The sequence below is a fragment of the Hordeum vulgare genome, chromosome 7H (genome assembly GCF_904849725.1).
Source record: "Hordeum vulgare subsp. vulgare chromosome 7H, MorexV3_pseudomolecules_assembly, whole genome shotgun sequence".
In the NCBI taxonomy this organism is placed as follows: domain Eukaryota; kingdom Viridiplantae; phylum Streptophyta; class Magnoliopsida; order Poales; family Poaceae; genus Hordeum; species Hordeum vulgare.
Window position 1 is genome coordinate 168,312,461 of NC_058524.1, and position 72,089 is coordinate 168,384,549.

The 72,089-nt window shown below is 44.3% G+C and overlaps 2 protein-coding genes across 3 annotated transcripts; one reads left to right on the forward strand and one right to left on the reverse strand.

The window, feature by feature from the left end:
• Positions 1-14,358: 14,358 nt before the first annotated feature.
• On the reverse strand, positions 14,359-17,510 carry LOC123410884 (serine--glyoxylate aminotransferase). Of its 2 annotated transcripts, none has more exons than XM_045103810.1 (5): positions 17,406-17,510; positions 15,588-16,081; positions 15,115-15,481; positions 14,808-15,018; positions 14,359-14,724 (listed from the first exon to the last, which is right to left on the reverse strand). In XM_045103810.1, the coding sequence occupies exons 1-5, from the start codon at positions 17,507-17,509 to the stop codon at positions 14,587-14,589; spliced, it is 1,314 nt and encodes a 437-aa protein (XP_044959745.1). In that variant the 5' UTR covers position 17,510; the 3' UTR covers positions 14,359-14,586. The 2 variants fall into 2 exon arrangements, with proteins under 2 accessions (XP_044959745.1, XP_044959746.1); XM_045103811.1 differs by having other exon boundaries at positions 15,588-16,077; positions 17,406-17,443.
• Positions 17,511-26,946: 9,436 nt separating this feature from the next.
• Positions 26,947-27,270, forward strand: LOC123413381 (the record flags this gene model as incomplete). Its single annotated transcript, XM_045106316.1, has 1 exon — positions 26,947-27,270. A coding segment is annotated over exon 1 (324 nt), but the record flags the coding sequence as incomplete, so codon positions are not given.
• Between the last annotated feature and the right edge of the window lie 44,819 nt (positions 27,271-72,089).

Genomic DNA, 72,089 nt, shown 5'->3' on the forward strand with positions numbered 1-72,089 from the left:
CTCCTCCTCCTTCTCCTTCTTCTCTTCTTCTTCTTCTTCTTCTTTATTTTCATTTTTCCTATTTCTTCTCCTCTTCTCCTCTTGTTGGAGCTAAATTACCTAATTATGTCTTTTTGGAGCTAAATGGGCTAATTATCCCATTTTAGAGGAAAACAAGCTAAGTATATAATATTCATGAGCTAACCAAGGTTCTTATGCCATTTTGAGGTTATTATAGCATTTTGGAGCTAATTGGGCTAATTATGTCATTGTTGGGTAAATTATAGCAAGGATAATATGAAAGAGGAGAACAAAGAGGGGGGAGGAGAAGAAGAAGAAATCAAGAAGGAGGAGAAGGAGGAGGAGGAGAAGGACTAGAAGGTCCTTGGCCTTCTCCTCATTCTCCTTCTTCTCTTCTTCTTCTTCTTCTTCTTCTTCTTCTTCTTCTTTCTTTTCATTTTTCCTATTTCTTCTCCTCTTCTCCTCTTGTTGGAGCTAAATTACCTAATTATGTCTTTTTGGAGCTAAATACGCTAATTATCCCATTTTAGAGGAAACCAAGCTAAGTATATAATATTCATGAGCTAACCAAGGTTATTATGCCATTTTGAGGTTATTATGGCATTTTGGAGCTAAATGGGCTAATTATGTCATTGTTGGGGAAATTAGAGCAAGGATAATATTAAATAGGAGAAGAAAGAGGAGGAGAAGGAGAAGAAGAAGAAATCAAGAACGAGCAGGAGAAGGAGGAGGAGGAGAAGGACTAGAAGGTCCTTGGCCTTCTCCTCCTCCTCCTTCTCCTTCTTCTCTTCTTCTTCTTCTTGTTCGTTCTTTTCATTTTTCATATTCCTTCTCCTCTTATCCTGTTGTTGGAGCTAAATTACCTAATTATGTCTTTTTGGATCTAAATGGGCTAATTATCCCATTTTAGAGGAAAACAAGCTAAGTATATAATATTCATGAGCTAACCAAGGTTCTTATGCCATTTTGAGGTTATTATGACATTTTGGAGCTAAATGGGCTAATTATGTCATTGTTGGGGAAATTAGAGCAAGGATAATAATAAAGAGGATAAGAAAGAGGAGGAGGAGGAGGAGAAGAAGAAGAAATCAAGAAGAAGGAGGAGAAGTACGAGAAGGAGGAGGAGGAGAAGGACTAGAAGGTCCTTGGCCTTCTGCTCCTCCTCCTCCTCCTTCTCCTTCTTCTCTTCTTCTTCTTCTTCATGTTCTTCTTTCTTTTCATTTTCCCTATTTATTATCCTCTTCTCCTCTTGTTGGAGCTAAATTACCTAATTTTGTCTTTTTGGAGCTAAATGGGCTAATTATCCCAGTTTAGAGGAAAACAAGCTAAGTATATAATATTCATGAGCTAACCAAGGTTCTTATGCCATTTTGAGGTTATTATGGCATTTTGGAGCTAAATGGGCTAATTATGTCATTGTTGGGGAAATTAGAGCAAGGATAATATGAAAGAGGAGAAGAAAGAGGAGGAGGAGGAGAAGAAGAAGAAATCAAGAAGAAGGAGGAGAAGGAGGAGGAGGAGAAGGACCAGAAGGTCCTTGGCCTTCTCCTCCTTCTCCTCCTCCTCCTCCTCCTCCTTCTCCTTCTTCTCTTCTTCTTCTTCTTCTTCTTTCTTTTCATTTTTCCTATTTCTTCTCCTCTTCTCCTCTTGTTGGAGCTAAATTACCTAATTATGTCTTTTTGGAGCTAAATGGGCTAATTATCCCATTTTAGAGGAAAACAAGCTAAGTATATAATATTCATGAGCTAACCAAGGTTCTTATGCCATTTTGAGGTTATTATGGCATTTTGGAGCTAAATGGGCTAATTATGTCATTGTTGGGTAAATTAGAGCAAGGATAATATGAAAGAGGATAAGAAAGAGGGGGGAGGAGAAGAAGAAGAAATCAAGAAGGAGGAGAAGGAGGAGGAGGAGAAGGACTAGAAGGTCCTTGGCCTTCTCCTCATTCTCCTTCTTCTCTTCTTCTTCTTCTTCTTCTTCTTCTTCTTTCTTTTCATTTTTCCTATTTCTTCTCCTCTTCTCCTCTTGTTGGAGCTAAATTACCTAATTATGTCTTTTCGGAGCTAAATAGGCTAATTATCCCATTTTAGAGGAAAACAAGCTATGTATATAATATTCATGAGCTAACCAAGGTTATTATGCCATTTTGAGGTTATTATGGCATTTTGGAGCTAAATGGGCTAATTATGTCATTGTTAGGGAAATTAGAGCAAGGATAATATTAAATAGGAGAAGAAAGAGGAGGAGGAGGAGGAGAAGAAGAAATCAAGAACGAGGAGGAGAAGGAGGAGGAGGAGAAGGACTAGAAGGTCCTTGGCCTTCTCCTCCTCCTCCTTCTTCTTCTTCTCTTCTTCTTCTTTCTTTTCATTTTTCCTATTTCTTCTCCTCGTATCCTCTTGTTGGAGCTAAATTACCTAATTATGTCTTTTTGGATCTAAATGGGCTAATTATCCCATTTTAGAGGAAAACAAGCTAAGTATATAATATTCATGAGCTAACCAAGGTTCTTATGCCATTTTGAGGTTATTATGGCATTTTGGAGCTAAATGGGCTAATTATGTCATTCTTGGGGAAATTAGATCAAGGATAATATTAAAGAGGATAAGAAAGAGGAGGAGGAGGAGAATAAGAAGAAATCAAGAAGAAGGAGGAGAAGTACGAGAAGGAGGAGGAGGAGAAGGACTAGAAGGTCCTTGGCCTTCTCCTCCTCCTCCTTCTCCTTCTCCTTCTTCTCTTCTTCTTCTTCTTCTTCTTTCTTTTCATTTTTCCTATTTCTTCTCCTATTCTCCTCTTGTTGGAGCTAAATTACCTAATTATGTCTTTTTGGAGCTAAATGGGCTAATTATCACATTTTAGAGGAAAACAAGCTAAGTATATAATATTCTTGAGCTAACCAAGGTTCTTATGCCATTTTGAGGTTATTATGGCATTTTGGAGCTAAATGGGCTAATTATGTCATTGTTGGGGAAATTAAAGCAAGGATAATATGAAAGAGTTGAAGAAAGAGGAGGAGGAGGAGAAGAAGAAGAAATCAAGAAGAAGGAGGAGAAGGAGGAGGAGGAGAAGGACTAGAAGGTCCCTGGCCTTCTCCTCCTTCTCCTCCTCCTCCTCCTCCTCCTCCTTCTCCTTCTTCTCTTCTTCTTCTTCTTCTTTATTTTCATTTTTCCTATTTCTTCTCCTCTTCTTGGAGATAAATTAGCTAACTATGTCTTTTTGGAGCTAAATGGGTTAATTATCTCATTTTACAGGAAAGCAAGCTAAGTATATAATATTAAGGAGCTAACCAAGGTTCTTATGCCATTTTGAGCTTATTATGGCATTTTGGAGCTAAATGGGCTAATTATGTCTTTTTGGAGCTAAATGGGCTAACTATGTCATTGTTGGGGAAATTAAGGCAAGGAGAATATGAAAGAGGAGAAGAGAAACTTACCGTAGTGGTCATCAAGGAGGAGAAACACCTGGAGAAGGGTCGTGCGATGCCGCTCGGGAGTTATTCTGCAGAATAGATATTTTGCAATGTCTTAGTTAGCATGATGACACTCAATTATTAATACTAGTTTATAATGAAACTCACCGTGCCAATCGAAGAGAAGACGGGCATCGGCGGAGGAACTTGACCGCTCTTCTCGCACAGACCCTGAAGAGTGGGTCATATTAGTTAGTAATGAAACAAACATTACACACATGATTTGGCTAATGGGAAAAAAACTTACCACAAAAAGCTCGTACAAGGCCCGTTGACCCGCCTCATTCCGGGACCTCTCCTCCTCAATCAATCGTGCCATGGTCTGGTCCCTCTCATCAAGAGCAGCCTGACTTGCCAATCTCTCTTTCTCAAGAGCAGCCTCAAGAGCAGCCTGGCTTGCCAATCTCTCTTTCTCAAGAGCAGCCTGGTTTGCCAATCTCTCTTTTATGAAGAGAAGCCTGAAACACCATTCCTCGTTACCACAGTAATGATCTATGGTGACACACATAATGAAATGGATGAAAGTGTTCTTAGTCCGTACAACTAACCTCGATGGCAAGTTCGACTGGCCGTGGACGACGCATTATCTCAGGACAGCTGCTCGACTGGCGCGCCTTGACCTCTGGGAGAGTGAGTGGACAACGTATCATCCCATCTCCAATGGCTATCGAGCCATGGGGCCTCCCGCCACCAGATATCATCACCAGCTGTGGATCCAAAGGTTCCTGGCTAGGGTTAAAGTCATCCCCTTTCGTAGCCTTCCCCGCGTCCCTGTATGCCACGAGCTTCTGGTGGGATGATATGTTGGTGAAGTTATTGGGATCATCCAGGTCAGACTCAGAGAATGCCTTTGCCTTCTTGTACGAGGTAGTATGGGCCATGCCATAAAGGTCATACAAGTGTGGCATCTCCGTCTTATTATGATGCGCCTAAAAGAGAGGAACAAAATATTAGCATCAAGAATGAATTGCATGAATCATGAAGCAAATCACATACCCAGTTTCATCCGAACTGAAGTAAGTTGGCGCTGCCTTGATGGTGTGTCACACCAACCATTTGGCTACGCCGATCCTTCACATTCTCGTGGACGGCTCGCCAGTTGCCTGTGCACCACTCATCAACCAACGCCTCCCAACAATCCATCTTATCCGCACACCATATCGGGGGCACCTATAAGTTATTACAAAGAATTTTCAGCGCTACGCCTGTGAATGAAATCAAGAACACTACGTAGAAGGACTTAAGAATAGGTATTACCTTCATGTATTGCTCCTTCTTCAGAAACTTTCCACGACAATCCTTCTTCTGCTTCTTAATACCACGCGTGGCGTAGTAATCTCGAATAGCCTGCGGCCGAGCCTCGTGGCGCAAGTTCTGTAGTAACCACCTACACTCGGCCTCGAGAACCCTGGCCGCCTCCTCCTCATATCCATCCTCACACCTATAGAAGGTCTGCAATCAAACGTGAAAACACCTATTAGTACAATAATTAGCTATATTTTTAATTTTAGATTCTGTAAAAGGATAATTTACCCAAAAGCTCTTGATCACCATCTCGGCCCTCGTGTGGCACAATACACCATCTATAATCTCCTCTGGCGGGGCCTGCGGAGCCTGGTAGTGCTCCCAGGAAAATCCTAGTGTAGGAACCTGACCCTCACCAGGCAACATGACAAACCCCGAGAAATTTGTCCGGCAAAGCACACCAAGGACGGAGTTTGGCTTGCGGACTCCAAGAGGGTGTACCCATCCCCTACAGTATGATAAGGTCAACACATTAGATATTTGAACAAACTTGAAGGCAAAAGCTAAAAAAAGAGTAAATGTACTTACCTATCTCCTTCAGGTTTAATCACCGGCCTCTGCTCGCGGGTAGCCGGCGCGACCGGGAGACGTGTACTACCACGCTCGTACACGGTGGCCCCGTCCACCTGCACATCGCCCTCACTATCCGTAAGCTCATCCCCGTCATCCCCGCCCCCTAAGCCACCCGGACCCTCGGTCCAATCCAACAACTCGGTATGATCCGGCCAGGTCTCCCATCCGGGCCTCTCCACGTCGGGTGAAGCCTCCGGAACCGTAGTCTCGTGGTCCGAATGCACCTCGACTCGAGGCTGCTCCTAGACCGGAGTCTCATGGGACGAATGCCCGTCAACAACAGGCTCCTGGAACGGAGTCCCCGTAGCCTCCTCCGCAAATGGGTCGACCATAGTAGTCCTATCCTTGGGTGAATGAGCTGGTGGTGGTGGCGAGGACGGCTCAACAGTCCTCCTGGATCTTCCGTGGCCACCACCTCTCCCTGTACCCTTCCCCTTCTTCCCTACCCGACCAGCACCTCTCCCAGTGGGCAATGCCGCCGATGAAGAAGAACCCACGGGTGGTGTCGACAGACTGTCTGCCAAGGCTCTACGGAGAGATAGGGGTGGGAGGGAAATACCACCCCTCATGCGGGGCACCTAGGAAGAACCCGTCGAGCGATCTGGACCAGCGCCCACCATCTTTCCACATCTGGTGACCTGCCATGACAAAGATTAAAAGAAATTAGTACAACATAAAAAAAATTGAATAACTGACATGAATAATAATATGTACATGAATAATAAAGATTAAAATATATATAATTTAAGTTGTGAATCTTACAAACTAATAATCATCATCAATAAATGCATCATCATCTTCACTATCACGCATGTCTTCATGAATGACGTGCTCGTCGGGTTCAACGGCGTGAAGTTGTGAAAGGCATTCCTTTAATCGTTGAAGCATTGACAGGTCATCCGCATCAGTAACCTCTACGAGTTCCAGGTCTTCTGGTTCGGGCTCAGGGCTGGAGTCGGATTCATTGTCGCTGTCTACTTCCATGTTCTTGGGTGAAGCACGGCGGTTCTTGAAACGTTTCTTGGAAAGACGTGTTTCTTGGAAGAATTCTCCATCATATGTGTCTGGGTTAATGTGAGGTTCATAATCCTGTTCATTTGGGAGAGGTGGTCTGACATGTGGCGGCACTTCATAAACAACATACCAACCTTCCAGATTCTTATCCGTTTGGCATGCCCACGGTAGATAGAAAACTTGGGTCGCCTGTTGAGCCGTAATATAGACATTAGGAACATCTAAATGGGTGTTTGGATTGATTTCGACTAGTCCTATATGTTCATGAGTCCTTCGAGTCTTCTTCGGCTGGAACCAATAACATTTGAAGACTACGACGTTCGGTGGGTTTTCACCATAGAATTGAAGTTCATAAATTGCTTCAACTCTTCCATAATACTCGATAACACCTTCGCCGATAGCAGAGACACCACAATTTGTAGATTTTTGGTCGGGCATAGATAGCTCTTTTCCAAAGGTACGAAAGAGATACCCGTTGATGTTGTATTTCTCAAATGTACGGACCTTATAGTCAAAACCATTAGCAACTTGTCTCAATTCGGCGTCCATAGACTCTGAATTAGCCTACAAGTTTAATACGAAACGATTGTTGCATTAGCCGCAATTTAGATCAAGAAATGAAATGGTCCATTATTGATAATTACCGTTTGTTTGAACCAAGAGATGAAACCGGGATAGCCGCCTCCTGTCTTTGATAGAAGCTCATACACTTCGACGGAATCATTTTCGATCACCGCTCCATCCGAGAATTTGGCGACGTAACGGCTGTTTGAAATATCCGGGAATAAGAGCAGTTCAAATGAATTAGAAGTTACGGGAAAATGTGCCAAGAACTCACTCGATGTACGGCCGCACTTCTGTTAGGTTGTTGAAGATATACAACGAAATGTTCCGCGATTCTTTGACATCCAACGTTATTGGTTTCGAAGCACCGGCTGGTGCGAGCTTCCCTTTGAATAGGCTGAGGTTGGACCTACCTTTTTTAGGGTCTGCATCATTGTGTCGAGGCTTCATATTATGCAAATGATGATTTTTGGCTTCGTAGTGTGCTGTCACAAAGTTTGCCACCTCCTCAGTAATGATTGCCTCAGCCATCGATGCTTAAATTCTACGCTTATTTTTACATTTAGCTCGAAGGGTCTTCTGCATCCTCTCAGTTGCATAGCACCAACGATCTTGCACGGGCCCACCCAATCTTGCCTCGGTTGATAGATGTAAAATCAAATGCTGCATTGGATTAAAGAAGCCCAGTGGAAAGATCTTCTCTAACTTGCACAACAACTCCGGTGCAAACTCCTCCATGTCTTCTACCACGCCAGGCGACAATTCTTTCGCACAAAGAACACGGAAGAAATAGCTCAGCTCCGCCAGTACTAGCCATTCATCCTCAGGAATAAAGCTACGTAACATCACCGGCATTACCCGCTCTAGCCATATGTGCCAATCATGACTCTTGAGACCAAAGATTCTTAATTTTTCAAGACTCGCTCCCCTCTTTAGATTCGCTGCATACCCATCGGGGAACATCAAGTGCATTTTGACCCACAAGATAATTTCCCTCATAGCTGGCCTTCCAAGATTGAACCAGGCCTTTGGTTTCGACCACTTCTGCTTTCCTTTGCCTTCTCGCATGTTTTGTAACGGTCTATGACATAGTGTCTCTTGATCGACTCTAGCCTTAATATTATCCTTTGTCTTCCCATCTATGTCGAACAATGTACCAAAAATAGCATCTCCGATATTCTTTTCAGTGTGCATCATGTCGATATTGTGTGGAAGAAGGAGGTCTTTGAAGTAAGGCAGATCCCAGAAGCATGGCTTGTGAGTCCAGGCGTGTTTTGAATTATACCCCTTGAAATACCCTGGTCGCTCTCGATCAGGCTCGAGGGCGTTTAACTGATCCAGGATCTATTGGCCTATGAACGCAGGTGGTGCCAAGTTTTTGACAACTTTACCTTTGGTAAAGTTCTTCTTGTCTTTTCTGAACTGATGGTCACGATCCAGGAACTGTCTATGCAAGTCAAAGCAAGAATACTTCCGACCCTCCTGCAACCAATGAAACTGAAGAGCTGCCTTGCATTGGGGGCACGGGAACCTTCCATGCACACACCATCCAGAAAATAGCGCATATGCTGGCAAGTCATGCATAGAGTACATGTACCACACATGCATTTTGAAGTTATATTTTCTAGCGGCATCGTATGTCTTGACCCCATTATCCCAAGCTTCTTCCAATTCATCCTTAAGCGGTTGTAGGTACACATTCATATTCTTCCCCGGATAATTGGGCCCTGGAATTATCAACGTCAGAAATATGTTCTTTCTTTGCATAATCTGCCCGAGGGGGAGATTGAGTGGAATGACAAATACAAGCCAACAACTCTATTGGGTTTTCTTCATGCCGAAGGGATTAAAACCATCCGTGGCGGCGCAGACTCGAGGATTCCTTGGATCTGCCGCTTTATCCTGATGCAATCCATCGAAATGTTTCCACGCTTCCCCATCCGATGTGTGTACCATCATCTTATTCCCATCCGCATCTAGTTCGGTTCTTTTGCCCAATTTGTGCCATGTTATCTGGCTGGCTGTCTCTTCGACCATGAAAAGACGTTGAAGTCTTGGTACGATTGGCATATACCGAAGAACACTAACTGTGATTTTGGTCTGCCTCTTCTCACCCATACCGTTGTCTACCACAAGATACCTGCAAGACTCGCAATTGGGACAATAGTCCAAGTGTGCATACTCCTTCCTAAATAAGACACATCCTTTCTCACATGCATCTATCTTCTCATTGGGCATCTTAAGTACACGAAGTATTTTGTCCGACTGGTACAGGTTTGCAGGCATGACATGGCCTTTGGGTAGGAAGCGTCCAAATAGTGTCATCATCGCGTCGTAGCATTCTCTTCCCAAGTTGAACTGAGCCTTCAGAGCCATTACTTGTGCAATTGCATCTAGCTGACAGAGCTTAGTGTGCTCATGGAGAGGACGTTTTGAAGACTCCAACATTTCATAAAAGGCCTTTGTTGATTCCTCCATCTCATCTTCCGAATCCTGAGCATCATCAAAGTCTTGCACCATGTCTTCGATCCCGGTACCATGCTCATCCGTGCGACGACGGACCACCTCAGCTCTTGTAAGTTGTATAGACTCACCATGAAATGTCCACACCGTATAATTAGGCTTAAAACCCCTCCTCTGCAGGTGTTTAATCATTACATCCTCTTTCGTCTTTTTATAGTTGTCGCATCCAGGACATGGGCAATAGTTTCTTTCCTGGCCATTTGCGAATGCGGCTTTCACAAATTCCTTTGTTTTTACAAACCATTCTTTCATCATCTCTTTCTGACTAGGGTGACCGGTATACATCCACGCACGATCACTCATCTTGCATAGCTACTAAAGACAGAAGAAATATATTTATATATAATTTAGCATTTATATTCATCGGTTAATCAGGTTCCCATTTTTATTACGTCCAAGCAACCTACATGCTAATAGGTAAAGATAGGTCCTAATCCCACCCGAGTATGTGTAGATTGGGTTCGTTTTTCCATGCTCTACTCCGGATCCACCTCCCCGTTGTTCTCCTGATACACGTCTCCGCAATAAACAGAGAGGATGTGCATCCGGAGAACAACAGGGAGGCACTGACGAAATTCCGCATCGGATCCACAACACAGCATACGGGAAAACGAACCAAATCTACACATACTCGGGCTGTCCATGGATAATGTTGGACAATTCGAAAGGATGGCGGTTATAAATATGCAAAGACATGCATATTTATAGATGTCGCCCTTTCGAACGGGAGACACATACTGGTCACGCATACTGATAAATTAATTTAATTACCTAAATCTAGAAAGTTTCATCCGGACACCGAGCCACAGTAAATGAGGGGGCGGGGAGGAGATGAAATTTGTACTGACCCACGAATGCAGGGGCAGAGCTCGTACAACGCACGGGCAGGTCTTCGCACAGCAGACCTCACAGCGACGAGACAACTATCACATGTAAATCCACCCGATCAACACAAATATTCTAATTATGTCATTTTAGAGGAAAACAAGTTAAGAATATAATATTCATGAGCTAACCAAGGTTTTTATGCCATTTTGTAGCTAAATGGGCTAATTATCTCATTGTTGGGGAAAATAAGGTCAGGAGAATAAGATAGAGGAGAAGAAAGAGGAGGAGGAGGAGAAGAAGAAGAAATCAAGAAGGAGAAGGAGGAGGAGGAGAAGAAGGAGGAGAAGAAGGAGGAAGAGAAGGTATTCTTCTTCTCTTCTTCTTTTCTTCTTCTCCTTCTTATTTTTGTCTTATCCTCCTCCTCCTCCTCTTCTTCTTCTTCTTCTTCTTCTTCTCCTGCTCCTCTTCTCCTCTTCTCCTCCTCCTCCTCTTCTTCTTCTTCCTATTCTTTCTATTAAGCTAACTAAGTAACTAACCTAACTAACCAAGCTAACTAAACCTATCGCTAAACCTAGATAGCACTAAACAGCAAAAAACAAACAAAATCTACCACGAAGTAACAAAAAAGAATCTAGCTACCACTAAATACCAAACAATAAAAAATCAACTTCTTCTTCTTTTTTCTCTTCTTCTCCTTCTTTTTTTTCTTATTCTCTTATTCTCTTCTTCTCTTCTTCTTCTCTTCTTCTTTACTTCTTCTCCTTCTTATTTTTTCTTCTCTTCTTCTTCTTCTTCTTCTTCTTCTTCTTCTCTTCTTATTTTTTTCTTCTCTTCTTCTTCTTCCTCTTCTTCTTCTTTTTCTTCTCCTCCTCCTCCTCCTCCTACTCCTCTTCTTCTTATCCTCTTCTTCTTCTCCTCTTCTCGTCCTCCTCCTCCTCCTCTTCTCCTCTTCTCCTCCTCCACCTAACTAACCAAGCTAACTAACTAACCTAACTAAATCTACCACTAAAACTACTAACAATAATCTAGCTACCACTAATTAACAAAACTAAACTAAATCTGTAAATTAGCAAAAAAAAGAAAAAAAAAGGACTCAGCGGAGGGGGCCTGCCGGGGAGGAGGAGGGTGCGGTGGTGGAGGAGACGGCGGTGGTGGCGAAGGGGGTGGTGGTGGAGAAGGGGCGAGCGCCGACGGCGGTGGTGGAGGAGGAGGTCCCGGGGAGGAGGAGGGGGCGTGGTGCAGGAGGGGGCGCAGGGAGGCCGGAGGAGGGCGCAGGGAGGCCGGAGGAGGAGGGGCGGCGGCGTAGGGAGGCCGGAGGCCGGAGGAGGGAGGAGGAGGGGGCGCAGGGAGGCCGGAGGAGGAGGGGACGCAGGGAGGCCGGAGGAGGAGGGGGCGCAGGGAGGCCGGAGGAAGAGGGGCGGCGGCGCAGGGAGGCCGGAGGAGGGCGCGACGGCGGTGGTGGCGTCGGGGGTGAGAGAGAGGGGTTGGGGTGGCCGTTAGGGGTGAGAGAGAGGCGCGTGGGGTGGGGCTAACGGCCGTTAGGGGGGCACCCTCTTTGTCGTCCGCCTCCCGACGGCACAGAGAAGAAAAGCGGACGGCAAAGAGAGAGGCCGTTAGGGGGGAGAGGGGGGCTGCGGGGTGGGCCGCCCATGCTCTTTGTCGTCTGCCTGAATTCTCTTTGCCGTGAGCTGGCAGACGGCAAAGAGCTGGCTGATGGCAAATAGTATCTTTAGCATCAGCTTGCTCTTTGCCGTTTGGTTTCTCGTAGCTGATGGCAAAGAGGGTCTTTGCCATCAGCCAACAGACGGCAAAGAAGCAGCAGATGGCAAAAAACTGTTTTCCAGTAGTGCTAGGGTTACTGGGCTCACTCCCGGGTGGGTGGGCCCCTTCCGGTGAATACCCGGAACCCATTCGTCACTCCCGGTACACTGCCGGTAATGTCCGAAAACTTTCCGGTGACCAAATGAAACCATCCTATATATCAATCTTCGTTTCCGGGCCATTTCGGAAACCCTCGTGACGTCCGTGATCTCATCCGGAACTCCGAAAAACCTTAGGTCACCAACACATATAACTCAACTATACTAAAACGTCATCGAACCTTAAGTGTGTAGACCCTGCGGGTTCGAGAACTATGTAGACATGACCCGAGACACTCCTCGGTCAACATCCAATAGCGGGACTTGGATGTCCATATTGGATCCTACATATTCTACGAAGATATTATCGGTTGCACCTCTGTGCGAAGGATTCATATAGTCCCGTATAACATTCCCTTTGTCCTTCGGTATGTTACTTGCCCGAGATTTGATCGTAGGTATCCCTATACCTATTTCAATCTCGTTACCGGCAAGTCTCTTTACTCGTTCCGTAATACGAGATCCCGTGACTTACACTTGAGTCACATTGCTTGCAAATCTTGTATGTGATGTTGTATTACCGAGTGGGCCCCGAGATACCTCTCCGTCACACGGAGTGACAAATCCTAGTCTTGATCCATGCTAACTCAACGGACACCTTCGGAGATACCTATAGAGTACCTTTATAGTCACTCAGTAACGTTGTGACGTTTAATACACACAAGGTATTCCTCCAGTGTCAGTGAGTTACATGATCTCATGGTCATAGGAATGAATACTTGACACGCAGAAAACAATAGCAACAAAATGACACGATCACATGCTACGTTCATAGTTTGGGTCTAGTCCATCACATGATTCTCCTAATGATGTGATCTAGTTATCAAGAGACAACACTTGCATATGGTCAGAAAACCTTAACCATCCTTGATCAATTGGCTAGCGAACTAGAGGCTTGCTAGGGACATTGTTTTGTTTATATATCCACACATGTATTTATGCTTTCATTCAATACAATTATAGCACGGATAATAAACGATTATCTTGAAACAGGAAATATAATAATAACTATTTTATCATTGCCCCTAGGACATATTTTCAACAAAAATAACACATGTGCATCCCAAAATTATAGCAACATTCAGCTAAATATTTCAACATTACAGCAACACTCAACTACAAAACAAGAGCAAGCTCCAACACATAACTGCCATACGGAATATAATGTAACCAGAACAAGAGCATATACACTATAAAATATGACTACCATTGAACTAAATAGTTTGCATCACTACAAGAGCATATGCAATACATAGTGTAATCACTACAACCATATTTTGCACCACTACAAGAGCATTTGCATCACACAAAGTGAATCACTACAAGAGGTACAAAATCATGAATGGATCATAGTGGCTCTACACATGCTAAGAACCTTCTCCATGTGTCTTTTCCTTCAAACGCAATAAGCCTCTCCGATGCCATGTCCTGCTTCTCATAGAAGACAATCATATCGAGCTCAAGCCCCTTGTAATCGGGATCTTCAAGGATGAAAGGGGCGTGCACAAGCTCGTACAAACACAATGCCCAAACAAAAACCCAGCTAAATCACTCAAATAAAAAAACAAATCTGAAATCCTAACCCTAAACCTAGCTCAAGTGAACCGACCTGCTTAAGCCCGTCCCTGGAACCGGTGAAGTGCATGTACGGAAGGCTAGACGTGTCGTCGCTTCTTTCGACTTTGAAAACCATGACGGCGGCGGTTCAATGTGGCGGTGTTGTAGGCGGCTAGGCGGGCGACTTGAAGGGAGACAAGAGCGAGGAGGAAGAGAGCAGCGCACGGGGAGGGAGGCATGAGCGAGGAGGCCAATCGGACCTGCTTTAAAACACACGCGGTTCGAGCCAGATCGGTCCTAGTCAGCGCGCGGGCACGTGCCAGTTGGCCAGCGTGGCGCGTGACGCGCTGGGCCCGGTCGTCAGTTTTGGCGTCTATACATCTAAATACATAGTTTAGCCCGATTTGCAGTGTATAGCCCGAGCCTTATTACTTACACATAAAAATTACCAATCTTGATACCAATCCGTCGTCATTGTCCAAAATGTTCTACCATCGCGCAATTTACTCTTATAAAACTGTAAACAACTTATACACAGTAGGAGGAAACAGAGTAGACCAATCAGTAATACCAAGCCTAGCCATCTAAGAGAGGGAGAGGCACATGATGTAATAATACTCCGGGTTCAATTTCCTTTAATTAAAGCTTCAGTTGACGAAATTATACTCCTTTAGCATAGATGGGTGTGTGAAAATTAACTTTACATACAGAGAGAGTATAATACTACGCCTGCTCTGCTGTGCTCTGCCGTGTGCCCAGCAGCAGACCCAAGCAGGGCACACTGTACGTGTTTGTTCTTCTCCTCGCGACCCCCTTGCTTTTGTGCGTGGAATTTGCTCAGATTCTGGAGGGGATGAGGGGCGTGGAATTCGAGAGGTACGCCGCCGCGGCCGCCACGCCGCTGCCAAGCTTCACCGGGTACCCGATGTCCTTGAGCACCATCTCCACCCCGCCGAGGCAACCCAGAAGTTGCAGCTGCAGCAAAGACAGGCAAGCACGCATTGGTCATTGGCGATGCAAATTGCAAACAGTTTCTCTAGGGCGACGTGCGTGCGTACCTCGTTGAGGTGGCCGAGGTGGCCGATCCTGAAGACCTTGCCGGCGACCTTGTTGAGCCCGAGCCCGAGGCTGAGGTTGTACCGCTTCCATGCGTGCTTGACGATCTCGCTGCTGTCGATGTATGGCGGCACGACGACGGCGGTGACCGTGTCGCTGAAGTTCTCCTCCTTCTCGGTGCAGTTCTTGAGCCCCCACGCTGCCACCGCCAGCCTGTTTCAGATTCATCCATCCATTTTTCATCAAGCCGTCGTCACAGGCATGCAGCATGCAGATACAAGAATTGGTGGAGCAGGGCAGGGCACGTACCTTGTTGCGGTGCCGAGGCGTGTGTGCCTCTTGATGACGTTGTCGAGGCCCTCCTCGAAGAGGAGGTCGAGGCCGGCGCGTAGGCCGTAGAGGAGCTGGATGGACGGCGTGTAGGGCCAGTAGGTGCCCATCTTGTAGAACTTGAGGTAGTCCTTCCAGTCGAAGAAGACGCGCACCGACTTGGCCGTCTTGGCCGCCTCCAGCGCCTTGGGGCTGGCGCACACGATTCCCAGCCCCGTCGGCAGCGACAGCGCCTTCTGCGACCCCGTCAGCGCCACGTCCACGCCCCACTCGTCCATGCGGAAGTCCAGTGCGCAGATGGACGACACCCCGTCCACCAGCAGCAGCGCCGGGTGCCGGTACGCATCTGCAGCGCATCATCCACACGTATATACAGTACATATATATCAAGACAAGATCGATGCATGCAAGAGGTATCTAGCTTAGCTAGGAAGGGCAGAGCACGGACGGACCGAGGAGCTTGCGCACGGCGTGGAGGTCGTTGGTGACGCCGGTGGCGGTCTCGTTGTGGACGATGCAGATGGCCTTGATGGTGTGCTGCGAGTCACTGCGGAGCTTGGACTCGAGGACGCCGAGGTCGGCGCCGTAGCCCCAGTCGGACTCCACCACATCCACGCTGAAGCCGAGGCGCTGCTGCTGGTCGATCCACAGCAGGCTGAACTGCCCCAGCGAGAAGGACACGATCCGGTCCCCCGGGGAGAGCGTGTTGGTGAGCGCGCTCTCCCAGGCGCCGGTGCCGGTGGTGGGGAAGAGGAAGGGGGTGCCGGTGGTGGTCTTGAAGATCTTCTTCACGTCCTCCAGGAGGGTCTTGGTGAGGGCAGGGATCGCCGGCGAGCGGTAGTCCTCGTTCTGCCTGCTCATGGCGCGGATCACCTGGTCCGGGATGTTCACCGGCCCAGGGACGAACAGGTGGTTCCGGCCTGGCCCATTCATGTAGTCCATCTTGCTGCGATGCGGAGTAGGAGTAGAAACCAAACACGGGCTCTCTGGTTAAAATCAACAGAAAATAATCCTGGAAAGAACGGGATAAAAAAAAAATCTGTTTTCCCAACCTATATGCCCATTTTTATTTTTTGCTTGCCTCAAAATATATACGTATTCATTTATGCTATGAGCGTTGTCTCAAAAAAATTTTTTGTATTAGCGAGATCAAACCTCAGTCTGCTGCATTTTCTTTTAGTTTCATTTTTGAGGGTCGATCTAGTAATGTTGAAGCTCATAGCTTAGCTAGATTAGTTTTGAATTTAGCTCCTGAATGTCATGTGTAGTTTGGGCAACCACAAGATGTAAATGTTATCCCACACTGTGTGGTTTTTGATCAATAAAGATTAGGCCTTTCTTCCCCAATTTTCTTATGCTATTGGCGATGCAAGCGGCAGCAGCCACTGTTTTTAGGCAGTTTTAAAACTTTTTAGCATGTTGCACCAGGGTGCTATTCTTGATTGTTTTGTTCCGTTATTTCTTGATGGTGGAATTCGATCTATTTTCTGGATCGCATAAAAAAATGCTCACTTTCATGCTAACCGGGAGCCCATTTTCAAACAGGCTGGCTAAGAAATACTCCATAAAGCTATATATCATTTTGTTAGAAAAAATCATTTAATCTTCACGACATCTACAATATTTAATTAAAAACTTACTTGTTTGCTTATATTTGTTTGTACTGAAACAATATTTACCCCAAAACAAAATCTAATAAGTTTTTATTCAATGAAATTGTTATTTATTAATGTTTGTCCATAAAGAAAAAGAATCCGGAGAATTATAGCAGAATAACCCGCAGAAAGAGAACTTAGCAGAATACTAGTCACTGCCTTAAGAGTCTAAGCATAACAGAACTCTTGGCATGTCTCAAATTAAGAAGACGAGGGCTACTTGGCTACTAACGCGGAATTACTAATAAATTAACTGCGCGCCCGAGGAAGCCTTCGTACTCTGGCTGATCCTAAGAACGAAAGATTAAGCTGCACGCATGGAAAAATAGCCCGTGACATGGCACACTGCCCGCGTGCTTATCCGGACGACAATACTCAGAAAGAGGAGAACCAACCAATGAATCAAGTCATATATAAACTGGCTATATTCCTCTCCGTGAAGCAACACTGCTGCGTGAGTATTTTCGTACGATGACTACGATCATGCATCATGCATGCAGTAAGTATACACAAGTACAGTACGTATTATGATTCATCAAAGGGAAGTGCTTTATTTTTATTTTTATTTTAAAAGCAAAGGAAAGTGTTCGACAGAGAGGGGATGCGCGTGTTTACCTTTTCCCGTCGGTGACCAGGGGAGGAGAAGGGGGAATACGTGCGAAGGAGAGGAGGATAGGGTGGACGGAGGCTATATAGGAGGCATGATGGCCAACGGGCATGGCCTTGGTGGGGCCCGAACACGTCCTGCGTGGCAGATAAGGCGGCCTGCCATGAGGCCCTCAGAGCTCGCCCATGGAGTGGCACTCCTCCTTCCGCGGTGAAGCTGATGTGATCCCTACTCTGGCCTTACGCTCGTACGGTCGAGCGCACGACGACGACACCTACGGCTTGTGAGATAGCTTGCGAGATGAGGACTCATCGTAATCTTCCCGCGTTCATACAACAAGGCGAGAGTATGATTTCAAAAAAAAAAAAAGGCGAGAGTATATATTCCTTTTTCGAATTTTAAGAGCAGTTAATCTTTTCCTTTGGTCGCGGTGTAGTTATATTTTCGTGCCAACGCGTCTTGGAAGAGACCGTATTACTCTCCTATCTCCACTGATGCAGAAATACAACATTCTGTCTTGGATACATGAATTTATTTATGTTCTTACCGTCGTACCTAGTACATCAAATGAACTGGTTCAGGTGTAAAATATCTCCGTGTAAAAAAAACGGGCTCCTGTTCCTGCCTATAATGCAGTCTACTAGTGAACTGGATGGCAAAATCCTGCGAAAAAAAAACTGGATGGCAAAAGGAAGTTTTTTTTTTTAATATTTCAGCACATGGAGCTCTGGGATAAAATGACAGGTGAACTCGACTCCAACCGGAGCCAATCTGCAAGCCACGGGCGTAGATGCGCCCACGTCGGCCTCCGGGCAGGATGTTATCGCTTCATCTCTGCTTTTGCGGTGTCCCTGGAAACCCAACACAAAATTTGGTTCTATGAGTTTTCATCTTTAAAGACTAGGGACAAAATGGAAAACCAATAAGCATCGGCGCAGGGAAAATGAAAATGGAGGGGAAGGTCGTAGCTAGGGCAGGTGAAATGGGCTGTATTGAAGACGGACTTGAAGTCGGAGCACCAAATGGAAAACCAATTTGGAAGTATCTCTGCTGCCCGCTTGACTGTTTTGTCTGCTCCGCCGCAGGTGAAATAAAACTGCACAATGGAATGAGGATTCTTTTTATACGATTCCTTTAAATAATGATAGCCATTCATTATCTTTGATCACAAAGATTGAGGTTTATTTGAACTATTCTGTGTTTTTATTTGAGCGGTTGAACTATTCTATGTATGACGTTTTTTTTTTGATCGTACGTTAATCATACACTCAAATGCATACGACGAAGATTAGGGACTCACCAGAAGATATCACAACACAACTCTAAACACAAATTAAAGTCATACGAGTTTCATTTTACAAGCGAGTGGCCTCGATGGCTCAAATACATAAGCTCGAAAATACACGAATCAGGAAGCAAATAATATCTGAATACAAACATAAATCAACAAGTTTTTTTTCCTTAAGAAGGCTAGCACAAACATAACAGGCAAGACCTCCTGTCTGAGAGCCTACTTACTACTCATGGTCGTCAGCGGCCTCCACGTAGTAATAGGCTCCATTGGGGTAGTAGTAGTTGGCGGCGGGATCAACCATCTCCTGGGCTCCGTCATCTGGTCGCGTCAAGTCGTATAAAGAGGAAAAGGAGAGAAAACAATGGTGAGTACTCATCCAAAGTACTCGCAAGACTAACATCAAAACTATGCTAAGTACGCATCAGTATCAAAGGAATTGCGCTATATCTTTGGATTGGTTGTATAAATGCGAAAATAGAGAGAAGGCCTAGTCCTATCGAAGACTAGCATAAGTATAATATAGCAAAAAGAGTGAAAATAGCATAAGTATAATATAGCAAGTTTATTAAGTAATGCCCACAGATCCTTCCTCGACTCCCTGCGAGAAAGCAATATCGGAGCCACATTTCAAATTAAGTTACACTTATAGTTGTAATAGATCGGGATACAACTCTGAGCGTACGTTATCATGGACACGGCTATTCGAATAGATATATTTGCCTGCAGGGGTGCACAAACTTACCCAACACACTCGATCAACTCTACTCGGACACACTTTCTTGTGCCATGCCAGGCCTCATTCGATCAACACGCCGTAGTCCTACCTAGGCTCAACAAAGAGGTCACACACCAGTCTACATCCTAATCACAAAGGGGTCATGAGCCATCTCCCTTCACAATCCCGCGTGCTGCCAGGACGGCCGGTGTCAATCGTGGCACCTCTTTATACAAAGACGATGCTTATGCGAGCCACCCGGGCGCGTGCCGCTCAACTGTGACCTCTGAAGAGCTTTTGGGCAAATGTACGACGCAGAGTGCCCATACTTATTCCGCGTGGTGGTTAGTGCGAAATCGGCCAGAGGCCTTCTGAGATCACATATCCAAACCCATTAATGTTTTGTTAACTGCGGTGATGATCAGTGATCCATCATATGTGGTCCGGTCGCGTGTCTCGAAACTTGTGACAAGGGCCAAGATTGCCCGGCCACGCAACGTCACAATCACGCGGGAATCCACCCGCTCCACACATCTCATTATGTTCCAGTAGTAAAGTTAAAGTAACCGTGTTTCTATAACATCAAAGGAATCCGAGGTATCACCCTCGACGAATTCCAATCGATGTAACCTTCAATGTGACCGGGAGGAATCATCATCGATGGTTCACACTTGAGGAGATGCACGACAGAGTCATTATCGGAAGTGGTGAAAGAGGAATCGCCCTCCGTAATCCACCTCCGATTAACTACACTACAGAGTTAACATCAGGAGTATAGTACGAGGTATCACCCTGGGTACTCCATAGTAGCTCTGCAGAGTCGTACAACTAAGGGGTGTGAGGTGATGTGACGGGTCATGGCTTGTCGATCGAATGATCGAGTCTTCGTGTCTCTGAGTCTTCAAGTCATCGAGTCTTCGATGATGAAGTAGGGGCAAGTAGGACTAAGTGGGGCACTGAGGACCACTAATCAACCTAGGGATCACACGGGAACGCCGGTGGCCACTGCCCATCGCTCGGGGCGGGGGAGCAATGCGCAGCCCCGGGCAACCGCGGCCGCAGCGGGCAGCGCGGGCGGAGGCAGGCATGATCGTGCACCCGCGGGCAAGGCGAGTTGCATGCATGCATAGGTGGCGTGTGTCCGGTAGCAACAGTGGCCATGGATGGCGCAGCCAGGAGCGGGCGAGCTTAAATGGGCGCGTACGACTCGGGCGACAATAGGAGCACAACAGCAACGACGTGCCAGCGGCGGGCGAGAGCGGGGCGCGGGCGGCGCACGTGTAGCAGCAGCAAAAGAAGTAGTGCATAGGCAACAGTGGGAGCCAACCACGACAACGGCTAGCAGCAGCGGCGGCATGAGAAGCATCTATTGCGTAGCAGCAGGAAAGTAGTGCATCAGTAGCAGACAACAGCAGCGACTAGGACCTCCACAAGAGAGCAGCATGAGTAGATCAACATCACAAGGAGCACCTAAACACGAGGGAGTGGGCGCGCGGAGCTTCGGCCAACCTCGGGGGTGACAACTACGATGGCGAATAGAGGGGGAAAACAGGTGGCACGAAGAGGAGCTCACCACGAGCTAGATGGCGATGTCGGGGTGGCCGTGGACGTGTTGGGGAACGTTGCATGGGAAACAAATTTTCCTACGAACACGCAGGACCTATCCATGGTGATTATCATCTACGAGAGGGGAGAGTGCATCTACATACCCTTGTAGATCGCTAAGTGGAAGTGTATATAACGTGGTTGACGTAGTCGAACATCTTCGCGATCCAAATTGCAGTCCATCCCACGATCTCATGACAAACCGTCCTGCGATCTCTTCATGATCCATCTCGATCTAGTGCCGAACGGACGGCACCTCCGTGTTCAGCACACATGCAACTCGATGAACATCTCCGCCTTCTTGATCCAGCAAGAGAGACGAAGAGGTAGTTGAATTCTCCGGCAGCATGACGGCATGGCGGCGATGGTGGTGGAGCTACTCCAACAGGGTTTCGTCGTACCGTACCGAACTAGCTACTGGGTGTCACGAAGTAGTGGAGGGAGAGAGGGTTGCGCCTTTGTTTGAGGTGCCAAAAGCCTCTCTCACCTCCACTATATATAGGAGGTAGGGGAGGGGTGGCACCCTAGGGCAAGGCCCTAGGGTTCAGCCTAACCAAGAGGAGAGGGAGAGGGAGGAGTCCTCCTCCAACACAACTTGGAAGGAGTCCTCTTTCGGTTGGCCACCATCCCACTAAGGGCTCGTGGCCACCCTTGGGCCTCTTTGGTTCTCTTTCGGGAGGGTGGCCCCTCCCGGTAGAATCCGGAACCCATTCGCCACTCCCGGTGATTTACTGTTAACGCCTGAAAATCTTCCGGAAGCCAAATGGATACTTCCAATATATCGATCTTCGTCTGCGGACCATTCCGTAAATCCTCATGACTTCTGGGATCTCATTCGGGACTCCTAGCAACCTTCGGTTACCAACATCAATAATTCAACTATACCGAAACGTCACCGAACCTTAAGTGTGCAGACCCTGCGAGTTTGAGAACTATGCAGACATGACCTGAGACACTCTCCGGTCAATAACCAATAGTGGGACCTTGATGCCGATATTTACTCCTACATATTCTACGAAGATCTTTATCGGTTGAACCTCTGTGTCAAGGATTCTGTTAATCCCGTATGATGTTCTCTTTGTCCTTCGGTATGTTACTTACCCGAGATTCGATCATCGGTATTTCTATACCTAGTTCAATCTCGTTACCGACAAGTCTCTTTACTCGTTCCATAATACAATATCCCGTGACTAACTCCTTAGTCACATTTCTTGCAAGGCTTATTGTGATGTTGCATTACCGAGTGGGCCCCGAGATACCTCTCCGTCACACGGAGTGACAAATCCCAGTCTTGATCCATGCCAACCCAACAAACACCTTCGGAGATACTTGTAGAGCACCTTTATAGTCACCCAGTTATGTTGCAACGTTTGATACACACAAGGTATTCATCTGATGTCCGGGAGTTGCATGATCTCATGGTCATAGAAACAGATACATTGACATGCAGAAAACAGTAGCAATAAACTGACATGATCATATGCTACGTTCATAGTTTGGGTCTTGTCCATCACATCATTCTCCTAATGATGTGATCCTGTTATCAACTCACAACACTTGTCTATGGCCAGGAAACCTTGACCATCTTTGATCAATGAGCTAGTCAACTAGAGTCTCACTAGGGACGGTGTGTTGTCTATGTATCCACACATGTATTTGAGTTTCCAATCAATACAATTCTAGCATGTATAATAAACGATTATCATGAACAAGGAAATATAATAATAACCAATTTACTATTGCCTCTAGGGCATATTTCCAGTAGTCTCCCACTTGCACTAGAGTCAACAATATAGTTCGCATCACTATGTGTTTGTAATGAATTTAACACCCATAGGGTTTGATCACATCTTGCTCGTGAGAGAGGTTTTCGGTCAACGGGTTTGAATCTTTCAGATCCGTGTGTGCTTTACAAATATCTATGTCATCCTATAAATGATGCTACCATGCGCCATTTGGAACTATTCAAAATGACTGCTCCACTATAAGAACCCGCATTACTACTCAGAGTTATCCGGATTAGTGTTAAAGCTTGCATCGATGTAACCCTTTACGACGAACTCTTTTATCACCTCCATAATCGTGAAAAAAAATCCTTAGTGCACTAGTTACTAAGGATAATTTGACCGTTGTCTAGTGATCCGTTCCTGAATCACTCTTGTACCCCTTGTCTGACTCATGGCAAGGCACACATCATGTGCGGTACATAACACGTCATACTTTAGAGCCTACAGCTAATACATAGGGGACGAACTTTGTCCTCTCTCTTTCTTCTGCCATGGTCGGGTTTTGAGTCTTACTCAAATTCACACCTTACAATGCAGTCAAGAACTCCTTCTTTGACTGATCCATTTTGAACTCCTTCAAAAAAACTTGTCAAGGTACGTATTTATCGAAAGTTTTATCAAGCGTCTTGATCTATCTCCATAGATCTTGATGCTCAATGTTCAAGTAGGCTTAATTCAGGTTTTCCTTTGAAAAACACTTTTCAAACAACCATGTATGCTTTCCAGAAATTCTACATCATTTCTGATCAACAATATGTCGACCACATATACTTATTAGAAATTCTATAGTGCTCCCACTCGCTTCCTTGGAAATACAAGTTCCTCATGAACTTTGTATAAATCCAAAAGCTTTGATCATCTCATCAAAGCGCATATTTGAAGTCCGAGATGCTTACTCCGGTCCTTAGAAGGATCGCTGGAGCTTGGATACTTGTTAGCATCCTTTAGGATCAACAAAAACTTCTGGTTGTATACTTGTTAGCATCCTTTTGACATCCCATCTGCAAGATTTCATAAATTATGCAACAACTGATAACATAATTCCAAAAGACTTTTAACATCTCTACGAGTGAGAAAGTCTCATCATAGTCAACTCTTTGAACTTGTCGGAAACATCTTTGCAACAAGTCGAGCTTTCTTAATGGTGACATTTACCATCATCGTCCATCTTCCTTTTAAAAATCCACCTATACCTAACAACATTACGACCATGAAGTAGTTCTTCCAAAGTCTACACTTTGTTTTCATACATGGATCCTATCTCGGATTTCATGGCCTTCGGCCATTCGTCGGAATCTGGACCCACCATCGTTTCTCCATAGCTCGTAGGTTCATTGTTGTCCAGCAACATGACCTCCATGACAGGATTACCGTACCACTCTGGAGCAGTACGTTTCCTTGTCGACCTACGAGGTTTGGCAGTTGATGGGGTTATAGTCCCAGGGTAGGGTCATAGGCCTGCCCTATAGGTCCTACCCCAGGACTACCCTTCATAAGGGACAAGGCCCTTAGTCAGTTCCGACTGAATTAAGGACGTTTCATCATACATTCGGTGACGATCCCTCCATCATCCAGTCGGAGACGTGCATTCGGAGAGTATCAAACTTTCCGAATGGATTCCACTCCGTATATCGTAACCCCCCTGGAGGACAACGGTCATACGTTTTCATGTACATTTATTAGCATTTAGGGCATACGTTACCTGTAACGTAGGCATTTATTCGCCACTACTCCACCCCTGTGCATCGAACCGTTATGGAGGGCAGCGCACTCTATATAAGCCGCCCTTCCGTACTGGTGCAGGGGTTGGCAATTCACTGTAATCCATATTCCACTCGACATCAAGCTCCCAAGAGCACTGAGACGTAGGGATTTTACCTCCACCGTAGAGGGGCCTGAACTCATACAACCTCGCCGTAGCTAAGGCTCTGCCCATCCTTCCGTACCCTATACATCTACTGTCAGACTTATACCCACGACAGTTGGCGCCCACCGTGGGGCAGGCGTCTAAGCGACTTCCGGCGAGTTTGCGACTACATCCTTTCGTCATGTCGTTTGGTGGAGATTCGTGCATGGGTCGTGAGATCCTCTTCGGCGCACTCTCCTTCATTGTCGACGATTCGGCATGGCTTCGGGATGCACCTCTCGACGTCGAGGCGCTCCCTAGTCGCGGGGCTACGCACTTCCGTGCCGGCGCCCGTGGCATCCTTCTTCTCCAGCAGTCGGCTCCGGTGTCGATCTTTGCCCCCGTCATGCGCCACAACAAGCGGTCTCACCGTCCGCGGCTCCGGCGTTGGGTGCAACACGCCCAGGCGCGCCAGAACGCGTCTACACACGTGGCGGTCCTCGAATCGGTTGTAGTTGCGCCGCCGTTCCAGCGCTCGGACTCAGTTCCGACTGAGTTGCCTTCCGAGTACTTGGGTCGCGGGCCTGCAGCCGAAGTGCACATGGCCAACTCCCATGAAAGTCCCCATCAAACCGGCCGGAACGAGCACGAGGTCGGTGAAACATCTGGCATCGCCGTCAGCCCCGCCGTTCTGCCAGTCGGCGCACTCGTCAGAGCAACGTGGAGGTGTTCCGCACGACCGTCCTCAACCTGGCCGCCGCCGCCAAGATAGCCGATTCCCTCCAGCCGACTGATTCAGAGGCTGGCAGAGGGATCGAGCAGATCTGTGCCCTGTTGCACACGGCGCAACAGCAGAATTCGGCGGTCTCCCACTCGCACAACAAGATCCACAACAGTTCTGTTCACGCGAACACGCATCGGTTAGTATTCAGCCCCGGTTCTCATCAGCGACACAGGGGAGGCAACCGTTCCATGAATCCCGAAGATCGTCGCCGTTCACGCACCCCTCCACGGGGTGGGCCCTACGGGCCCCGACATCATGATGATCGGCGTTCGGCCGGTGACACTTATGATCCAAGGCCCGACGCAAGAGGATACATCGCCCAGAGGAGGGTCGACAGGGGCCGAGCCCACCGTGATGGTCACGATGGAGACCGTTCGAGTGGAAGCAGGACCATCGTCTCTAGCCCCGAGTGTTTTAGTCGAGCCATCCGTTCAGCTGACATCCCTCCCAACTTCCGATTGGCGACGGGGATCAGCAAGTTTATAGGAGAATCCAAGCCAGAAACGTGGCTGGACGACTACCGAGTGGCAGTCCAGATCGGAGGTGGATACGACCATGTCGCCATGAAACATCTCCCCCTGATGCTCGATGGCTCGGCACGAGCGTGGCTGAACCAGTTGGCTCCTTCAAGCATCTACAGCTGGGCAGATCTGGCCCGAGTCTTCATCAGGACCTTCGAGGGGACGTGCAAACGCCCTGCTGGTCTCGTGGAGCGACAGCACTGTGTCCAGAAGCAGAATGAGCCCCTGCGCGATTTCATCCAGCATTGGACAACCCTCTACCACACGTTGGAGAATGTCACAGAGCACCAAGCAGTCTGCGCCTTCAAGGCAGGCGTGCGGTACAGAGATCTGTACCTGAAGTTCGGTCGTACAGGCGACATCTCCATGAGCAAGATGATGGAGATAGCGGCACGCTATGCAAATGGCGAAGAAGAGGACCGCATTCGCAGCGGCAAGCACAAGGCAGTCGCTGACGAAGATGGGAACAACACTCGAAAGCAGAAGCAGAAAGCTCCGCCACTCCGCAGGCAGAGGCCGCAGCCGTTACCAATGCCAAGTTCAAGGGCAAGGGGAAGGCTCAGTTCACCCCCAAGAAGAACAGTTCGGAAACCACATCCTGGACCAGCCATGTCCAATCCACACGAAGATGGATGAAGAAGGCAACGCCAAATTTCCGAAGCATACCACTCGGCAATGTCGCCTCCTGATCCAGGGGTTCGGCGAAGGGCAGCCGAGTGAAAAGGACAATGAGCAAGATGAGGAGGACAAGGAGGATCCGTTCCCCCAAGTCCATGCAACACTGGTGATTTTTGCTGACGTGGAAAGCAAGAGTCGACTGAAGCTGGTGAACAGGGAGGTGAACATGGCCACCCCAATCAACCCCACGTTCCTTAAATGGTCTCAGACTGCGATCACCTTTGACCAGTCGGATCATCCAGCGCACGTACCCACCCCATGGAGGCAGGCCCTGGTCGTCGACCCGGTGGTGTAAGGAGTCCGACTGTGCAAATTCCTCATGGACGGCGGCAGCGGCTTGAACATCATGTACGCCGACACTCTCAAGGAGATGGGCATTCCGATGTCCAAACTTAGGGAGAGCAGCATGCAGTTCCATGGAGTCGTCCCTGGACGAAAGGCCAAGTCACTCGGTCAGATCGCGTTGGACGTCGTCTTCGGCTCCGACAAGAACTTCCGCAAGGAGAAGCTGACATTCGAGGTGGTGGACTTCCAGAGTGCATACCACGCAATTCTAGGCCGCCCGGCGTATGCGCGTTTCATGGCCCGTCCATGTTACGTGTACCTGAAGCTGAAGATGCCAGGCCCAAAAGGTGTGATCACTATCACAGGCAACCGGCAGCGGGCCGAGGAGTGTCTGCAGCAGGGATCGAGGATCGCCGATCAGCAGATGGCTATCCTCGAGCTTGACGAGTACAAGAAGACAGTCGACCCCGCTGACTTGATGCGTTCAAAGAAGCCAGCTTCGGAGTCCGCATTCCAGTCGGCAGGAGAAACGAAGAAGGTCAGCATCCACCCGACGGACGATGCTGCTGCCCCGACGAACATCTCCACCACCCTCGATCCAAAATAGGAAGCCGAGCTCATCCAATTCCTCCATGAGAACTCGGACATTTTCGCATGGAAGCCCGCTGACATGCCAGGTGTACCCAGGGAGTTGGTTGAGCACCGACTGCACGTGGATCCTGCTGCTCGGCCTGTCCGAGAACGCCTGCGTCGGTCCGCCGCACATAAGAGGAAGGCCATCAGAGAGGAGGTGGCTAAGCTTTTGGCAGCCAACTTCATTCGCGAGGTACACCACTCTAAGTGGCTCGCCAATGTTGTCATGGTGCCCAAGAAGGACAAGTCTCTCCGAATGTGCATCGACTTCAAGCATCTCAATAAGGTCTGCCCGAAAGACCATTTCCCGCTCCCCCGCATCGATCAAATTGTCGATTTGACTGTGGGTTGCGAGCGTTTTTCATTTCTTGATGCCTACTCGGGCTATCATCAGATCCGTCTGTATGGCCCGATGAATTAAAACCAGCCTTCATCACCCCATTCGGGTGCTTCTGCTACATCACTATGCCATTCGGTTTGAAGAATGCAGGAGCAACCTTTATGCGCATGATCCAAAAATGCCTCCTTGACCAGATCAGTCGAAATGTGGAAGCGTATATGGATGATATCATAGTCAAGTCACGCAAAGGTTCTGACCTGCTGAATGACTTGCCAGAAACATTCGCCAACCTTCGTAGGTACGATATCAAGCTCAACCCGGCCAAGTGTTCATTCGGTGTTCCCAGCAGAAAGTTACTCAGTTTCTTCGTTTCCGAACGAGGGATCGATGTCAACCCCGAAAAGATCGGGACCATCGTCCGAATGGAGCGGCCGGTCAGAATACACGATGTTCAAAGGCTCACAGGTTGCCTAGCAGCTTTGAGCAGGTTTATCAGTCGACTCGGCGAGAAGGCGCTACCTCTGTACCGACTCATGAAGAAATCAGATACTTTTGAGTGGACAGACGAAGCTCAGATCGCATTCGACGACCTCAAAGTCCTACTTTCCACTCAGCCGGTTCTTACTGCTCCGCTCAGTAAAGAACCCCTTCTTCTGTACATCGCAGCTACAAATCAAGTCGTCAGCACTGTTCTCACAGTCGAACGCGAAGAAGAAGGCAAAGCATACAAGGTTCAGCGGCCAGTGTACTATGTCTCCGAAGTCCTGACTCCTTCCAAGCAGAGGTATCCCCATTATCAAAAACTCATTTACGGGATTTACATGACTGCGAAGAAGGTGGCTCATTATTTCCAAGACCACTCGGTGTCCGTCATTTATGATGCTCCGTTGTCGGAAATCCTCCACAATCAGGACGCATCGGGCCGAGTGGCAAAGTGGGCAATGGAGATGTTGTACTGCGACATCAAGTTCGAGGCCAAGAAAGCTATAAAGTCTCAAGCTCTGGCTGACTTCATAGCAGAATGGGTAGAACAACAGCAACTGACTCACATCTACTCGGCTCATTGGACAATGTTCTTCGATGGGTCCAAGATGTTAAATGGCTCCGGCGCTGGCGTTGTGATCATATCGCCAAAAGGAGACAAACTCAAGTATGTGTTGCAGATACACTTCGATTCCTCCAACAACGAGGTAGAATATGAAGCTCTCCTTTATGGATTGCGCATGGCCATCGCACTCGGCGTCCATCGCCTCATGGTCTATGGCGATTCAGATTTGGTGGTTAATCAAGTGATGAAGGAGTGGGACGTAAGGAACCCCACCATGACCACATACTGCAACACGGTGAGGAAGCTCGAGAAAAAGGTTGAAGGTCTGGAACTCCACCATGTTCCGCGACTGAAAAACCAAGCAGCTGACGAATTGGCGAAACTTGGATCCACTCGGAGGCCAGTCCCGAGTGACGTCTGCCTCGAGCACCTTCACCTTCCCTCAGTTAAAGAAGATCCTTTCACAAAGGAACCAGTACAACCAAAGAGCTCGACAGATCCGACTGAAGTCGAAGTCCCTGCTCTGGTTGATTTGATCATGGAGATTCTTGCTATCATCCCCGATTGGACTGTGTCGTTCATTGCGTACATCCTGAGGCAAGAATTACCAGAAGACGAAATCCAAGCGAGACAAATCGTCCACAGGTCGAAGTCCTTCACCGTCATTGATGGCCAGATGTAAAAAGAAAGTGTTCCTGGCGTCCTTCAACGATGCATCTCCCCTGAGGAGGGACAGTTAATCCTGGAAGAAATTCACTTTAGAACCTGCGGTCATCATGCCTTCTCAAGGGCAATCGTCGCCAAAGCATTCAGGGTTGGCTTCTTCTGGTTGCAGGCGAACGAAATGGCGAAGGATATGGTCGACCGATGCGAAGGCTATCAGTTCTACTCGAACAAGTCCCACAAGCCAACATCTGCGTTGAAGACAATCCCTCTTGTTTGACCGCTTGCAGTGTGGGGTTTAGATACAGTCGGTCCATTTAGGACAGGCCAAGGAGGTTTCACTCACCTGTTGGTGGCAGTCGACAAGTTCACCAAGTGGATTGAAGCCAAACCCATCAAGAAGCTCGACGCCCTTACGACCATCAAGTTTGTCACGGACATCATCTCCAGATTCGGGGTACCGCACAACATAATCACTGATAATGGCACAAACTTTGACTCGGACAGATTCAAAGGTTTCTGTACAGGCCAAGGTATCCGAGTGGATTTTGCATCTGTGGCGCATCCCCAAACAAACGGGCAAGCAGAGCGAGCGAATGGACTTATTCTTCAAGGGTTGAAGCCTCGACTCCTGCGAGAAGTGGGACATGCTGCCGGCGCATGGGTCACCGAGCTGCCTTCGGTGTTGTGGGGTCTCCGCACAACCCCAAATAGATCTACAAGGCGATCCCCGTTCTTCTTTGTTCACGGAGCGGAAGCACTCGGTCTCTGACGGTTCGTTTCACAAACAGATCCACTCGGATCATTGGTCAAGAAGATAAAATGGATTGAGGCAAGCAACACCAAAGACGCATCCATACCAGTCGGATCCGTGCCCAAGCATCGCCTCGTCGTTCCAACCCTGATCCATTCGGGGACTAATGATGGGATTATAGTCCGAGGGTAGGGTCATAGGCCTGCCCTATAGGTCCTACCCCAGGACTACCCTTCATAAGGGACAAGGCCCTTAGTCAGTTCCGACTGAATTAAGGACTTCCCATCATCCAGTCGGTGACGATCCCTCCATCATCCAGTCGGAGACGTGCATTCAGAGAGTATCAAACTTTCCGAATGGATTCCACTTTGTATATCGTAACCCCCCTGGAGGACAACGGTCATACGTTTTCATGTACCTTTATTAGCATTTAGGGCATACGTTACCTGTAACGTAGGCATTTATTCGCCACTACTCCACCCCTGTGCATCGAACCGTTATGGAGGGCAGGGCACTCTATATAAGCCGCCCTTCCGTACTGGTGCAGGGGTTGGCAATTCACTGTAATCCATATTCCACTCGACATCAAGCTCCCAAGAGCACTGAGACGTAGGGCTTTTACCTCCACCGTAGAGGGGCCTGAACTCATACAACCTCGCCGTAGCTAAGGCTCTGCCCATCCTTCTGTACCCTGTACATCTACTGTCAGACTTATACCCACGACAACAGTAACTTGATCTGAAGCTTCATGATCACCATCATCAGCTTTCCACTTCAACTAGTGTAGGCGCCACAGGAACATCTTCCTACGCCCTGCTACTTATTGAAGTGACGGTTCAATAACCTTATCAAGTTTCCACCATCCTCCCACTCAATTCTGTCGAGAGAAACTTTTTCTCGAGAAAGGACCCATTTCTAGAAACAAACACTTTGCTTTCAGATATGAGATAGGAGGTATACCCAACTGATTTGAGTGACCTATGAAGATGCATTTATCCACTTTGGGTTCAAGCTTATTAGGCTAAAACTTTTTCACATAAGAGTCGCAGCCCCAAACTTTTATGAAACGATAGCTTAGGTTTCTCCAAACCATAGTTCATACGGTGTCATCTCAACGGAATTATGTGGTGCCCTATTTAAAGTGAATGCGACTGTCTCTAATGCCTAACCCAAAAACGATAGTGGAAATTAGATAAGAGACATCATAATATGCACCATATCCAATAGGGGGCGGCTATGACATTCGGACGCACCATCACACTATGGTGTTCTAGGTGGCATGAGTTGTGAAACAATTTTCACATTGTCTTAAATGTTTACCAAACTCGTAACTCAGATATATATTTACCTCTACGATCACATAGTAGACATATTATCCTCTTGTTACGATGATCTTCAACTTCACTCTGAAATTGCTTGAACTTTTCAATATATCAGACTATGTGATTCATCAAGAAAATACACCTGTATCTACTCAAATCATAAGTGAAGTAAGAACATAACGATATCCACTATATGCCTCAGAACTCATTGGTCTGCATACATGAAAATGTATTATTTCCAACAAGTCACTTGCTCGCTCCATCTCACTGAAAACGAGGCCTTCAGTCATTTTTCCCACATGGCATGATTTACATGTCTCAAGTGATTCGAAATCAAGTGAGTCTAAACAATCCATCTCCATGGAGTTTCTTCATGCATTTATACCAACAGGGATAGTTTGCATGTCTCAAATGATTCAAAAACGAGTGAGTCCAAAGATCCATCAGCGTGGAGCTTCTTCATGCATTTTATCCCAATATGACTCAAGCGGCAGTGCCACAAGTAAGTGGTACTATCATTACTACTTTGTATCTTTTGGCAACAAAATTATGAACATGTCTATCACTACGATCGAGATTCAATAAACCTTTCATTTTAGGCAGAAGACCATTGAAGGTGTTATTCAAGTAAACATATTAACCATTATTCTTTTTAAATGAATAATCGTATTGCAATTAACACGATCCGATCATGTTTATTCTCAACGCAGACACCAAGCAACATTTAGGTTCAACATTAATTTTGAAAGTAGAGAGAGTGTACGATAGTGATGACATCAACCTTGGAAATACTTCCAACACACATCGTCACCTCGCTTTTAGCTAGTCTCCACTTATTCTGCAGCTTTTATTTCGAGTTACTAACACTTAGTAATCGAACCGGTATGTAATACCCCGGTGCTACTAGGAGTAATAGTAAAGTACACATCAATATCATGTATATCCAATATACTTTTGTCGACTTTGCCAGCCTTCTCATCTACCAAGTAACTAGGGCAGTTCTGCTTCAGTGACCGTTCCCCTATTATATGAAGAAGCACTTAGTCTCGGGTTTGGGTTTAACCTTGGGTTTCTTCACTAGAGCGACAACAGGTTTTCTAGTCATCAAGTATCCCTTCTTTCCCTTGCCCTTCTTGAGACTAGTTGTTTTACTAATCATCAACAATTGATGCCCCAACTTGATTTCTACTTTCTCGGTGTCAAACATCACGAATAACTCAAGGATCGTCATCTCTATCCCTGATATGTTATAGCTCATCACGAAGCTCTGTAGCTTGGTGGCAGTGACTTTGGAGAACTATGTCAATCACTATCTTATATGGAAGATCAACTCCCACTTGATTCAAGCGATTGTAGTACCCAGACAATCTGAGCACATGCTGAACGATTGAGCTTTTCTCCCTTACTTTGTAGACAAAGAATATTGTCGGAGGTCTTATACATCTCAACACGGGCACGAGCCTGAAATCCCAATTTCATCTCTTGGAACATCTCATATGTTCCGTGACGTTCAAAACATCTTCGACGCCTCAATTCTAAGCTGTTAAGCATTACTCACTGAACTATCACGTAGTCATCAAAAACGTGTATGTCAGATGTTCGCAACATCCACAGACGACGCTCGGGGTTCAGCACACCGAGCGGTGCATTAAGGACATTAGCCTTCTGCGCAACAATGAGGACAATCCTCAGTTTACGGAGCCAGTCTGCATAATTGCTACTATTATCTTTCAACTATGTTTTCTCTAGGAACATATCAAAAACAGTAGAGCTACATCGAAAGCTACAACATAATTTGCAAAGACATTTTGACTATGTTCATGATAATGAGTTCAATTAATCATATTACTTAAGAACTCTTACTCAAATTGACATCCCTCTGGTTAGTCGAGTGGTACATGATCCAAATTCACTAACTCAAGTCCGATCATCATGTGAGTTGAGTTTAGCTTCAATGGTGAACATATCCATTTTGATCATATCCACTATATGACTCATGCTCGACCTTTTGGTCTGGTGTGTTCGGAGGCCATGTATGTACATGCTAGGCTCGTCAAGTTTAACCTGAGTGTTCCGTGTGTCCAAATGTATTGCACCCGTTGTATGTGAACGTAGGGTCTATCACACTCGATCATCACGTGGTGTCTCGAAATGACGAACTGTGGCCACGGTGCACAGTCGGGGAGAACACAATTTTATCTTGAAATTTTAGTGAGGGATCATCTTACAATGCTACCATCGTCCTAAGCAGAATAAGGTGCATAAAAGGATTAACATAACATGCAAATCATAAGTGACATGATATGGCCATGAACTTGTGCTTCTTGATCTCCATCACCAAAGCACCGGTATGATCTCCATAGTCACCGGCACCACACCATGATCTCCATCATCATGATATCCATCATTGTGCTGCCATCGAGGTTGTTGCGCTAACTATGATGTTATTACTAAAGCTACTACTAGCGATAAAGCAAAGCATCACCAAGCACAAAAATAATTAAAGACAACCCTATGGCTCCTGCCGGTTGCCGTAGCACTGACACGCAAGTCGATATTTAACTATTACAACATGATCATCTCATACATCCGATATATCATATCATGTCTTTGGCCATATCACATCACATGCATACCCTGCAAAAACAAGTTAGGAATCCCTAATTTGGTGTTGCAAATTTTAGGTGGCCGCTATGGTATCTAGTATGATCGCATCTTACTTACACAAAGCCACAACGGTGATATGCAAATTGCTATTTGACCTTCTCCAAGGACTGCCTCCGTCAAATCCGATTCAGCTAAAGTTGAAGAAACAGGCACCCACCAGTCATCTTTATGCAAGAAGTTGCAAGTTAGTCGATGAAATCGGTCTCTCGTAAGCGTACGAGTAATGTAGGTCCGGGCCGCTTCAATCCAACAATACCGCCGAACCAAGAAATACTAAGAAGGGCAGCAAATTGAACATCAGCGCCCACAAACACTTTTGTGTTTTACTCGAGATATCATCTACGCATGAACCTAGCTCATGATGCCACTGTTTGGGAACGTTGCTTGGGAAACAAAAAATTTCCTACGCACACGCAAGACCTATCCATGGTGATGATCATCCATGAGAGCGAAGAGTGCATCTACATACCCTTGTAGATCGCTAAGCGGAAGTGTATATAACGTGTTTGATGTAGTCGAACATCTTCGCAATCCAATGCTCAGTCCACACCACGATCTCATCACGAACCGTCCCGCGATGTCATCGCGATCCATCCCGATTTATTGCCAAACGGACGATGATACGTCTCAAACGTATCTATAATTTTTGATGGTTTCACGCTGTTATCTTGTCATCTTTGTATGTTTTATGTACCTTTTATATCTTTTTTGGGACTAACTTATTAATTCACTGCCAAGTGCCACTTCCTGTTTTTTGTGTGTTTTTGACTCCTTTCAGATCTGTTTTTGGAACGGAGTCCAAACGGAATAAAAACCCTGAAATGATTTTTTCCCGAACGGAAGAAGATCAGGGGGCCTCTGGGCCAAGCCAGGTGGGCTCCAGGGAGCCCACAAGCTCCCACTCCGCCACCAGGGGGAGGCGGCGGTGTCAAGGCTTGTGGCATCCCTGGCCGCCCCCTGACCAAGATCCTTGGCCTATATATTCCCAAAAATTCAGCAAAAAATCAGGGGAGCCTCGAAAACACTTTTCCGCCGCCGCAAGCTTCCGTTTCCACGAGATCTCATCTGGAGACCCTTCCCGGCACCCTGCCGGAGGGGACTTTGGAGTTGGAGGGCTTCTTCATCATCATCATCGCCCCTCTAATGACTCGTGAGTAGTTCACTTCAGACCTACGGGTCCGTAGTTAGTAGCTAGATGGCTTCTTCTTTCTCTTGGATATTCAATACAATGTTCTCCATGATCTTCATGGAGATCTATCCGATGTAATCTTCTTTGGCGGTGTGTTTCTCGAGATCCGATGAATTGTGGATTTGTGATCAGATTATCTATGATATATATTTGAGTCTTTGCTAATTTCTCATATGCATGATTTGATATCCTTGTAAGTTTCTCCGAGTCTTGGGTTTTTTTTGGCCAACTAGATCTATGATTCTTGCAATGGGAGAAGTGTTTGGTTTTGGGTTCTACCATGTGGTGACCTTTCCCAGTGACAGTAGGGGCAGCAAGGCACACATTAAGTAGTTGCCATCAAGGGTAAAAAGATGACGTTTTCGTCATTGGTTTGAGATTATCCCTCTACATCATGGCATCTTGCATAAGGCGTTACTCTGTTCTTATGGACTTAATACACTAGATGCATGCTGGATAGCGGTCGACGTGTGGAGTAATAGTAGTAGATGCAGAAAGTATCGATCTACTTGTTTTGGACGTGATGCCTATAGATATAATCATTGCCATAGATATCGTCCTGACTTTCGCGGTTCTATCAATTACTCGACAGTAATTTGTTCACCCACCGTCTACTTGCTTTCATGAGAGAAGCCACTAGTAAACACTACGGCCCCCGGGTCTATTCACACCTATCGTTTCCACTTTCGCTTTTACTTTGCTTTGTTACTTTGTTGCTTTCAGTTATCACTTGGCAAACAATCTATAAGGGATTGACAACCCCTTATAGCGTTGGGAGCAAGCTTTTTGTGTTTGTACAGGCTCTTGTGATACTCCTCCACTGGTTCGATACCTTGGTTCTCAAACTGAGGGAAATACTTACCACCGCTACGCTACATCACCCTTTCCGCTTCGAGGGAACACCAAGGCAAGGCTCCAAGGCCATGGGGGAAATCCTTTGCATACTTGCCTAGGAAGTCCCTTAAGGCATAGCCTCAGCAGAAGGATCAAGTCAAGTATTCTCCCGTCAACGTGCCTATTTCTGGCGCCATTGGAAGGTCTTTTGTTGCAGTAGCAGAAGTATTTCTGGCGCCGTTGCCGTGGAGGAGAAATCAAGATCTATCCAAGTAGGTCTCACAAACTCATCTCTTGCATTTACTTTTGTTGCCAGTTGCCTCTCGTTTTCCTCTCCCCCACTTCACATTTGTCGTTTCCATTTGCCTTTCTCCTTCGCCGTTTTATTTTGCCTTTGCCATTTCCCTTTGCTGGTTTTCTCGCTTGCTTGTGTGCTTGTTTTTTTGTTGAAGTCATCATGGCTGAAAACACCAAACTTTGCGACTTCTCGAGCACTAATAATAATGATTATATTAGTACTTCGATTGCTCCCGCCACTAGTGCGGAATCGTATGAAATCAACGCAGCTTTGCTGAATCTTGTTATGAAAGAGCAATTCTCTGGCCTTCCTAGTGAAGATGCCGCATCCCATCTCAATACCTTCATTGAGCTTTGTGATTGTAGCGACCCGACTCAAGACGAGTCAAGCCTCTGTGTATCTGTGCCATCCCTGGATTAGTATGCTGGCACACACAGTACATCAATGTACATATCAAAGTGCAATCACATGTAAATAGCGTAAAACCGATATATACCTTAAATATCTCAGCGAAAGCAGTCAAGGGAGTGGAGTCCCAATAAACACAAACGGCAAGTTGAGTGTAGACCGTAACCCTGAATCGTACTCTTACTCGTCGAAGAAAATATCTGCAACATAAGACGTTGCAGTCGTGTAGGTCAGCATATTGAATATGCCGGCAAGTCACATATGAGAGGGGTAAAATATCATCTATCTCTACATGCATATTTGGCAGGTGGGGCTATAAGTTTTGCATAAAGCCAATTTTATCCTACAACAAGAGGGGCTAAAAGCAAAATATTACTACAAAAGTTGGTTGTTAACGAGATGGTTCCGCCAACCAGTTCTCGTACCCGAGTTGTCAATAATTACCCTCATCAAATATATATAATGGTGTTGAGAAATCCAGATAACTTCAGTTTCTTTGGCTCAAGTTGTCCATGACTGTGGACACGGCTAATCGATTAGGTTTGAGTACCGTGCAGAGTTTTGCACACGTTCCCCACAAAATTTGATCGCCTCCGAGTATGTCCTCGCACTTCTGGGTGTTTGAAGACTGGATGATCAAAACATGGTCTTTCAACGGGTCGCTCTGAATCCCTGTCGGTGCCCATCCAATCCTACCGTTCTTCTACATCTGCTAGCACCGCCTGTCCAGAGTCGCCGTGTTGTCCAACCAAGCCAGAGCCCATAATGACTTGTGGCTGTGCAGGTAAGCCTTGGGTCTTGAAAATATCCGTTCATCTCTTTGAGCCTGGGTGAAGCTTTCCGCAGGATGCCATGGCCTCTCCAGCATCCCGGGTCATCCACTGGGTTCTCCAGGGAGCCGATCAACCGTCCTTCACCCAGAGTTGCATTGCGTCCGAGGTCTTGAAAATCTTGTCTTAACCGGTCTTGATTATTTAGTCAACCTCGCATCACTCGTGTTATGCACTCAACCGAATTCCCATCTACTCAAGCATAGCAATATGAAATTTGTCGTCCCGGGGCCAAGTATCGGGGTTTTTGTGTGCCTACCACATGATACTACAATCTATACTAAAATTTCCAAGTACCTAAGCAGCATGCAATTTGGGCATAGGATGGTAGAACTACGATGCATAAAAACATAGGTGATAGTATGATCAAAGTGACTTGCCTGGTGATGTTGACGAAGAAGAATTTCTCGAGAAAATAACTTGATAGACTACTCTCACTCTCCGATGAAATCTATATAACAAACATATCATTCACATAAGCACTCATACTAGCAATCAAAACAAAAGAGAGAGCGAATAGGAATCCGAAGGAAACTTCAAATAAGACTAGGGAGTCTTGTACTATGTCAAACACTAAATAGTTTTTCTCTAACATAAAACAATAACAAGGAACTAAGATATAAGTTTAACTAATATAAAATAAAGTATTTTTCACAAAACGTTTTGAAAGTATTCCCAAACGGGATTTGAAACACGGGGAAACCAATTGCAAGTTACCAATGAACTAGAATTGATTTCATGAAAACAAATAAATATAAAATAAAAACTTGTTGCAAAACTACTGTTTAACTAACAAAACATAATATTTCTGAAATAATAAAGAAAATATTTTAAAACAAAAGTAGAAAAGGAATTAGCCGAAATCCTAAAAGAGGTGAAACATAAATTGTTTCGCAATAAACAGTGAGCGAAAGTACTCAAACAAATCTGAAATTCTTACCACTGATAAATAAGATCACTAGTGATCAGTACCAAAAGGAATCAAATTAAAAGCTATTTTTAAACTCCTGGAATAAGCAAAACAAGGTTTAAACTAAATCTGATCTAACTTATATTTGAAAATTTCAAACATAGACAAATTATATATTTTTGAAAACTACAGGCAATTTGTGAGCTTCTGGAAAAAGAATCACTATCATTGGACTTCGGGATCAAAAGTTATGGCCAAAACAAAACAGGAACTTTGCTGTTTTTGGAACTAAAACAAAAAAAGGGAAAAAACTGATTTGTGGACAGGGGTCCACGTGGCATTTTCTAATTGGCTAAGGGGGTGAGTGCTGCGGGGATAACTAACAAACGGCCGCTATTTAACTAATTCACTTCGGCTAAACTTAAGTGAAAGTAAAACCGATCGGTTTTATCTAAAAGATCGAAGGGGTAAGTACCTATGTAATCTATACCGTTGGAAATAGATCTAAGGGCTAAAAAAACAAAACAAGTAAAAAAAAGGAGGGAGGGCCTTACCGTGGCTGGGGCTCCCGTGCTGCAATGGTGGCCGAGGTGGTGGAGTTCTGGTGGGGTGGGGTCGCCGGCGGGAGGGGTGGTGGAGGGGGCGGGGCGAAGTGGTGGACGGTGGCGTGGTGGAGTTTCCTCGGGGGCGAGGTGGAGGTGCAGGGGGAGGGGCCGACGTGGGAGACTCCTGGCGATGGGGAGGGGCAGTAGCAATGGCGGGGTGCAGGGCGAGGGGTGGGGTGGGGCGGCGGAGGAGGAGGGGTGGCAGGGGGCGGTGGGGCTCGTCAGGGTAGGGGAGAGCTGCAGCGAGGTAGGGGAGCCTGCACGTGGGGGGCGACGGGGAAGTTCTCTGGCGAGTTTCTGGTGACGACTCCGGCGAGGTGGGGCACGAGTTAGAGGCGAGGAGAGGGGATGGTTTCAACGGGAATGGAACGAGGAGGCGCAGGGGGTTCTTATAGAGGCAACGGGAGGTGCTTGGAAGGAATGTGCTTCGCGAATCCCAGAGGTGGGGATCTCCTCTGTCCATGGGGGGAAAGTTCTGTGACGTGAGGGAGAGAGGAGGAAGCAGATGATCTTCTTGGGCCAGAATAGGAAAGTCTTAATGGGCCACCTCGAGTTTCCTAATAAAAACGATTCCTTTCCTATTTTTAAAACTAGGAAACTAAAACGATAAAAAGGAAATCAAATCAATTCGGAATAAAGAGTTTTTATATACTAAAATTATCAGAAAAATAAAATATAATTGATGGGCATTTTTCCACGGCAAAAAAAAAACTTCAGAAAAAATTATTTTCACAAAATTGCCTAAAAGGTTTATTTTCTTTTGCAAATAATTTTCAAATGACCCTCTAAGTTTGAGCGTTCAAATAACTTTCAAAATGCCCGTTGGTTCGAGGGTCATGTTCCTCCTCTCTAGAATGTATTTCCCGGCATTTCTTGCACGAAGAAAACGAATGGAAATGCAAAAGAATTCAAATGCAAATATCTCCATTCAAATTATTTATAGTTGAAGAAGTCATGTCATCTTCTCTCTTTGCTTTTAAAAGATTGAATTTGAATTCACGGAGATAGGGAAAGTCATTTTATTCCATCTCATTCAAAAGTTTCGAAAAGTTTCAAATTTCACACAAGTTTCAGTCACTCAGCAAACAAACAAACAATCTAATAATAATTATATTAACATTCCAAAATTTATAATTTTGGGATGTTACAAACTACCACACTTAAAATGAATCTCGTCCTCGAGATTCGAAGAGGCTAGAAAGAAAAGGTTAGGGTTTGAGGGTCTTCTAACAAATCCAATCTCCGGCAAGGTGGGGTGCTACCACACTTATAATGAGAGGTACTGGTCCCTTAAGATTTTAACAATCCTCTGGGGTTTTGGCAACTGACATCGCACAGTCTTCATATTAAATCCTCTGGTGATGCTCTCCCGTTGATATAAGCTTGTTCCGTCACTGGGTCTTCTTAACTGACAGTCTCGTGGTCAATTCTAAATAACATATCGATGGTTCTCATGGTGGTCTACCATTCGTGGTTATCCTGCAGAGAGAGGGGTCTTGGTTTCATTCTCACCGTAAAATTTTCCTACGTGTGACAACATGTGCCATGTACTTGGGGATTTCATCATACCATTCTAAGGCTTAAACAAAAGCTTCAAAGAACGTCGTCTCTCACTATGGGTAAGTCTCTCAGATTTACCATTCCGAATAGCAAGATAAATGATAAGAGTAAGTCGTCATGGTGATCAATCCATTCCGCACCCAAATCATTTCTCTGTATAAGGTTTAGCGAATCTCGCATTCTAACACTTGGGCATCCTCACAAGCGTTGCAGAATTTCTCTTGTCCACGAATGAAGTTCGGATAATCCATTGGTTCTGCAAGCTGAAAGAAACATCTATCGTATCTTTACAACTCTCAGGTTTTCGTATACTCCTAAGAAAAACGTTTGCTGATTCCATCGTAGCTTCTTCCATAAATCATATTCATTTCATAATCAATCCTTTATTATATCCTTGCTTTCTTCAAAAGTCCAACTCAAAAGTAATTTATTACAAATGCTGCCGTCCACATTGTTCGGTATGGTCAAGCATTTCTGCCAAATTTATTCATCTGTCTCTCTTGGAGGTACTTTAGTTCCACTGGAACTTTCCGAGGTGCTCCTTGAAATCATGGTACATTCCTACTAAGTGGATCCTGTGGGGTTTACCGATTACTACCACACTTAAATGAATTATACTCATGCCTGCATAGACCATATTTTCTCATATCCTCATAATGTTCAGAGATCTTTGCTCGTAGAGAAACAACACATACATTTTCAACATAGGCAATCATGAGACAATAAATTCCATTTATTCATGATGTTATTACAATCTCAGGGACTTCTGTTACAAAAATTTCACTCCATGATCTCATGAAAAACAAGAGTTCTTCAGATTACACTAATTGCCATGGTCAAAGCTTAACTACTCCTTTTTATCTTTCTTCCTTTGTGGACAATCACTAGCAAAATGTCCTGCTTCCTTGCACCGAAAGCAAATGAGTTCTGACAAGTTTCGAGGCGTCTTAGTGTTTGCTTTTGCTCCTTGGATTTCCGGCTTCCTTCCTGAGCACATGTATTTGTGGTGGCCAAATTCCATACACTTGTAACATCTGACATGACTCAGGTCTTTTTCTGTAGAGATTTGGCTCTTCCGAGGGTACTTTGTCTTCTTTCCCGACTCCTTTATTTTGGCCAGTTCTTCTATTTCAAGTGGATCAAACTCCACTTCTTCCGTCGGGAAGTTTCCCAGATATTCTTGGCTTCCCTTCGTGCAATCCTGTGAATAATGTCCTTCTTCTCCACATGAGTTGCATGCATTGGAGAAAAATCTGGTCAGACCTTGTCCATCAGGGTCTTCAATATTTTCGTTCATCACTGGTTCTTCTAGAATATTCTTCTTGAGTGTTTCCTTCATTGCTTCTTTCTGCTGCTGGACAACTTGTTGTACCTTGGGGTAAATGTGACATTGAGCTGGGTAGTGGGTGGTTCCTTCACGAAGGAAACAAGTCACCTGACTACTTGGGCACTCCTCAGCTGGGTGATTTTCTTCACAATGAGTGCATCCATCCTTGTGTTCTTCCTGGGTGTGTCCTATTTCTCCACAGATCTTGCATGCACAAGTCTTCTTCTTCGGATTATCATAGCACTTGTGAATAAGTCGGGATCTTAACAGAGTGTTCTTGAATTCGCCCCAACTTTCTGCTCCACTAAATCCTTGTATGGCATGATGCATTTTCCACCAGATTGCAACACTTTGTGTAAAGTACTGAAGAGCGTGTTCCACTTCATACTTCCTTGAGATCAAGTTGCTCCCGAAGTGGTTCTCCATGTTCTGAATCCATATCTCAGTTTCCAGCTGGGTCATTGGTCCAGAGACTACAAGTCCAGCTTCATACTCCATCTGGTAGGGTTGAGGTTTTGGGGATCAGACGGGTAAGAGAGGGAGGGAGATACACACAATACAAACAATATTTTTGAGAATAGGTTTTATTTGTGGCTGTCGGAAAACACACACCAATGACAGCTCACAAATCATCGTATCTAACGTGGGTATATAAAAGGGGTTTGGACTACTAATGGTCATATAATTATTCGAACACTTCAGGGTCTTCGAGTTCTTCGGGTCTTGAGAGTCTTCTGTTTGTGTAGCTTCAATTCTTCAAACGCGTGGTGAAATCCTCTTTACTTTGAAGTAGAACTCCGTTGATTCTTCATGAGGTCAAAGGGGTAAGGGTATTGTCTAACTATTTGAGGTGAGAGGGAACATTCGATGAAATCAGAAGAGATGAGAAGTAAAAGGTGTTGTTGAAAATAAATTTTTTGAGAGATCCTTTCCTAAGAAATTTCTAGTTTCTAGGGTCACGTCCTACAGTCAACATGTGCTCTGATACCATCTCTGTAGCGACCCGACTCAAGACGAGTCAAGCCTCTGTGTATCTGTGCCATCCCTGGATCAGTATGCTGGCACACACAGTACATCAATGTATATATCAAAGTACAATCACATGTAAATAGCGTAAAACCGATATATACATTAAATATCTCAGCGGAAGCAGTCAAGGGAGTGGAGTCCCAATAGACACCAACGGCAAGTTGAGTGTAGACCGTAACCCTGAATCATACTCTTACTCGTCGAAGAAAATATCTGCAACATAAGACGTTGCAGCCGTGTAGGTCAGCATATTGAATATGCCGGCAAGTCACATATGAGAGGGGTAAAATATCATCTATCTCTACATGCATATTTGGCAGGTGGGGCCATAAGTTTTGCATAAAGCCAATTTTATCCTACAACAAGAGGGGCTAAAAGCAAAATATTACTAGAAAAGTTGGTTGTTAACGAGATGGTTCCGCCAACCAGTTCTCGTACCCGAGTTGTCAATAATTACCCTCATCAAATATATATAATGGTGTTGAGAAATCCAGATAACTTTAGTTCCTTTGGCTCAAGATGTCCATGACCGTGGACACGACTAATCGATTAGGTTTGAGTACTCTGCAGAGTTTTGCACACGTTCCCCACAAGATTTGATCGCCTCCGAGTATGTCCTCGCACTTCAGGGTGTTTGAAGACCGGATGATCAAAACATGGTCTTTCAACGGGTCCCACTGAATCCCTGTCAGTGCCCATCCAATCCTACCGTTCTTCTACATCTGCTAGCACCGCCTGTCCAGAGTCGCCGCGCTGTCTAACCATGCCAGAGCCCATAATGACTTTTGGCTGTGCAGGTAAGCCTTGGGTCTTGAAAATATCCGTCCGTCTCTTTGAGCCTGGGTGAAGCTTTCCGCAGGATGTCATGGCCTCTCCAGCATCCCGGGTCATCCACTAGGTTCTCCAGGGAGCCGATCAACCGTCCTTCACCCAGAGTTGCATTGCGTCTGAGGTCTTGAAAATCTTGTCTTAACCGCTCTTGATTATTTAGTCAACCTCGCATCACTCGTGTTATGCACTCAACCGAATTCCCGTGTACTCAAGCATAGCAATATGAAATTTGTCGTCCCGGGGCCAAGTATCGGGGTTGTTGTGTACCTACCACATGATACTACAGTCTATACTAAAATTTCCAAGTACCTAAGCAGCATGCAATTTGGGCATAGGATGGTAGAACTACGATGCATAAAAACATAGGTGATAGTATGATCAAAGTGACTTGCCTGGTGATGTTGACGAAGAAGAATTTCTCGAGAAAATAACTTGATAGACTACTCGTCACTCTCCGATGAAATCTATATAACAAACATATCATTCACATAAGCACTCATACTAGCAATCATTCTAGCAATCAAAACAAAAGAGAGAGCGAATAGGAATCCGAAGGAAACTTCAAATAAGACTAGGGAGTCTTCTACTATGTCAAACACTAAATAGTTTTTGTCTAACAGAAAATAATAACAAGGAACTAAGATATAAGTTTAACTAAGATAAAATAAAGTATTTTTCACAAAACTTTTTGAAAGTATTCCCAAACGGGATTTGAAACACGGGGAAACCAATTGCAAGTTACCAATGAACTAGAATTGATTTCATGAAAACAAATAAATATAAAATATAAACTTTTTGCAAAACTACTATTTAACTAACAAAACATAATATTTCTGAAATAATAAAGAAAATATTTTAAAACAAAAGTAGAAAAGGAATTAGCCGAAATCCTAAAAGAGGTGAAGCAGCAATTGTTTCACAAGAAACAGTGAGCTAAAATACTCAAACAAATCTCAAATTTTTACCACTGATAAATAAGATCACTAGTGATCAGTACCGAAAGGAATCAAATTAAAAGCTATTTTTGAACTCCTCGAATAAGCAAAACAAGGTTTAAACTAAATCTGATCTAACTTATATTTGAAAATTTCAAACATAGACGAATTATATGTTTTTGAAAACTACAGGAAATTTGTGAGCTTCTGGAAAAAGAATCACTATCATTGGACTTCGGATCAAAAGTTATGGCCAAAACAAAATAGGAACTTTGCTGTTTTTGGAACTAAAACAGAAAAAGGGAAAAAACTGATTTGTGGACAGGGGTCCACGTGCCATTTTCTAATTGGCTAAGGGGGTGAGTGCTGCGGGGATAACTAACAAACGGCCGCTATTTAACTAATTCACTTCGGCTAAACTTAAGTGAAAGTAAAACCGATCGGTTTTATCTAAAAGATCGAAGGGGTAAGTACCTATGTAATCTATACCGTTGGAAATAGATCTAAGGGCTAAAAAAACAAAACAAGTAAAAAAAAGGAGGGAGGGCCTTACCGTGGCTGGGGCTCCCGTGCTGCAATGGTGGCCGAGGTGGTGGAGTTCTGGTGGGGTGGGGTCGCCGGCGGGAGGGGTGGTGGAGGGGGGGGGGCGAAGTGGTGGAGGGTGGCGTGGTGGAGTTTCCTGGGGGGCGAGGTGGAGGTGCAGGGGGAGGGGCCGACGTGGGAGACTCCTGGCGATGGGGAGGGGTAGTAGCAATGGCGGGGTGCAGGGCGAGGGGTGGGGTGGGGCGGCGGAGGAGGAGGGGTGGCAGGGGGCGGTGGGGCTCGGCAGGGTAGGGGAGAGCTGCAGCGAGGTAGGGGAGCCTGCAGGTGGGGGGGCGACGGGGAAGTTCTCTGGCGAGTTTCTGGTGACGACTCCGGCGAGGTGGGGCGCGAGTTAGAGGCGAGGAGAGGGGGTGGTTTCAACGGGAATGGAACGAGGAGGCGCAGGGGGTTCTTATAGAGGCGACGGGAGGTGCTCGGAAGGAATGTGCTTCGCGCATCCCGGAGGTGGGGATCTCCTCTGTCCATGGGGGGAAAGTTCTGTGACGTGAGGGAGAGAGGAGGAAGAAGATGATCTTCTTGGGCTAGAATAGGAAAGTCTTAATGGGCCACCTGGAGTTTCCTAATAAAAACGATTCCTTTCCTATTTTTAAAACTAGGAAACTAAAACGATAAAAAGGAAATCAAATCAATTCGGAATAAAGAGTTTTTATATACTAAAATTATCAGAAAAATAAAATATAATTGATGGGCATTTTTCCACGGCAAAAATAAAAACTTCAGAAAAAATTATTTTCACAAAATTGCCTAAAAGGTTTATTTTCTTTTGCAAATAATTTTCAAATGACCCTCTAAGTTTGAGGGTTCAAATAACTTCCAAAATGCCCGTGGGTTCGAGGGTCATGTTCCTCCTCTCTAGAATGTATTTCCCGGCATTTCTTGCACGAAGAAAACGAATGGAAATGCAAAAGAATTCAAATGCAAATATCTCCGTTCAAATTATTTATAGTTGAAGAAGTCATGTCATCTTCTCTCTTTGCTTTTAAAAGATTGAATTTGAATTCACCGGAGATGGGGAAAGTCATTTTATTCCCTCTCATTCAAAAGTTTCGAAAAGTTTCAAATTTCACACAAGTTTCAGTCACTCAGCAAACAAACAAACAATCTAATAATAATTATATTAACATTCCAAAATTTATAATTTTGGGATGTTAGAGTGATATGCAAAACAAAAGAGATGTGGATAATGACGTGATTAAGTTGAAACTTTTTCCTTTCTCGTTGTGAGATCGCGCAGAAACTTGGTTTTCTTCTTTACCTAAAAATAGTATCGATTCTTGGGATAAATGCAAATATGCTTACATATCCAAGTATTTTCCGCCGGCTAAGATTATCTCCTTACGTAACGATATCATGAATTTCAAGCAACTTGATCATGAACACGTTGCACAATCTTGGGAGAGGATGAAGCTTATGATTAGAAATTGTCCCGCTCATGGCTTGAGTTTGTGGATGATTATACAAATCTTTTACGCTGGCTTGAATTTCGCTTCTCGCAATATCTTGGACTCCGCCTCAGGTGGAACGTTCATGGAAATCACGTTAGGAGACGCTACAAAACTCCTAGACAATATCATGACCAACTACTCTCAGTGGCACACTGAAAGGTCGCGTGCTAGCAAAAAGGTGCACGCTATAGAAGAGATTAACTCGCTTAGTGCTAAGATGGACGAGTTGATGAATTTGGTTGCTAGTAGAAACGCTACCGTAGATCCTAATGACATGCCACTATCTTCTTTGATTGAGAGTAGCAACGCTAGTTTGGACGTGAATTTTGTTGGTAGGAACAATTTTGGCAACAACAATGCTTTTAGAGGAAACTATGTTCCTAGGCCTTTTCCTAGTAACTCCTCTAACAACTATGGCAATTCCTACAACAACACTTATGGAAATCACAACAAATTACCCTCTGATCTAGAGAGTAATATCAAAGAGTTCATCAACTCTCAAAAGATTTTCAATGCATCCATAGAGGAAAAACTACTCAAAATAGAAGATTTGGCTATAAGCGTTGATAGGATGTCTTGTGATATTGATGCTTTGAAAGTTAGATGCGCTCCTCCCAAGGTCAACTTGGATGAAACTTTGAAAGCTATGCGTATCTCCATGAATGAGAGCAAAGAAAGAACCACCCAAATTCACGCTAGACATGAATGGTTTAAAAGGGTGCGTTCTAGTGATGCAAATCACGAAGATCTTAAAGTGCTTGGTGTGTCTCCTCTTGCATCTTTGTTTTCGCATGTCAAACCTACTTATGGAGGGATGGATATGAATCCACTTTGGTTGAAAAACGCCCCAATGATTCGGAGTCCACCTATCTTGATGATAAAGGTGTGGAGAGTGGAGTAGAAGAAGTCAAAATTTTGGGTAGTAATGAAACTACCACTTTGGATTTCAAGGAATTCAATTATGATAATTGCTCCTTGTTTGAATGCATTTCTTTGATGCAATCCATTGCAAACTCTCCACACGCTTATAGCCAAAGCAAAGCCTTTGCCGCGCATATCGTAGATGCTATGATGAAATCTCTTGAAGAGAAGCTCGAACTAGAAGTCTCTATACCTAGAAAACTTCATGATGAGTGGGAACCTACTATCAAAATCAATATAAAAAACTATGAGTGCAATGCTTTGTGTGATCTGGGTGCTAGTGTTTCCGCGATTCCAAAGTCTTTATGTGATATTCTTGGTTTTCATGAGATTGAAGACTGTTCTCTTAATTTGCATCTTGTGGATTCTACTGTCAAGAAACCCATGGGAAGGATCGATGATGTTCTTATTGTTCCAAATAAGAACTATGTACCCGTGGATTTCATTGTACTTGACATAGATTGCAATCCTTCATGTCCCATTATTCTTGGTAGACCTTTCCTAAGGACTATTGGTGCTATCATCGATATGAAGGAAGGGAATATTAGATTTGAATTTCCTTTAAAGAAGGGCATGGATCACTTTCCTAGAAAGAAAATAAGATTGCCTTATGAATCTATGATGAGGGCTACCTATGCTTTGAGCACCAAAGATGACTATACGTGATTCCATCACTTTTTTCCTAGCTAAGGGCGTTAAACAAAAGCGCTTGTTCGGAGGCAACCCAACGAATCTATCCTTTTTCTTTCTGTTTCGTGTTTTCCGCACTTTCATAATTCTGTTATAATTGTGTTTTTTGTGTTTCTTTTTGCGTTTTTTCCAAGCAAAACCGTGATGATTAGTCTTGGGATGATCGTTTGGTCATGCTGGAAAAGACAGAAACTTTCTGCTCACGAAAAGAATTTTCATTTTTTTTTCTGTAAGAGCTTTTGAGTTGATTCTTTTTGCTGCTGATTGCTACGCAAATTATTCAGACTGTCGTAGTTTTGCAGAATTTGTGAAGTACCAAAGGTATACGAAATATACAGATTACTACAGACTGGTCTGCTGTTAACAGATTCTGTTTTTGTTGTGTTGGTTGCTTATTTTGATGAAACTATGGATAGTATCGGGGGGTATTAGCCATGGAAGATTGAAAGTACAGTAACCCAACATCAGCACAAGTAGAATTTAAGTTTGCTATAGTACCTAAGGAAGTGGTGGTTTGCTTTCTTGTACTAATGTTATCACGAGTTTCTGTTTAAGTTTCATGTTGTGAAGTTTTCAAGTTTTGGGTGAAGTTCTTATGGACAAAGAGATAAAGAGTGGCAAAAGCTCAAGCTTGGGGATTCCCAAGGCACCCCAAGAGATTCAAGGATGCCATAAAAGCCTAAGCTTGGGGATGCCCTGGGAAGGCATCCCCTCTCTCGTCTTCAATCCATCGGTAACGTTACTTGGGGCTATATTTTTATTCACCACATGTTATGTGTTTTTGCTTGGAGTGTCTTGTATAATAGGAGTCTTTTATTTTTGTTGTGACACAATCATCCTTGCTGCACACCTAGAGAGATAGACATGCACACACCATGATTTTGTCGAGCATCACTTATATCTTTTGGTAGTCAATTCAGCTCACATGTGCTTCACTTATATCTTTTGAGCTAGATACTTTTGCTCTATGTGCTTCACTTATATGTTTTAGAGCGCACGGTGTGTGGCTTGGTAGTAGATCTATGATTTGAAAGTAGTCTCAAAAGGGGTAGTTATCCAAAGGGATACGAAAACTTCCACTTTCATATGCATTGAATAGTTAGAGAAGTTTGATTCATCTCAGTTAGTTTTGAGTTGTGGTTATGGTAATATTGAAGTCATGCTAGTAAGGTGTTGTGGACCTAGAAATACTTGTGTTGAAGTTAGTGATTCCCATAGCATGCACGTATGGTGAACCGCTATGTGATCAAATCTGAGCATGATTAGTATATTGATTGTCATCCTTTGTGTGGCGGTCGGGATCGCGCGATGGTTTATACCTACCAACCCTTCCCCTAGGAGTATGCGTTGAATGCTTTGTTTTGATTACTAATAAAACTTTTGCAACAAGTATATGAGTTCTTCATGACTAATGTTGAGTCCATGGTTTAGATGCACTTTCACCTACCACCATCACTATCTTCTTAGAGCCGTGCAACTTTCGCCGGTGCACAAAACCCACCATTAGCCTCCCTCAAAACAGCCACCATACCTACCTACTATGGCTTTTTCAAAGTCATTCCGAGATATATTGCCATGCAACTAGCACCATGACATGTGCCACCACGTCTACATTGCCATTGCATGATCGTAAGATAGCTAGCATGATGTTTCCATTAATGTCTATGCCATGCTAGATCATTGCCACAGTACACTACCAAAGGCATTCCATATAGAGTCATAGTTGCTCTAAGTTTTGAGTTGAAAGTGTGATGATCATCATTAATGGAGCATTGTCCCATGTGAGGAAATAAAAGGGGCCAAAGAAGCCCACCAAAGAAAAGAGGCCAAAGAGCCCACCAAAAAAAATGAGAGAAAAAGAGAGAAGGGACAATGCTACCACTTTTTCCACACTTGTGCATATTAAGCACCATGATCTTCATGATTGAGAGTCTCTCATTTTGTCACCACCATATAGCTAGTGGGAAATTTTCATTATATAACTTGGCTTGTATATTCCAATGATAGGCTTCCTCAAAATTGCCTTAGGTCTTTGTGAGCAAGCAAGTTGGATGCACACCAACTAGTTTTCTTTAAGAGCTTTCACATACTCGTAGCTCTAGTGCATCATTTGTATGGCAATCCCTACTCATTCACATTGATATCTATTGATGAGCATCTCCACAGCTCATTGATATGCCTAGATAATGTGACTATCTTCTCCTTTTTTGTCTTGCAACCTCCACCACACTCCACACCATCTATAGTGCTATCACCATGGCTCACGCTCATGTATTATGTGAGAGTTGAAAAGGTTTGAGATAGTAAAGGTGTGAAACAATTACTTGGCCAATACCGGGGTTGTACATGATTTAAATTTGTTGTGCAATGATGATAGAGCATAGCCAGACTATATGCTTTTGTAGGGATAACTTTCTTTTGGCCTTGTTATTTTGAAAGTTCATGATTACCTTGCTAGTTTGCTTGAATTATTATTGTTTCCACGTCAATAGAAAACTATTGTTTTGAATCTAATGGATCCGAACATTCACGTCACATAAGAGGAGTTACAAAGGACATCTATGCTAGGTAGCGTGAAAGCATAAAAAAATCATTCTTTATCACTTCCCTACTCGAGGACGAGCAGGAGTTAAGCTTGGGGATGCTTGATACGTCTCAAACGTATCTATAATTTTTGATGGTTTCACGCAGTTATCTTGTCATCTTTGGGTGTTTTATGTACCTTTTATATCTTTTTTGGGAGTAACTTATTAATTCAGTGCCAAGTGCCAGTTCCTGTTTTTTCTGTGTTTTTGACTCTTTTCAGATCTGACTTTGGAACGGAGTCCAAACGGAATAAAAACCCCTAAATGATTTTTCCTGAACGGAAGAAGATCAGGGGGCCTCTGGGCCAAGCCAGGTGGGCTCCACGGAGCCCACAAGCTCCCACTCCGCCACCAGGGGGAGGCGGCGGTGTCAGGGCTTGTGGCCTCCCTGGACGCCCCTGACCTAGATCCTTGGCCTATATATTCCCAAAAATTCAGCAAAACATCAGGGGAGCCTCGAAAATACTTTTCCGCCGTCACAAGCTTCCGTTTCCGCAAGATCTCATCTGGAGACCCTTCCCAGCACCCTGCCGGAGGGGACTTTGGAGTTGGAGGGCTTATTCATCATCATCATCGCCCCTCCAATGACTCGTGAGTAGTTCACTTCAGACCTACGGGTCCGTAGTTAGTAGCTAGATGGCTTCTTCTCTCTCTTGGATCTTCAATACAAAGTTCTCCATGATCTTCATGGAGATCTATCCGATGTAATCTTCTTTGGCGGTGTGTTTGTCGAGATCCGATGAATTATGGATTTGTGATCAGATTATCTATGATATATATTTGAGTCTTTGCTGATTTCTTATATGCATGATTTGATATCCTTGTAAGTCTCTCTGAGTCTTGGGTTTTGTTTTGCCAACTAGATCTATGATTCTTGCAATGGGAGAAGTGCTTGGTTTTGGGTTCTACCATGTGGTGCCCTTTCCCAGTGACACTAGGGGCAGCAAGGCACACATTAAGTAGTTGCCACCAAGGGTAAAAAGATGGGGTTTTCATCATTGGTTTGAGATTATCCCTCTACATCATGTCATCTTGCTTAAGGCATTACTCTGTTCTTATGGACTTAATACACTAGATGCATGCTGGATAGCGGTCGACGTGTGGAGCAATAGTAGTAGATGAAGAAAGTATCAGTCTACTTGTTTTGGACGTGATGCCTATAGATATAATCATTGCCATAGATATCGTCACGACTTTGCGCGGTTCTATCAGTTGCTCGACAGTAATTTTTTCACCCACCGTCTACTTGCTATCATGAGAGAAGCCACTAGTAAACACTACGGCCCCCGGGTCTATTCACACCTATCGTTTCCACTTTCGCTTTTACTTTTCTTTGTTACTTTGTTGCTTTCAGTTCTCACTTGGCAAACAATATATAAGGGATTGACAACCCCTTCATAGCGTTGGGAGAAAGCTTTTTGTGTTTGTGCAGGCTCTTGTGATACTCCTCCACTGGTTCGATACCTTGGTTCTCAAACTGAGGGAAATACTTACCACCGCTACACTACATCACCCTTTTCGCTTCGAGGGAACACCAACGCAAGGCTCCAAGGCCACGGGGGAAATCCTTTGCATACTTTCCTAGGAAGTCCCTTAAGGCGTAGCCGCAGTAGAAGGATCAACTCAAGTATTCTCCCATCGACGTGCCATTGGAAGGTCTTTTGTTGCAGTAGCAGACGACACCTCCGCGTTCACCACACACGAAGCTCTATGAAGATCTCCGCCTTCTTGATCCAGCAAGAGATACGAAGAGGTAGTTGAATTCTCTGGCAGCACGACGGTGTGGCGAGGATGGTGGTGGAGCCACTCCGACACGGCTTCGTTGTACCGTATCGAACTAGCTACGGGGTGTCACGAAGTGGTGGACAGAGAGAGGGCTAGGACTTCGCTTGAGGTGCCAAAAGCCTCTCTCACCTCCACTATATATTGGAGGGAGGGGAGGGGCGGCGCCCTAGGGTTCGGCCAAACCAAGAGGAGAGGGAGTAGTCCTCCTCTAGCACAACTTGGAAGGAGTCCTCCTTCCCAATTCAGTTTTGGCCCTTCCTCCTTTTCTCCCTTGGCCGAAATAGACTCTTTGGGCTGGCCACTAGCCCACTAAGGGCTCGTGCGCCACCCTTGGGCCTCTTTGGTTCTCTCCCGGGTGGGTGGCCCCTCCCGGTAGAACTTTGGAACCCATTCTTCACTCCCGGTACTTTACAAGTAATGCCCGAAAACCTTCCGGAAGCCAAATGGATACTTCCTATATATCAATCTTCATCTCCGGACCATTCCGGAAATCCTCGTGACATGTGGGATCTCATCCAGGATTGGGAACAACCTTCAGTTACCAACATCAATAATTCAACTATACTGAAACATCACCGAACCTTAAGTGTGTAGACCCTACGAGTTCGAGAACTATGCAAACATGACCTGAGACACTCTCCGATCAATAACCAATAGCGGGGCCTGGATGTCCATATTGGCTCCCACATATTCTATGAAATTCTTTATCGGTTGAACCTCTATGTCAAGGATTCAGTTAATCCCGTATGATGTTCCCTTTGTCCTTCGGTATGTTACTTACCCGAGATTTGATCGTCGGTATCTCTATACCTAATTCAATCTCGTTAGTGGCAAGTCTCTTTACTCGTTCCGTAATACAAGATCCCATGACTAACTCCTTAGTAACATTGCTTGCAAGGCTTATTGTGATGTTGTATTACCGAGTGGGCCCCGAGATACCTCTCCGTCACACGGAGTGACAAATCCCAGTTTTGATCCACACCAACCCAATAGACACCTTCGGAGATACCTGTAGAGCACCTTTATAGTCACCCAGATACATTGTGACGTTTGATACACACAAGGTATTCCTCCGGTGTCCGGGAGTTGCGTGATCTCATGGTCATAGGAACAAATACATTGACATGCAGAAAACAGTAGCAATAAACTGACACGATCATATGCTACGTTCATAATTTGGGTCTTGTCCATCACGTCATTCTCCTAATGATGTGATCCCATTATAAAGTGACAACACTTGTCTATGGCCAGGAAACCTTGACCATGTTTGATCAACGAGCTAGTCAACTAGAGGCTCACTAGGAACAGTGTGTTGTCTATGTATCCACACATGTAGTTGGTTTTCCGATCAATATAATTCTAGCATGGATAATAAATGATTATCATGAACAAGGAAATATAATAATAACCAATTTAGTATTGCCTCTAGGGAATATTTCCAACAGGACGACCCGAAGCAGCGGGGACCGGCGACAAGATGCGGTGGGTGGGCAAAGATGATGATGGGGGCAACTGTTACGAAGCTTCCCTCCTGGCTCCGATGCTCGAAACGGACGTAGACGAGAGCAAAGAACCTCCAGGGCGTGCTCCTGTGGAAAGGCAACGACGACGCCAGTGTAATGACAACAACGAGCGCGGTCACCGCATGAAGCTCCGAGCTCAAAATCGAGCCAGCGAGGAGGGGGGTGATGACAGATCGAGGGGGAAATGAATGAGGAAGGGGTAGGGTTTCGGTTGGATGCAGTTATAGGGCACATCGAAGGACGTGGAGGCCATCAACGACCATGGCGGGTCGATGCTTGACACGAGCCCCCTGCCTCTCCCTGTAGCGGGAGGTAGGAGAAAGGCTAGGGTGGGCTTGGACAGTTATACTGTTCACTCGGCCGGTTAGGTGCATAGTGTGGTCTCCCCCTTTTTCTTTATTCATTTGAGTTTTCTTATTTCAACTCTGTTTGGCATTATATTTTGTGCTCAAATGCCCTTTGAAAGTGTGCGACTCGTCATGATAATTACTTTGCAATATTCTACACTGCCACAAAAAGTTTGGTAGTTATTTAAATTAGTATGATTTTTCATAATTTAGAAAAGGCATTTTAAATAATGTTTTGGCCCCTGTTTTAATTATTTTTGGGCATTTATACACTTTCATAAAATGTTGATTTCTCCACCATAATTATTATGGATTATTTGCAACATTAGAAACATTTTAGTTTTATGTTTGAAGAAATAATAATTGGACTTTAATTTAAATTTGAAAAATAGCTTTGATTTTTATCAAGTAACAATTTAGCTCAGTTAAACTTGATGACCTGGCATAATTAATGTGTGGTTAGTGTAGCTTAACTACCGGGGTGTTACAGAGTGGTAGGAGTACGTGGATGGTATTTTTTAGGACATCAAATACCCGAATGACATATGAGCATCTCTAGCAAACCCCTTAAGATCGTAAACTGTAAAACTGAGATAATGATCAAAAACATGCATTTTAAGGGTCCATTTTACCTACGGCCGAACAGATATTGTAGAACAAACTTTAAAACTAGGACAATGATCTTCTTCCTCCAGTCCGGTCGTCCTCGCCCCTTCTCCCAGCCGATCACACCCCGTCGCCCATTGGTCGTGCCCCGTCGCCCATCGGTTGCGCTCCATCACCACATCGGCCAAGGCCAACTTCGTTGGTCACGCCCCGTCGCCCGTGGGCCGCTCCCCATTGCCCGTCGGCTGCACCCTGCTCTGTTGCCAGCCGCGTTGGCCGAGCCGTCCCCCTTTATCGGCCAAGCCGGGAGGCTTCCGGTGGTGAGGCTAAGGTCATGGGAGGCCATGACGAGGTCGAGCTCGTCCAATTCGAACCGGCGGCGATCGATTTCGGCATGTAGCGGCCTTTTCCGGTGTGTGGTGATGAATTCCAGCGAGTTTAGCGCGGATTTCAGCAATCCGCGACGGCATGTTTACTCCAACAAGGTTTGAGCGTTATACGGGGGCCCTCGGTTCGGCCTTCCAACCTTCAAATATAAGGGTTTTGGATGTGGATTTTGTGCCCCTTCAAAATTTATGGGTTTGACCACTTTTACGGGGTTTTTTGCACACTTTTTTGATCAAATTGTGAAACGTAATTTTTTTACGGGTTTGATCACTTGTACGGGGTGTGTTAGAGTTGCTCTAAGTTGTGGGGGTTTCCTCGAACAAATTGTTTTTGAGACATTGTCACCTCGAACAAACGATGTGTCCGCTAGGGAAGAACAATCCAACAAACGAACTTCTTTAAGTATTCTCTTCAATGGGGGTCCAACACGAGCCCTGATTCGCCCGGAGGCCGAGATAAACTTGTTTTTGTGTAAAAGAAATGTGATCAGCAACAAAATAATCTTGTACAAAATGGCAGGGAAATATAGCTTTACAATTTCCATGCTCTAATTTATAAAAATACCATGTTGTACTTTATAAAGCTGGCATTCTCTAATTTATACATTTACAATGGTATAATCAAATAAATGTGTCATGTTATGTTAAAAAAATATAATTGGCATGCCATAACTAATAAAAAAGGGAATGGCGTGATGGCCACTTTAACAGAAAAATTCTTTATCTTGATCATCCAAAAAATAGAGAAACTAGGGATGATTAACATGTCATGCTAAGAAAAAACAGGCTTCCCTAAAAATCATAGCAAAATTATACAAAAAAATTTGTAGTGTCCATAAGGCAAATCCTGCATTACGAAATCGGTATGCGTTTGTGAGAAGACAGCAATTCACCATGTCGATTAATTTGATAGTATATAAAAAAATGAATTTACGATGGCATGTTAAATAGATATGCCATGGTAAGTCCAACAAATTTTCCTAGGTCCAAAAAACAGAAACAAAATAGTTGTAAGATAACGAAAATTGTCATAGTCTAATTAATAAATTGTCATGGTTTATATAATAACATTTCCATGCTATGTACAATAAAACTACCATGCTCTAATTAATAAAAATGTCATGTTACCTACAATAAACTTCCATGGTGTAATAAATTTGTCATGGTCTACTTAATAAAAATTTCATGGTCTAAATACTAAGATTGCCATGCTACATATGGTAAATCTACCATTGCAATAAATTTATCATGGTCTAAATGCTCCCTCCATTTTTATCTACTTCACATAGTAGCTTGTATAAATTCAAACTCATAAACTTTCACTAAACTTGTAGAAACACATATTAGTATATACACCAATAAAGAACGACCATTAGATTAATCATTGAACATATTTTCAAATCAATATATTTTTTAGTGAAAATGTGGATATTATTTTTTGCAGCTTCAAAAGTTTGACTTCAATCAATTATATTTTTCTCAATATATGTCAACTTTGGAAATTTTAATAGGGACATGGCAAAGTTAGTGATTTGTTTTTTTAAAATATTGCAAATTTCGGAAATGTTCATGGGCCCAAAAAAATTTTGGGATTATATTTTCTAAAACGTGTCATGTTTTTAAAATTTCTAAATAGGAACATGGGAAATTTAGGAGATTTGTTCTTTAAAAAAGATGGGAATGTAGCAAATTTCTGTGGGCACATATAAACACATACGAGATTTGTTCTTTGAAAAAGATGAAAATTTAGGAAAAAAATCGTGCTACGCAAAAAACATTTGCCATGTGTTCAATATGAAAGTGTGTCCCATAATATTCAGGTTAAACTTTATTGACTAAGAAACATAACCATGCAATGAATGAGATGACAAGTAGAAACATTTTGCCATTATGTGGTAAAACTAAAGGTTTTCTACATTTCAAAACATTTTTATAAATTTGCATGTTCTAGAGAACACAATTTTCTCATAAAAAATTGCCATTCGACCAGTTTAGTCATTTTTACACAAAATATTTCATGTTCTATGCATCAATTTGTCATTTGACTATTATAATGTTACTAAAATTTGCCATTATGTAGGAGACAAGCTTTCGTAAATCATTGCATACAATCAATCCACACATTTTCTCTAAAATTTTACCATGTTTGAGAGACCTAGTTTACATAAAGTTGCCACTTCGGTATTACAAATTATTGTATTATTTTGTAATGATGTTGTAAGAAAATTTGCAACATATATAGGGGAGCATTACTCCTATAATGGTTGCTGGAGTACTGCCCTCCTGGCCATCCGGGTGACCCGGTGCCCTCTGCGCCATCCGATCCGCTTGTGAATAGTTTCGGCTTCGACTTGGAGCGCACATGGTCGTCCGATCGGAACAACCGCCCCACATCACGCCCTTTTCCCGTGGAGGTCCATGATGCATGGGTCATGGTGGTGCACGGGCCACAAAATCTAGGGTTATTGCCCTCTGAGTGGGTCCAGACGGTTTGGTCGAGTTGGTCGGGGTGCGGTCCAGGTTGTGTGCTCCTATGTCTATGTGGTGGTGCTTGATGGGGGCGCCGTGTGGTTTCTTCCATCGGTTGAGGGCCATCGCGCAAGCCGTCTCGTGGGGGTGGACCGACTCCATTACCTATTCATTTGTTACATTGTGTTTGGTAGGACCATGTTGGGAGGCTCTTGCACGTTGTTTTCCACTTGTTGGATGGTTGGGGGTGGTTGATTGTGCTGGTTTATGTGTGCACATGTACCGTTCCTTCATCTCTCGAAGCATGGAGGTCGGTGTTCTATGTGCTTATGCAGACCCTTGGCCCATTGGCGCCTCGATACTTTGATTTCTTTGGCGGCGGCGGTGAGGTCCTTCACCATGTTCTTGTAGTAGTTAGGCGACACTTTATTGTTCATCGCCTTCTTCAATTTAGCCTTGAGCACCTCCTCATCCTGGAAAAGCTCATTCCACCTGTCCCCAACGTAACATTATTCTTCCCATAGCCTCCGCTTCTCGTTTGTTATCTTGTTGGTCATACATACCAATCTTGGCCTCAACTTGTCATGGTTGGGGCTCTTAAGTGACTCATTGAAGATCTCGTTGTCCTCGGGGTCAAGGCCGATGTTCGGGTCATTAGCATTTTTGTCGGGATTGGCATTGTTATGATTGTTATTATTATTCCCGCCTTCATTGCCATTGTCCTTGCCACCTCCACCATTGTTGGTATTGTTGTAGGGGAACATATGCTACGCAAAAAAATATGTGCTACATGATATCACCCACGATCACTATGAAGGTGGTAACATTTGGTTTGACCGATGGTGGAGGGTAGCGAAAGCAGTGATGTATCGATGCAGCCGAATGATCTCGTCAATTCCCATACCTAAGTTACACCTCCCAGACGCAAAAAGAGTTCACCGAAGCATCGACACGTTTTGTGGTAGTAGTGCGGCAGTGCTTCGATGTCCAGGAAGAAGAAATGCGAGAAAACAAGAGAGCGAGAAATCCTAGCGGCACTTATTGTCTAATTAGGAGTCTAATTCACTTTGACCAATTAGACAGATATTAGAGCACGTCTAATTAGGAATCTAAACACTTAGGCCAAATAGCACTAGTGCATAAAAGCCAAGTGTCGACGTTCTAAAAAGGGCCTTGCACGTAGACACCCGATGCCACCAATATGGCGTCATTGTTAACAAAATACCGATTACGTTCGTGCCACCACACCATCGGTATTTTACATACTGATGTCATGGTATTGTTCACTCACGCCACCACTATTTAAAATATCAACGACGTTGACATTTATACACATAAGTACTATTAACTACTGGGTAGTGACTTGAGCAAAACCAACCAATGCCACCGCTATGTATTTATGGATTTAGAAAAATAGTTATACAGTTTACTCATGTATCAAAATATTTATATATTCATCCATATTTTCATATATATCAGTTATATAATTCATACATTCATCCATATGGTGTACATGCACTTCCGAAGAATGATGGAAGGAAGATGATTTTATTTTGAGGTGTTGTACACACATCTACACCTACATGAACATCAACATGCCAATGAGCACTATATGGTGCACACACACTGCTAGAGAATGAAGGAAGGAGAGGAGCTCACCATGACAATTTTCTAGCAGATGTCGTGCACAGCCGCCATTAGAGAGGAGCCGCTAGGGACACTGGAGCCACATTGACGACGAAGGAAATGTCGTGCCCAAAACCCTAACTATGAGGAGGGGTCGGGAACGAGCACTGGAAGCTGTGTGCGGCGGATCTGTTTGGAGGCCAAGACACATCGAGGCAGGCGAGGTCCACGCCGGTTATAGCCGCTGAGGATCGTCGAAATCGGCTGACGTTCTTGACTCTAGCGAGGGGTTGTCGGAGAGATAGAGAAGGCTCACAAGGAGATGGTTGGGTAAGGTGCTTGGAGTGTATGAATGCGCGGCTTGGGGCGGGGAAGAGGAGGAAAGAGGGATGTGATGTATGTAGCGATCGAGGCGACGGTGGTGATTTTGGAAGTTGGGGATAGAGAGTTCGATTGATAGTGAGATGAGAGTGAACGAGAGAGAGAAAATAAATATGTGTTTTGCCGGCTGTGTTTGTGCTCGTGGCAATTCCAGCCTTGTGTTTGTGCTCGTGGCAATTACAGCCTTTTCTGACTACAGTTTCATTATTTCTACTACAAAATGTTGTAATTTTATTGGTGGCACGAGCAAAAATGGTACGAATTTTATTACTAGTGGCATGGCACTATACGTCAATACCACTAGTCACTGGTCTGATTATTGGTGGCGCGGTACTATTCACTCACGCCACCACTACTTATAGTATCAATGGCGTGGCATATTCCCGCACGCCACCAATAACTTGTGTCTGGCGTACTTTTGCATACCAAATACCGGTGGCGTGGATTTTAGGAGGCACGCCACCAGTAAGCTATTACTGATGACGTATCAAATAATCCAATGTCATCACTATTTACAAAAGATAGTGGTGGCATGGATTGAGAATGAGGCACCACTAATTAAAGTTGTGGCTAGCCGTTTCTCTACCAGTGTAAACCGGGAGAGCGTGGAGCTATGCGGGAGAGAGGCCCTAGGATTTGGTGTGTCTTAAGAGGGAGGCCTTTCCACATATATATCGGTGCACATATAGGAGGAGGTGTGATACTTCACCATCGTATCTATAAATTCTGAATGTTTCATGCCATTATTTTACAAATTTTATAAAATTTTGGCAGTATTTTATATGATTTTCTTGTCAAACATATTGATCCACTGCCTAGTGCTAGTTCATGTTTGTTGCATGTTTTTTTTTCAAAGTAAATCCATATCAAATGAAGTCCAAACGAGATTAAATTTTACGGAGACTTTTTTGGAATATATGTGATTTTTGGAAAAAGAATCAACGCTAGACAATGTCCAAGGGGCACACAAGCTCGCTAGACCTGCACTGGGGGTAGTGCGCACCTGACAAGCTCGTGGGTGCCTTAGAGCTTGGTTGGGGGCGTTCTCTCAGAACAAGGACACTAATATACGAATAAAAATTGTTTTAAAATTTCAGCCAAATCGGATTTATGGATATCCGAGAATATATGAAATGCTCAAAGGCTAGAAAACAGGAATGTGAAACAGAAGAGAAATAGAGAGAGATCCAATCTCGGAGGGCACCTTCCCTCCGGGAGCCATGGTGGCCATGGACGAGAGGGGGAACTCTCCTCCAATCTAGGGAGGAGGACAAGCAAGAATAAAAGGAGGGCTCTCCCCTCTCTTTCAGCGGTGGCAGAGTGCCGCCAAGGGAATTGTTGCGGTGGTGATTTACACCAACAACTCCGCCATCTTACTCAACACCACCATCACCTTTCCCCGTCTATTTATAGCGGTCCATTGTACTCCCTACTTGAACATGGTGCTTTATGATTCCTATTATTATCTAATGATGTTTGAGTAGATTTGCTTTGTCCTATGGGTTGATTAATGATGTTGATTGGTTTGAGTTGCATTTTTATTTTGGTGATGTCCTATGGTGCCTTTCGTTGCGCACACACATGGGGTGTTGTAATACATTCATGATTCAGTTATAGTGAGTAACGAGAGTGACAGAAGCTTATACACGAGTAAGGGGTTTGTTGCGTATGGGAGTAAAGGGCACTTGTTACTTGATGCTATGGTTCGGTTTTATCTTAATGATATTTAGTATTTGTGTAGGCTTGCTAGAGTTCCAATCATAAGTTCATATGATCCAAGTACGGAAAGTATGTTAGCTCATGCCTCTCCCTCATATAAAATTGCAATAATGATTATCGATCTTGTTATCAATTGCCTAGGAAAATCACGCAAATCCTACCATCACTTTTCCACACTCGCTAAACTAACCAAATTGTTCCTTTATCTAAACAACCCCAACTTCTATTTGTTGTTGTTTATTATCTTGCAAAACTATCTTACTGCACGTACAAAGTACTTTTAGTTTTATTCCCGCAAAGTAGTTTATTTCTTGTACTAGGTAAAGTGAACATTGTTACGTGTAGATTTATATCGGTGGTTGATAGAACTTGAGAGAATATTAATTCTACCTTTACCTCCTAAGTGGGTTCGACACTCTTAGTTATGGTAAAAGGCTACAAACGATCGTTGTATTTGTGGGATATCAAGACCATTTCTGGCGTCGTTGCCAGGAAGCTCTAACATGGGGTTGGTATTCTCGTGTGAGCTTGTTTGCTTTATGTCTAAGTAGATTTTATCTTTTCTTCTAAGTTGTTCTATAGCTTTAGTTATGGATAAGTAAATCGCATAATTCATTTACTGGACGCAAAACTTTCCATTTTTGCACATAATCAAACAAACAATTATCCACACTACCCCAAAGGCTTTACTTGGCACTTTATTGATAGAAAAGACACAAAACTTGATTACTACAGTAGCTTAATCATGTGAACACATAAGAACATAAAGGAAAAGTGTTGGATTGTCTCCCAACAAGCGCTTTTCTTTAATGCGTTTTAGGTAAGCATGATGATTTCATTGATGCTCACATAAAGATAGTATACTAAACTTGCAAAAGAGCATCATGAACATTATTCTTATGGTAAACTGGTATTTTCAAGGAGATAATTATTTTTATGATAAAATTCCATGAAAACTATTACATTGTTACCATCAACATGAACACAGGTGTTCAAGGTCGACCCTCACTTCTCAAAGCACAACTTTCCAATTGCTTCTCTTATAAAAGGCAAGTAATTTTTTGTGTTTTTAATTTTTAATTTTTTTGTTTGTTTCACCGACAACTAAATAAATAAAACAAGAAAACATAATAAAAACAAAAACAAAATATACTTAGTGATACAAGCAAGCAAGAATACACGGAAATATCAAACACATGATATTGCTCCCCGACAACGGCGCCAGAAAAGAGCTTGATAATCCACAAGTGCAAGGAATCGTCGTAGCACTTTCCAAAGATGCAAGTGGTAAGTATGGAGTGTCGAACCCACAAGGAGCTAAAGGTAAGGTCAATATTCTCTCAAGTCCTATCTACCATTGATACAACTCTACATACACCAAGTGTTTGCTTATACCTAGTAACGAGAAATAAGATTGCTTTGTGGGTATAAAGATGATAGCTTTCCATGATATTGGAGAACTAAAATATGAAAATAGTTGCTGAATTATGTAGAATTAGAGTATATTACAATATATTACAAATAGCGATTGTGGAATAATGACGGTATGGTGTGCGGAATCATCCTAGCAAATTGATAACAAGATCAGTAATCATTCTTGCAATTTCTTATGAGGGAGAGGCATGAGCTAATATACTTTCCGTACTTGGATCATATGAGCTTATGATTGGACCTCCAACAAGCATCCGCAACTACTAGAAATCATTAAGGTAAAACCAACCATAGCCTTAAGTATCAAGTCCTCTTTACTCCCCTACACGCACAATTCTCTTACTCGGGTGTAAGTTTATGTCACTCTCGCCACCGACTATAAGAGAGTCATGAACATATTGCAACACCCTCGAGTATGGATCTTTCACGTGTGCGCCTCACAGAAAGCACCTTAGGACAACACCAAAATAAAATATACACTCAAACCAAGCAAGATCATCAATCAACCCAGGGAACAACATAGATCTACTCAAACATCATAGGATAGCAATAAATCATTGATTGATATTATGTGGCATGAAACACCATGTTCAAGTAGGGGATTATAGCGGGGTGCGGGAGAGTGGACCGTTGAAAATACATGAGGAAGGCGATGAGGACAGTGATGTTGAAGACGGTCACCGCTGCGATGGTTCCCTCGACGGCACTCCGGCGCCACCGGAAGAGAGGGGGGAGAGTCTCCCCCCTTATGCCTCCTCCTCCTCCATGGCCTCTCCTAAGATGGGGAGAGGTTAACCTACCCTCTAGTCCTTGGCCTCCATTGCTCCCGGATGGGCAAGAGCCGCTCCGAGATTGAGTCCCTCTCTCTGTTTCTCTCATGTTTTCGCTATTGTTTTCTCTCCAGATTGGTTTTTTGTCGATACAGAGAGCTGTAGTGGAGGAACTTCTGATCTAGGGTAATTTCTGTAGGTTTTTATATTTATAGGATTTTTGTGCATTAGAATCACGCCAATATGGGCCACGAGGTGGCCACTAGACATCAGCCCACACCAGGGGGCTGGCACGCCCTCGTGTCTAGTGGGCACCGAGGGGGGGGGGGCTCTCGTGGTTCTTTGCTCCAGTACTTCTCTTTTATTCCAAAAAACATCAAAAAATTTCATCCAATTTCGAGAACTTCTATTTCTGCACAAAAAACAACACCATGGTTGTTCTGGTGAAAACACCATCAGTCCGAGTTAGTTCTAAATAAATCATACAGAGTGCAGCAAAACCATATAAAAGTATTGTAGACATAGGCAAACATGGCATGAATACTTCATATTATCGATACGTTGGACATGTATCAGAGCCCTCCCATTTGAGTGCAAGTTTATTCCTTTTCTTCTCATCAAGGTGCAACACAAGCTCGCCTACGTTGTAAGTCTTTGCCCGAACTTCCCTACTCTGATAGCGCCAAGCCTGCTTTTGATAGAAGGTGGATCATGCCAGAGCTATGTCGCGCTCTTCTTCATGTGTGTCCAAGTCATCTTGCCGGTCTACCTCGGCTTTTTTTTCCTCGTACATGCTCACTCTAGGTGCATCATGGATAATGTTATAGGGGAGGACTACTTCTGCCCCTTACACCATAAAGAATGGCGTATAAGCCATGTGAAAGTACGTGGATGTCGCCTAGAGGGGGTGAATAGCCGCTTTAAAATAATTATGGTTTAGGCTTGAACAAATGCGGAATAAAAATAATGTTTAATTTCTCAACCATAATACCTAAAACAACTAGGCTCACCAATGTGCACCGACAACTTATGCCAAGCAAGATAAACAACTAAGTGATAGCAACATATATAACAAGAAACAATATGGCTATCACAAAGTAAAGTGCATAAGTAAAAGGCTCGGGTAAGAGATAACCAAGGCACGTAGAGACGACGATGTATCCCGAAGTTCACACCCTTGCATATGCTAATCTCCGTTTGGAGAGGTGTGGAGGCACAATGCTCATCAAGATGCCACTAAGGCCACCGTAATCTCCTCATGTCCTCGCACAATGCAAGATGTTGTGATTCCACTAAGGGACCCTTGAGGGCGGTCACCGAATCCGTACAAACAAGATTGGGAAATCTCCACAAATTAATTGGAGGCTCCCAACGACACCACGAAGCTTCACCACAATTCAACGTGGCTCCGTGATGACCTCAAATGCTCGAGGCAATCTCCACAACTTAATTGGAGACCCCGACGCTTGCCCAGATCTTTACACCACAATGATTGAGCTCCGAGGCACCACCAAGCTTCTAGGACACCAAAGCATGGATGAAGAACAATTTCTAGGGTACCAAGTACCCAAGGGTAACAAGCTTCTCAAACTTCACTTCCACGTATCTCCGTGGAGAACTCCGTGAAGTGGTCAAGTCCCTCACAGTCAAATCCCTCCACAACGACAAAAGGTATGGAGGAATATGAGAGGAAGAACAAGGAGCTCACAAAGAGATCCAAGATCAAGATCCAAGGGCTTCCCCTCACATAGAGGAGAAAGTGATTGGTGGAGATGTGGATCTAGATCTCCTATCTCTTTTCACTCAAGAACAAGCAAGAATCATTGGAGGGATTGAGAGTTAGCAAGGTCTAAGAAGGTCAAAAATGGGGGGCGAACACGAGCTGGAAGGATGGGAACCATTGGGGAAGAAGACCCCCTTCAATAGCCCCCACAAATCTAACCATTACAACCGTTTTTACACGACATCGGTTCAACCAGTTGCAAGGGCGGTGCAACGCGACTGCATATTTTGGAGGTACAACCGCCCAGCTACCGCCCAACAACCGGACCACAAGATAAGGTTCCCCAACGGTTCCACTCACCCTAGCTTCTGGGCATGGCTAAGTCCCAAGCGGTACAACCGCCAGGAACACCGGTTGTACCCGCTATACTTAATATAGCGGTACAACCTGGGCTCCACCGCCCAACCACCGTAGCACAACAAAACCGTGGCCGGTTGTGGACCGGTGCTGGGACGGTTCAACCTCCCAGGGTGTAGGCGGTACAACCGCCCTAGGCAGCGGTACAAACGTTGTAAGAAAAGAGGAAATACCACAACTGCCATAACTTGTGCAAATGAGCTCCGAATTGAGCAAACTCAAGCTTTTTGGATTCACAACGACAAGATCTATCCAACAGCGAAAATGCTAATGATATAGAGATGTGAAACCTCTATGAATGAAGAACCGACAAAAACTCCAACATAAAAAACATCATAGAATGTGAACATGAACTCCGTTTTCGATGAACTCGCGCTTGTCATAAAGATGAGCATAAGCTCTAAACTCACAAAGAGAACCACCAAACAAAAACCAAGAAATATGATGCAAGGATGTAAATGGTTTGAGCTCTAAACAAACCATACGATCAAGCTACTCAGTTGAGATCCCCCTTGACAGTACGACAATCTATCCTAAAATAGAAAAACCTGTCAAGGGCAAACCTATACCTTACACCTAGTCCACTTGAGCTAGATTATGATGATCTTGACTTCCTCAAGATGGACCACCTTTCTTGATTGCGTTGTCTTGATGAATACTAGTTGATTTCTCCCCCATACTCACTATGGGTTAGCCACTTGTCACCACATCTTCACAAGTCCATTGCAACCACAATGGACGGCAAGCTTCAAGCATGATATCTTCGTGATGCTCCACTTGAACTTGCACACCGAAATCTTCCCTGGGTTGAATGAGATCTTCCTCTTGACGCTAGCACATGGATACACACCGAACCCCACACAGAACTCTCACGAAGACCATGGGTTAGTACACAAAAGCGTAATGGACAATGCTTACCATACCATGGGATCACTTGATCCCTCTCGGTACATTTTGTACGCTTTGTGTGTTGATCATCTTGATTTACCCTTTGTCTTAGTCTTGATCAACCTTGTGTCTTTATGACCATTCTTTGAATAATACCTTGAATACCATCTTGGCCATCATATAAACTCCTTGAAACCAGCATACAGACTTCAAGAAGTGCCTATGGAGAAATCCTTCGAATATAAGTTAAGGAAACCATTAGTCCATAGGGATTGTCATCAATTACCAAAACCACATATGGAGAAATATGCTCTAACAGTATGGACCTGTTCATAGTTGTGCGCAAACCACACAATACAGAGTCGAGCTCCTCTACTCAATGGCAATCAGATTATTTGAGAGATCTGCCTAAACGAGGTTTGATGCAGCTCATGATGAGACCGTTAATCCATTCGACGTGTCCATTTGTTTGTGGGTAATACATAGGGGCATGGTCGAGCTTAATTCCCAACTTTGCACACCAGTCCTTAACCTCCTCGACCGTAAAATTAGACCCATTATTTGTGATTATACTATGCAGAACGTCATAATGGTGAATCACATCTGATATAAACTCGTTGACTCATCCGGTCTTGGGAGAAGTTACTAGTTTAGCTTTGATTCACTAAGTGAATTTATCAACCATAACGAGTAAGTATTTCTTTTTTCTTGGATCCCCCTTTCACAGGTCCAACCATGTACAGCGCCCGGACCGCAAACAGCCAAGTAATCGGTATCGTCCGAAGAGCTATTACATGCATGTGGTTCTAATTTGCGAAGAGTTGACATCCAACGCAATGCTGGACAAGCAAATGAGCGTCATCTCAAGCTGTTGGCCAAAATAAGCCAGCTCGGTGTGCTTTGCTTACCAGAGCTCTAGCTGTTGCGTGATGGCCACCCATACCTGCGTGTATTTCAGCCAAGAGTTCTTTACCTTCTTCTTTGGATATGCATCGCTAGAGGATGCCATTAGTGCCTTTTCTATTGAGTTCCCCTTCATGAACTTTGTAAGACTTGGATCGTTGAACTATTCGTCTTGCTTCTATTTGGTCGGCGGGGAGTCCATGTCGAAGGAGATAAGCCAGAAAGGGTTCGATCCATGGCCCGATTATGGCCATAATTCCATGAGCCGAGAGTGTTTCCGCTAATGGAGAGCCGTTGATGATTTGACCATCTAGCTCAACAGTAGAAGGAGTAATTTGCTCCTTTCATGTGGCTTCAGTATCCTCAAGCTCGTCATGCCATACTATAGAAGGCTTAAATAGTCATTCGAGGAAGGTATTTTTAGGGATGGGGTCACGCTTGGCACGCATACGGGCTAGAATATCGGATGCCTGATTATTGTCTCTAGAGACATGGTGGAACTCCAGGCCTTCAAACGAGCTGATATTTTGAGGACAACGTTTCTATAAGCTGCCATCTTCAGATTTTTGGCATCAAATTCGCCATTGATCTGAGAGATAGCAAGGTTCGAGTCCCCTCGCACCTCCACCTTTTGTATGCCCATCAAGGTTGCCATCCTTAAGCCATGTAGCAGAGCTTCGTATTCAGTCGCATTGTTAGAATCAGTATACATGATTTGCAACAAGTACCGAATATTATCGCTGGTGGGGGATGTAAGTATGACACCAGCCCCCAAGCCGGCAAGCATCTTGGAGCCATCAAAGTACATCGTCCAATGGGAATATGTACTATACTCCTTAGGGGGTTCGGCGTCCATCAAAGTATAGCTCGGTGTGGCTTGTACATGATTTCAAAGGGTAATTGTTCGATGGACCATTTAGCTATGCGTCCGGTGGCATCCTTATTGTTGATTCTATCATTCAAGGGTACCTTAGATGTTACCATTACCGAACACTCTTGGAAATAGTGTCAGAGCTTGCGATATGCCAGGAAGATTGTATAGGCTGGTTTCTGTATGGTAGTGAGGGTAGCGAGTTTTGCATGGGGTGAGGACTTCGGACACATAATAAACTGGTTTCTGTATCCATAATTTGTTGTTCGCCACCTCACGTTCAACCACGAGTACAACACTGACAACCTGATTTGTGGTCGATATGTACAATAGCATTAGTTCCCCTGTTGTAGGTGCTTTCAGTATTGGGTTGTTTGCTAGCAATGTTTTAATTTCTTCTAGGGTTGCTGTTGCTTCTTTGGTCCACTTGAAATTGCTGGTCCGCTTGAGTAGTCGATAGAGCGGTAGTGCCATTTCACCGAGGCAGGAAATAAAACTGCTTAACGATGCCACACAACCTGCCAGTTTTTGAACAAATGCATCTTCAAGCAATTGACAATGATCTCTGGTACATTCTAGAAAATGGAGTTCCATCCATCACTGCTACCATATCTGTTGTCGATGTGAAGAAGTTGAAGAAACTCGACTCACAAGCGAAGAATATCATTTGTGGCCACCAGAGGAAAGGTCAATATGGCAGAGTTAGTTCTCTTGGCACAGCTAAACTTATCTGGGATAGGTTGTCCAAAGTCAATGAGGGAGTCTCAACACAGTGAGACTCTCGTGTCAATGTTCTTCGCAATCTCTTCAATCGTTTAAATAGGCTTGGCAATTAAAGTTGACAAGATACCTTTGATCGCCTCACTGACATCTCAAATGAATGGCAAGCTCTCGGAGCCAGAGACATCACTGACCATGAAGTTGTGAAGAAATTGCTACAATCTCTTGACCCATCATTTGACACACTGGTTCTGATGATCCAAGAACAAAGAGACTAAACATGCTTGATCCTGCTGATATTCTTGAGAGACTCAATACTCATGAATTACAACAAGAAGAAAAGAGAGACCTATATGGACCAAGCTATTCAAGACCTCGTGCACTGAAGGCAAAGGCTTTTTCCTCATCTGAAGAAGAAGAATCTGACTACAGTCTTGGTGATCCTGAAGTACTTGGGCAGGAACTTGCTATGCTCGTGAGGAAATTCCAAAAGTTTACTAAGCGTGGCCAGTTCGGAAAATCTTTAAGAAGAGATATGAGGAAATCAGAATCTTCATCTGAAGACTACAAGAAAAGAACGTGCCAGAAATGCAAGAAATCTGGTCACTACATTGCTGACTGTCCTTGCTGGGTGAAAGAATCAAGGAAGAAGAAATACAAGGATGAAAGTTCCGATGACTCGAAGAAAAGGAAGAAATCTTCAAAGTCCTCATCGCACAACAAGTCCAATTTCAGAAAGTCTCGGGCACTCATTGGCAAGGAAATGGATTCTGAAGAAGAATCTAAGGAATACGATGAAGAGGAAGGTTCTGAAGTGGAGTCAGAATCTGATGTGGTAAGTCTTGCACTTCCTAGCACATTCGTCAGCAAGTCGATCTTCAACCTTGAAAAAATGACAACATAAACAACACTGATGAATATGATGATGACTTCGCTCCAACCTATTGCTTCATGGCAGAAGGTTCAAAGGTACTAAACCATACATCCTCCTCTGATTCTAGTGACTGTGAACCTGATGATTATCCAAAACCCAGTTACTATAAACTTGCCAACATTGCCACTAAGCAACAAAGTGCTATTGACAAGCTTCAAAAACTGCTAGACAAAAGCGATGATCTGTTGAATGATGAAATGAATCATATTCAAATAATCACTAAAGATACTCAAAGTCTTCACTCTCGATTTGATAGTCTTCAAGATCGCTATGTCACACTCTTAGCTAATCACGAGAAGCTTTCCTATGAAATTCTTCAAAGGAAACTTGATCTTCAGAAGTTAAGAATGTCCCATAATGATCTCCAAATGGAAAATGATTCATTACTTGCTCAACAGATCAGTACCGCTCAGGAAGAATTCATTCCACCATGTCTGAAATGCATCGAGCGTAAACTGCTAATTCTTCACCTGAATCCTCAAATGCTTTTGTCCCTACAAATTCTTCAACTATTCCTGTGGTATCAAATTCTTCACTTGAGGAAGTCAGAAATGCTACTGACGGAAATGCAGGATTGAAGGAATTGTATGTGACAACATATACAAAAGTCTCAAAGGGCATCAAACCCTTTGCTATGTGCTCAAAAGGCAGATTCTAAACAGGAACCCTAGGAAAGAGGGCATTGCCTTCGAGAGGAAACTAAATGTTGATGGATCATACTGGAAACCTGAGCACTACCCCCAAACCTCATGGGTTGCTGCTAAAGGACCTCCCATTGATCCATCTACTCTAAGAGTCTTTGCATTTAAAATGTCATATTCCTCTGATGGGTCGTTTGACTCCAACTATAAACTGTTCAAAAATCAATCTGGTGAAGTATTTTGGAACTAACTACAGGAATGGACCTCCCCTGAGGAAAATCTGGGTCCCCAAAAGCTGTTGGAAAATCTTCAGCTGAATGTCCTCGTGACACCACCAGTGAAGAACTAGAACCTCACATCAAATTCCTCAAGTGGACCAAAGTCTTCACGAGGATCAAATTCCTCAAATCGTCAAAATTGTGCTCGTACTCGCACTAATGCTTCTGATATGCAGGGACACTACAAGGGACATGAATATGAGCACTATTCCTCGATTCATTATGTTCATAAGTCCTCAAAGAACTTCTCTGCCTATTCATGTGAGTACTCTAACCCCCATAATGTGAAAAGAAGTGCATTAGCCTTATTGCCTCTCTTCTCATATGGTGCT

What these genes read in the sequence shown, in the direction of transcription:
- LOC123410884 (XM_045103810.1), bottom strand. Translation starts at nt 17,509, where the DNA reads ATGCCCGTTGGCCATCATGCCTCCTATATAGCCTCCGTCCACCCTATC. An exon ending in CTGGTCACCGACGGGAAAAG is followed by an intron (nt 16,082 to 17,405) that starts GTAAACACGCGC and finishes TCCGCATCGCAG; the next exon opens with CAAGATGGACTACATGAATG. An exon ending in ACCTCGGCCACCTCAACGAG is followed by an intron (nt 14,725 to 14,807) that starts GTACGCACGCAC and finishes TCTTTGCTGCAG; the next exon opens with CTGCAACTTCTGGGTTGCCT.